The sequence below is a fragment of the Spinacia oleracea genome, chromosome 5, assembly GCF_020520425.1.
Source record: "Spinacia oleracea cultivar Varoflay chromosome 5, BTI_SOV_V1, whole genome shotgun sequence".
Taxonomy (NCBI): Eukaryota; Viridiplantae; Streptophyta; class Magnoliopsida; order Caryophyllales; family Amaranthaceae; genus Spinacia; species Spinacia oleracea.
In genome coordinates, this window is record NC_079491.1 from 20,714,240 (window position 1) to 20,772,668 (window position 58,429).

Genomic DNA, 58,429 nt, shown 5'->3' on the forward strand with positions numbered 1-58,429 from the left:
TAATGTAGTCATATTTGTCAATCAATATTTTAATTTAATTTAATTTAATATTATTTCATTGGCCAAGTTTTTTCAAGCAAATTAGCTTAAACAAGCTAATTTATTATTTCAACTCCAATGGTCAAGCTAGCAGCTACAAGCCTACAACCATTGGAGATGCTCTAAGAAGTTAATTCTGCATTTAGTAACACCCTCATTTTACTATTCAGTTTTCATTTTCCCCCAAAAAGTTTTTAATTTACATTACCTTTTTCTTTTTGTGACCCTCAATCCCAAATTAAAACAAAACTCCTTTTTCACGGTGTTTCAGACGGCGTAGCTCCAGTAACCTCCCCTTGTTCCTTTCTAAATTCTCTCTCCTACTCCTGCATTATGGCCGGAAAATCTCCCCCCTCTGGTTATAACACCATCACACCACCCCACAACTCCCTTGAAATGGAGGATTCAACCTTCAAGCGCAAGACTGACTCCGAACCTTCCAATTCTTCTACACTCAAGAAACCAAAACTAGACGCCATACAAAATCTGACGGAACATCAACCAAATTCAAATTCATATTCTGCAAATGATGGCGATTCTACGAGCCGCTTCGTCATCATCGACGCTGCTGTTGCCGAGGATAAGGGATCCCGGCACACTATGGAGGACGCCTGGGTTATACTCCCTAACCCCAATTTTGATGATTCCTCCAAATTAAGGTTTTTTTTTTAAAAAAATATTTAAGTCAATTTTTATAATTCAATGTGTTTTAGCTGCTTGATTTAATATTGGCATTCGCTAGATATAATTATTTCTAGTATTAATTGTAATTATAAAAACTAATTCTGTTTTTGAACACTAGCAATTTTAAATGTTTAAGCATTACATTTTTGTTGATCTTCTCACTTTCATGACCTTTAAAATTATGATAATTCTTTTGTTTGGAAGAAATTGTGACATTTTTGTAACACCTTATGATTAAGCAATTTACGAAAGTTTACTTGAAGATTTTTTTATAGCAGTCTGGCACTCGGACCATTCCGATACTTTCCTCATCACTCAATTGAAAAGTCCATGGGAAACAATTATTGTTATCGGAAATGTGACAACTTTTTTCCAAGACTGAGGGGTCATTTAGGCTCTTTTTGGTAGGTGTAAAACGTTTTCATGAAATTTTCAATCATTTTACGTTGTTTGGTTTGGCAAGGGATGAAAACAATTTTCTATAACTCTTTCGAAGGTGGAAAAACCTTTTACATTTAAAATTGAGTGAAACCACTTTTCCACATTTACTCCTTTCCTCTTTACCTCCCTCTCCCTTCTTCCCATCAATTTTCTCTCATTTTCTTTTAAGGAATCAAACAAAGGAAAACTAGTTTGGAATTGTGTTTTCCCTTGAAAAATGTTTTTCGTGGAAAATCATTTGGCACTGGAAACGTTTTACACCAAACCAAACAGAGCCTTATTGATGCTGAATTATGCATTACTGAAAATGTCGCTTCTTGCCATGAGCTTTTTGCGGTGCAATAGAGTGGAGGTGATGTGATGTGGTTTAAAGCAAGACGGGAGCTGCGCTTAGAGAAACAATTTTTTTATATAGTTAAAAAGTAGACTTGCATTACAAAAAGTAGATTCATAGATATTTTGGATTTTTGGTGAAAGTTAATTGTATCATTTTGGTATAACTCATATTGTTAGTTTTTGAACCCTCATGATAAAATTTCGATTCTTCTCTACTGAAGACGTTGATTAAAATTGAGTATTTTCTTTTGCTGGTTTTACCATTTGTTTTCCTAATTGCTTCAATGGCTATTCTTGGTTTCGTTGTTGTCACTTTCATTTGTTTGTGTGTGGGAAAACAAGTGATGGATGAGCATAATCTTTAATTCAGTTAGGACTAATTTTATTTCAATGTGTGAGGAAATTCAGGTTTTGTGCAGTATAGTTTAAACTCTTGAATCTAAGTGCTTGAATATGTCTCTTTGCGTAGAACTCAATGGAATAAGCTGCATAAACATATTTTTGTTGAAAGCACAAGCTTTTGATGTAGAATGAAAATTTTATGGTAGCCATGCATCTTTTGTTTTGGCAGATGATTACTTGTTTGACAATGAGCACTGTGGAGATTGTTTTGGTGAAAGACATTACGAGATTTCTCCCGATTCCTAAATTGGTTTAGTTGCTTGAACTTCATAAACATTAAAAGTACCCTGTTTTTCATTGAGATATGTATACCTCCTTCAATAATGTTCAAAGGATATCTCTTGACTTTGCTGCCAATCTATGGATAGGGCTAAAATATACTGAGATTCGTTATTTTAGATGTGAGGGATGTTTTTAAATCCAGAACAAGAGTCTGGTATCAGAGGACCTCAAAGGAGACTAATGGAGTCCTCTGAAGGAGACCAATGGAAAAAAAGTATTTCAGTCAAGCTTTACATCCTCTATAGACCTCTTCGTAGGATGGCACCAAATGGAGGCAAACAGAAAAAAAGAACAACCTTCACCTTGTGTTAATAGTGTAGAAAGTTTTGGCAATTGTTTCTAACCATAGAAATTAAAGGATAGCATAGTACGCCCTCCACCGAAGCGACCTCCTCCCTTTTCTCCTTCCAGATTGTACATATATAACTTGTAAATCAGTCATGCAGAAGGCAGACAAAAGCATTGGATTTTCAAGCTAAACGTACTTGTTGCAAAGAGTCTCCACTCTCTAAAACACAAGTGCACGTATCCAAACAGAGGCAAGAAAAGGCATGCACTCGGAGCAAGCTTTTTATGAAAAGGTTTTAACCTTCCTTTAGATCCAAGTTTTCAAATGCGATTACAATTAGGAAAAGCAAAAGAATATGTTGATCTCTTCTAGAACTACCCACAAGAGAACATTCTGGGCTCAGCAGCTTCAAAGAGATTCTTCGGCTCATTAAACTTGTAAATCTAACCTTAAATCTAGAGGTTATTCCCCGAAATGAAATCTTCATGGCATTGTTTTTAATAAGAAACTTCTTAGTGAAATGTGGTAAAGGTGAGGGATGAGGAAAATGCCATAAGAAAATTGTCCAAGGATTGGTTTTGGAGACTTGATCTTGTAGAAGCATTTTCTGCTGCCTTTTCCTTGCTTTCAATGGTGTTGTATAAAAGGTTTGGATTTAAGTTGTTTACTGAGAATTGCGCTTGTCCCCTTGTATTTATTTTAGCATCAACTTTATGCGTGGAATTTACCTATGTGAAGTTTGTTTTTTATATTTCCTTTCTTTCTCCAAGGAACTTATGGAATTTTATTTTCAATTTTATTTGATTGGTGTATATCTGATGGAAACTGGTAATTGGTTGGCTTAGTTGCTTCACAATCTCACAAAAGGATGGAAGATAGCGGTCACAATCAAGCTAATTCTCACTTCTTTTGTGCGATCTTAACAGATGCGCACACTTTGCCATATATGATGGACATGGTGGTCGGTTAGCAGCTGAATATGCACAGAAACATTTACATTCTAATGTTCTTTCAGCAGGATTACCACGTGAGTTGGTGTGTTTATGCGGTCTTCCATACCTTGTGATCCTTTACATATTTTCCTTTCGTAGCCTGTAAATCTATTCATTACATTTTTATGTTTGATATGTGTTACAGGTTCTTTATTTGTGCTAAATAAGATTTATCTTTTTCTACTAGTACTCAAATGCTACCATGGTATATCTTCTGTTATATTTTGTTACAAATGTAAAAAAAAAAAACCGCAATTTCGATTGTGGTAATATTCGTGTTGTAGCGAAAGTAAAGTGGGTCTTTCGACCTGCTTCATGTCCATTGCTGCATGAATTAAGAAATTGGACAAGATTATCATGGTATTTGAAGATTTTTAGAACAAATTGTTTAGATTATACTATTATAGCTTAAAATATACTGCTTGTATGTACATTGTAGAACTTTATCTTGTAATTTTGTGTTGAAATTGGAGATTCTAAACAGTTATAGGGACTAAATTTTGAGTAGAATCTTATCTTACATTTGAATTCAATTTCTGTCAGTATAGGTAATGGTTTAAATAACAGATTAATACAGATAATATGGTTAAAGCAAGTGGTCTATGAAAAATGCCATGGTGTCAGCTATTCTTGAAAATCACTATGGAACGTTCGAAATCCGTTATAGAATGGCCTTATATGATGGCTTTGTTTTAATTTTATGGTCACCATTTATTCACGAAGCCACAAAGTAGTTTTTCCTAGGAGGTGTATCATTCTGACCCTGGTTGCTTAACCAATGGATAGGAGCTTCCAGTTAAATTTTTTTTTTTGCAGTAGGTGTTCTATGTGTTCTAGTACTTTTATGAAGAGTCCAACCGGATAGCTTTTATTTAGCTATCTCACAAGCAGCAAATTAACCATAGTTCAGGCTTTTATTTTTGTTTCTCTTAAGCATATCTGTGTACTCTCTTCTCTGCCCCTCACATATCTTTCATTTAAAACTGTAAAAAATTTGTGGTTTCCTCCCATCTAATTTGGGAAGATAGTAAGAATGCTGTACTACATGTTCTCTGTGACATATCAAATCACTGGATGATGTTTGAAATTTAGGGATTGGGGTTAGAATGAAGTTGGAATTGGCAAAAAATGATGATGGGTCGAAGTTTTTCAATCCTCTCCCGCTCTCCAATCCGGTTTGGTCCTCTGTTCCCAAATCAGGATTTTGCATCTCGAATCTTCTTCTAACAATTAGATTAGGTTGAGAACTTCATTGTTTCAGATAGTGAGATTTAATTGTTTAATTTTTTGGGATTTGGCAAGTTGGTGGACTTGGGAAAATTGATTATGGCTCATGGCCCATGGTTGATTGCAGTTATGGGTTATGGAACTCTTGAGGTTGTAATTATGGTTACAGTTAGCTGAGCGGCAGACCATGTTTAAGCCTGATCCACCACATAACCAAGCAACTGGAGAATCAATCTGCAGAATTAGCATTGAAATGAGACTGTAGGGGCTTTGAATACACCTAGCGTAAGCTGAATTTGGATGAAGTTGCAGCAGTAAAAAATGAAACTGGGTTGTAATTAGATAGGGGAAGGAAAAATTACATAGGATAGAGATGATTGGGGAGGTTGACAGGCAAGAAATACGGATGGGGATAAACTGAGGTTGTTGAGAGAGAAAGGATGGTGGGACAAAGGAACTTTCCTTAAAAAGGTAACCACTGTTAACTGGGCTTTTCACTTAAATACAACTACAGTTGGCTTTCATAAGGGTTATCTGGTAAATCAAGTTGTTCTTAACTAACTACTTCGTAATTGTTAACTATATAGAATTGTTTTTCCATGAATAGATTAGGCGGAAAATGTGAGGTTCAAATGAAGCAGTATTCAAGTGAAATGCGGGGTGTGAGAAAGCCACCACTGGCATTGACTCACTGAGGGTTGCTGATGTGAGCTCAAGTGAAAATTGTTGGTTGTCTAGCTTTAAGTTAAAATAGGGAAAATATGGATAAAGAGATCACAGTATCACGTTTCCATAGCTATCCGAAATTTAAAACTCAAATTGACAATTCTTGGTTGCTGCTTCCTGAAGAGAGGGAGTGTACGTTGAGCGAAAAAGAAAATACCCATGGATTCAATAGTTCGTTTGGTGTAGGGATAGTATTATGTTTTTTTTGGTTCTAGTGTTTTTGTTTTCTTTTGGCAGTGATGAAGAAATTGAGTTAAGAACTTAAGATAACATATTTTTACCCAGCTATACATGCACGAATTGCATTTAAATAGTCAATCACTAATCCATTAAAGAATGGGAAAACTTGTGAAAAGTTCGCCCTAGACAAAGACAATATGCAATTGCTAAGAAACCTTGTGCCTATATGCGTTATTCATATATAGTTTGATAGGTTTCTAATTTGCCTTGCATTGAGTTCTTAATATGTATTGTAATGCTGTATTAGGAATGATTATGTTACTTGGTGCCTATCTTATTTTATTTACTTTTCCATAACTGCAGTTGGATGTCAAAGCTGCCAAGAAAGCGATCCTTGATGGTAAAAAGCTGTTATTTCGTACCCATTGAATAACCAGTTAAATCTTAAGCTGCTGACACGTTTTCATTATGTCCTCCATATTGTAGGTTTTCGTACAACTGATGAAGCCCTTCTGCTAGATAGTGCAGCTGGTAGTGCAATGATATTTTTGCTTTATGTGAGCTACTTTTCTGATTTTCTTGCATTCTTAATAGGTGATTGTTTCAATGATATTTGTTTGAATGGATAGATGTCCTGAGGCCCTAGAATTAATGTTCACATTTCTGATGATTTATAATTGTCAGCCTGTGTTTAGAATCAAGCTACTTAGGATAAATGTACTTTACATGATGATGGTGCAAGTAGATACCACAATGGTATGTGGTAGCAACAATAGAAAGGATTCGTCAGGTTCTAGTTCCGTCATTGACACTAATTCTTTTGGAGTTTTGGGTGTTCAAAAGAGGCTTGGGGAAGGGGGGGGGGGGGGGGTGCAGCTACCTAAAATCCTGAATGTTCAGATGATAATGAACTTGCACCTATTTATTTCTTTCTAGTATGCTTTTGATGATTGAACTTCTCTTCACCAGGGAACCACTTCAATTACACATATAAAAAATGAAAGAAAAATTGTGTAGTGAAGGTTTCAAATTTTGATGAATGAAAGGAAAAAAGTCGCAAGGGAACAACTTCGACAATGTTTATCCCTCTATAACTTGATTGCAACTGAATCGAGGCTTCAGGTTTGTGGAAGGTAGGGTTTCAGCTAGGGATGGATCAATACACATTCCTCATTATTTTTTATCTAGATTAGGATTAAGGGCTTGTGTAATATATGATTTTAGTCTTGCTTAAGAGAGGTTTGCAGGGAGAATGAAGTATATTTTTTGTGGGACAATAGGGTAATCTGTATGGGACTATGGGAGTGGCTTTTATTGGATTACGGAGTTATGGGGTGACTTTATAGTTTTTATGGGATATGGGATGGTTTGAGAGAGTTGAGCCATCTTATTATGTAGACCCAACTTAACTAAGCTACTATAAGTATGCCAATCATATTTGAGTCATTTCACATATTATAATACAATTGGAACAAAGCTAGCGGTAATTTGCGCACTAGTTTTTATTTCGATTTTCTCACATAGGTAGATTAGGGGAAGGGTATTTGACAAAGAGTAGGGTGGAGACCATTTTGTTCATAAAGGGCCTTTTAGCACATTTTGTTCGGTCAATTTATTGTTTTGAAAGCGTTAAATGGTAAGTATATTCAATTTGCATAAGTCACCACAAGTTCCTCTTTTGAACACCTTTTTAAAATTTCTAAATGTTATATACCATTCGTCGATTTCCTCTACTTTCTTTAATTGCACCGTTTGGGTTTGGCAAGAAGATTAAGAAAGGGAGTAAATATAAAAAATGTCCATGTGATTGCAAACCAAAGATGTAGAGAAAAAGTGAGGTAACAATGGTAATAATCTAATGTTTGTAAGGGTAGGATGTGTATTTGGTGTGTGAACTGACTGAACTCATACAAAAAGTGAATGAAAACATAACAAAGAAATGGTGCAATTAATTTTTACCTTCCAAAAAGGGAAATGATGCGAATAAAAAAATCTGGTGGAAGTTTATAAAACTATAATCAGTTTATTAATTTCTAATACCAAATGCTAATCAAGGCCTAGTTGAACAATGTAGAATTCTCCTAATCTATCTACTATTTAACTTAGTATTCCTCGTGGCTAGGGGTGTGCAAAAATTGGTCCGGACCGAAAAAATGGAACGGACCAGACCGGACAGAAGGCAATCGGTCCGGTCTCTGGGTCGAGAAATATCAATTTCCGGTCTTCGGTCCGGTCCGGTCCGATCCGGTCCAGTCCAGTCCAAAACCCGATTTGGACCCGACCGATTTTTCCTCAATAAAACATAATATAAACTATTTAAAAATTTAATTATCTCCTTTAATATGTTGTAAATATTACTATATTGTGATATATTTTATTTTAGCTTCCAAAAAAGGCCTTAAACATTTGGTTTTTTATTTATATTTTTTCTTGTTTACCATAACTTTTAGAAAAATAATAAATAAATAGAAAAGGTCTAAAACCGGTCCAAACCGGTCCTGTCAGGGCTTTGGAACGATTTTTCCCGTCCGGTCCGAGTCTGGTCCAAGCATAATTGGTCCGGTCTTCGGGTCTCGAATAATCAAAATTTCGGTCTTCGGTCCGGTCCGGGTTGGTCCTGTCCGGTCCGGGTTTGGACCGATGCACACCCCTACTCATGGCAATATACAACCAAGTAATCTACATGCCATAGCCCATTTTTTTCAACGAGGTGTTTGGAGCAACCTTTGTACATACTATAATCTACAAGTAACATTTAAAACATCTTGCTTCTTTTAACATGACAATTTGACAAGAATATCTATATGTTTGGTGAAAGTGTTTATCTTGTGAAACATGGGTCCAAATCACTTGAATTTTTATACTATTGAAGTTGAAAACTTTTGATTTTTTGACGGGTTTTGGGCTTTAGATGGAGCAGGTGGATTAAGGGTGCTCTCTTCACCTCATATTTCTAGGAGTTGGTTAATGGACTCTCTAGGAATTGTTTGGGCTTCTCACGGTTTGAGGCAAGGTGATCTCTGGCCTGCTTTCTTGTTCCCTTTGTAGTTGAGTAATGAGTATGATGAGGTTTTTTGGCGTGAGGAAACAAGCCAATTTGGGTTCTAGGTAGGCATGGGTGAGGTGAATGGTGTTTGTATAATTTTGGTGGAAATATCTAGTTGTATTTCTAGCATTGATGACTTGTACAAATGGATGAATGTTTATTAATTTTTCTTCAAATTTTGAGGTACTCTTAAGCCCTAGTATTAGTTTTCCAGTATAAAGAACATGATATTTGGAGTTGATTCTAAACTGACCTTGGATTCTGTTAATGAGATAATGTTTGGTGTAGTTTTTGTTCTTAAAGTTTCTATGAAACTAGTGGGCAGAAGAAGCCTTTTTTGCCTGTATATCGTATGTGCTATGTGGAGATAAACCTGGGAGGTGTTTATTACTTGAAAGTTTTTTAGAAACTTGTGGGGAGAAGAAGCCTTATTTTTCTCCAGGGGTGTAGTACGCTCAATAAGTCTTGCCTCTTTAATATCCCCTTGTACTTTTTTATCCTATTTTAAGCTTCCAATTGTTACATCTAAGAGGATGGGTAGAGAGATTTTGTGTATCTTGTGAGGGACGAAAAACACTGATCATCTGGAGAATTCAAAGTCTGTTGCATTGCAAGCTTAAAAAAGAAAATGATTTAGGCCTTGGTAGTTTATTGTCAAAAAATATTTATCCAAATGATGATATTTGCAATTCTTACAACTTGTAAGAACCTGAATTGTTATTCATTGATTAAAAGCAAACATGATCATCAAATGCTGTGTTACTTCGACACTCCTCTTTTGGACTCATACTCGTGTCGACCCGACACGACACTGATACGGGTATGGAATCCGTACCGGATCCTTGTCCAGTCAGTCAGACATGGCTGGTCAGCCCCTGCTTTAAGAAAATTTCCAATCTAGTTTTAATTAACCCTAGATCTGTTAATTAGGAATAAAAATTCACTTTATTTTTTGTTTAAAGCATGGGGCTGCATTCAGAAAACTTATTCAATTCTTTTTTTCAAAAGAAATTAATTCTTATTTTCTTTTTCTTTAATTTATTATTTTTTCTAGTAACTTTTTTCCATATCCCCATACCCGTGTCTAAAATTAGGACAGGGTCCCCGTGTCTTGAAATTTTAACTTCACCGGGTCCGACACTCGGATCCATACCCGTGTCCGACACCCGTACCCGAGTCCGAGTAACATAGATCAAATGAATGGATGGGATATACTACCAAGCCACATTGACATTTCAGCAGTTATGTCACCGGTGTCATCCCTCATGTTTGCCTTTTGTGGAGGATAAGTGTCAGGAATATGCGTAAATACCATTCTGGTTATTTAATCATGTGAAATTATTTCCTTTAGCCATTCGTATGTTGATTGAACTAGGATGAGTAACCTCCTAGTACCTTCCTAAATGTTTGGTGTAATTGGTACCAAAAAAGCTAGCACCTGGCAATTTTATAATTCCTCATCTATTTGTTATGGTCAGGATGATGTGCCTTAGGATTTTGATAATTTCTATCTATATATCAACACTTTCTTTATGAAACCATGTAGAAATTTTGAATTTAAAAGAAAAAAATACTGGTTTATATTTCAAAGGATTTCATTGAAGTGTTTCTTCCTTACCATCTCTCTCAGAGGCTGTTCACTGTTGTCTTACATTCATGAGTTTACTAAGGCTCACAGATCATACGTCAACACTTTCTTTTTTAAGCATGAAAGACCATTCTAACACTCTTAGTTTCGTTCAAATGGTTATTACCATTGAATATATGGTTCAAAGAAGCAACTTAGAGTGGTCTAAAGTTGGAAGGAAATACGAATCTCCATAAGCAACAATGAGTCACAACCCTTACATTGGAAGGTCCTAGGTAGTTACATCTGCTAAAGGATAGAAAGTCAAATAATTCATGAATGAAGGTACACAACATCAACTACAACTTAGAAGCTTTAGTGAAGAATGAAACTTGGATCTTAACTGAGCTATAGACTGTAAACGGGTCTTAAAATGAAGTATGTACAAGATGGGTCTATAGAGAGGCTGAAGGTACAGTTTCTCATTGTGAAAATGATGGTTGTGTTTATTACTGTGAGAATGATTGTTGTGTTTACACTGTCAGAATGATGTTTCTCTTGCTACCATATAGTAATATAAAATGCATCATTAGGGATAAGCTGCATAACGAATGTCTTTTTCCATGATTTCTTAGAAGCAGAGGTATACATAAAAAAATGGCATTGAAGTTATCCTTGATTTGTTGCGTATTTGCGTAGCACAAGGATGTAAAGTTGCAAAAAAGCAGAATTTCAGTTCCTGATTGGGATTAAATCGTGTATAAGAAGTGGATATATTAGGAGATCCAGAGATATATAGTTGATTCAATGGGCAGATTGCTATATTTGAACAGCACAACAGCAGCCATTTCTTATTCTTGTCTGAAATACAGAATATGAAACAAATCTTTTTCCTTTTTCTTTGGTTAGGTGGTAGCTATTAATGTAACGAGTCACACCATGAAGTAACGGGAAGTGGTGATTGAGTGTTGAACTGGTTGTAGGTACTATTCATGAAGCATTATGGACAAGATAATGGTATATTTTGTATTTGTATTTGTATATATCGATATATCATACAAATACAGGGATATGAAAAGAAATGTTAGAATAAGTCACGTTTATGGTACCATTGGGTTACAAGTTACAACAAGTAAGTCTTTCCTCTTTGCAACGGTTATGGAGAGTTTGCAAGGTTCATGAAATATTGGGTCTGGTGTATGTTTCATAGAGTTGCTTTGATGAATGAGTTTAAGGTAGGTGTGGATTTAAGTAATATAGAACATTCGAGTGTAAATTTGGTGCAGCGGAATACGTTAATCAAAATATTGTGTAACTAGATGGGAAAGAGTTACCTATTTGCGAGTGTTTTAAGTGTTTTAGGCTCTGGCGTCGTAGATAATAGGGAATATGTACCAAGATGTTAACAAATGGTCAGATCTGGTATGCCCTTGACTTGAGACTGAATGAAAGACTACTGTCCATCCAACTTTGTTGTACATGTCGGAAGACCCACCCAACTAGAAGTTCTTGACACGGATACGTGTCCAAGTATCTGTTAGCATTTGATGAAGTTTTGAATGCTTGTAGTCCAAAATGAAGGGTCTATGTGTCTTATGCATGTGCAATGTTGAGTATGCTACACGGGTACTTATGTGAAATAAAGGGTCAGGGTAACACAGCAGGTTGGAATGTCAGGATCCATGTCCAGCGATGAATATTGAAGAGATGTGTAACTTGAGATGGATGTGTGGAAATGAAAAATGGGGTTAAATCTGCTAGGGTTGAAGTAGCAGTTTATCAAGGATTAAGTGAAGGAAAATTAATGGTGGCTTAGACTGATTAAATGCCAACATCAAGAGGCATTGTTCTACTGGAGAGTTGGAATAATGGAGGTACTAAACGATGTCAAAGCAGACCAAAGATGATTGGATAGAGGAGGTAAAAACAGGACATAATACAATTTCTCTAAGATCATATTGCATTGGTTAAGAGGGAATGAAAGAGAAGGATTCAATTGAGGGACTAATGAAGAAGTCCTTGATTACAGATCTGATATTGTTGTTGTAGATGGTAGTATTTCAAACTTAGAGGATATATTTTTGTTGCAAATCAGTGAACTGTTAGTTTGAGTTCAATCACTGCATGTTTCGCTATCCTACCATCTTGACAACCAACAGGGCCCAACCTAGAGTATTGAATCTCGGTCACAACTTTGTATCACGACCTATTTGAATAGGTATCTGAGCTTATTGCGACTGTGATATTCAGCTGCATTAGATGCAAATCATTTACATTGCTTGCAAATTAGATTTGCTACCGTTCACATTCACTGTCTCTGGCATTTATAACCCTGCCTCAGCCTCTACAGAATCCCCCAAGCACAAAGCCATATGTCCGTCTTGGGCATCATTTGTCTACCACGATCACCTGCTCTTGAGCCCAAAATCTCATTGGAGACCTCATTGCAAACAAATCTGCCTGCAAATGGTAGCATTAAAAGTGGATCACCGCTGTCCCTTAAGTTAGAAATGCTACTGTTTACATCCCAAGATTATAGTGAATTAGAGGGGAAGAAAAGAAGCTTGCATAAACAGTAGACTTGGCCTCAGCGTTATACCAGAGAAGTTGATCTTTTTCTTGTGATGGTGATCACCAGTTTGCTATCTGGGCAGGGAAGATAGAGAATGGAATTGGTGTGGGTTCTCATTATTACATATATCCAAACACATGTAGGGGAACAAAAATGTGTCTGCTTTCTCCAATTAAACTAACTGAATAACTAAAGGGTTTTGATTCGTTTCCTTTTTCTTGAATTAAGCCGCCTGTTAAAAGTGTGCTATCTTTCACACTGCAATGTCCTCGTATAACTAAAACATTATGTTGCAGTATACCAAATGCTTTCATTGTATTATGTTACTATATACCAAATGCTTACATTGTTATTTGCATGCCCATAGTAGGTGTAAATAGATGATTGTAGAATATTTTACACTTTTCTTAAAGTAGAAAGAAAACGGAAAGCCCCAAAAAGTACAACCCACCTATTACAAGCTCTGACTGACTTGGCGTGTTGCTAACAGGAAGTTAGGTGGGTTGAATAAAGTGGGAAAAGGTTTTGTTTATGTGTCGAGTTGTTTTGGCGAATATGTTTTTCATGATTTTTTTTGATGGCCTGAGAGGACATAGTTACATTTCATTTGTAGAAGGATTTTTTGGATAAAACCACCTTTTAAAGTTCAACTTTTTGAAATAACCACCTTATATGTTTTTTTTAAAAAAAACCACCTTAAACTTACAAAGTTTAAGAAATCACCACCTTCTGTTAACTTACGTCAAATGTTCCGTCAAATGTTCCGTTAACTTCCGAATTTTTGGTCGTTGGATGTGGGCCCCACTGACGGAATATTTGACGGAAGTTAACAGAAGGTGGTGATTTCTTAAACTTTGTAAGTTTAAGGTGGTTTTTTTTTTAAAAAAAACATATAAGGTGGTTATTTCAAAAAGTTGAACTTTAAAAGGTGGTTTTATCCAAAAAATCCTTTGTAGAAAAATAGTACAGAACTCATGGCTAGTGCCTTATAGTGTGAAAATTGTTCTTACATGTGTAGAGTTATTTGTTTTTGTGTTAGCCTTCACCTTTAAAAAAAAAAAGAGCATTACGTTTCCCTTGGAGACGTTGATGTATGTTCAGCTTGAGCCCTTTGGGCGGGAGGGGGAACCTGTTATGTACCCTTGATGTTTAGCATTGAATCTTGACAACTACTAACATGAGTAACATCAATGAGTTGATTGTGAACTCTGGTTGCTGAAAGGCTGAATCTTTACGTTCGTTTTGATATCATATAAGCATTTTGTTTCTGTTTTTCTTTGTCTTCTGTTAGGCAGTTCCGTACATTTTCCAATTTCTTATCAGTTTTCTATGTGTTCAGAAGATGTACATTACTCTGATATTCTGGAATGTTATTTTGTTTCGTTTTAACACAATCTATCTTTTTCCTGTGTATTTACTCTGACAGGTGGATGGCATGATGGTGCTACTGCTGTATGTTTATGGGTACTGGGACAAACAGTAAGTCTGCATCTGTTTCTTGAATGTTTGATGGTCGCTTTTCTTAGGTACCTTTTGGTCAGATACAAACTTCCACAGGTCTTTTGATCTGTCATCCATCTGCTGAATGAGTTGGATGCAAGAAATCCTTATTGATTTTTATCACTGAAATAATTTGCTTCATCATTTTTCGCTTTGTGCATATCTTGATAGATAAACGAAATATAACGGGAATTATCTCAAGTTTTCCATGTCTTGCCCAAAATTTCAACTGTAACAAATATGACTTGGAATATTGCGATGTAAGGCCCTGTTTGGTTCAACTTATAAGTTCGGATATGTTCAGATGAGTTAAGCTCATACAATTGTCAGATAAGTTAAGACGATAAGTTCTTTTTCCTAACAATTTCACTGACAAATAAGACACTTCAGACAAAATAAGTTTTTTTCAGACAATAAGTTGAACAAAATCGAGTCTGAGTCCCAATTGGGAAATTGTCTTTCAGTTTCAAAAATATTGTATAGTACGTCAGAGCTAGAGTAGAAGTTTCCTCAATTTGGAATATGATTTAAGGCTGAAATTGTTGGTGGGATGCATACTTAAATAATTGAAGTGAACATAGATTTCACATTTGATATACTGGGACCGTGGAGGATTAGACCCCAGTAACTGGAGGTCAGCCAACATTTGGGAAGAAGGCATCCAAGGTTGGGATTATATTTGGAAAGATTGCAGGATATTGAATATTTTCAGTTAATTGTTTCCTGATCAAGCTGAAATGCTATACAGCTACAAAGTATTAGCAATGCACTAGGAGCCTTAAGGTGGAAGACCCATTGTTTTGGTACCTTATTAGGGTCACCTTTTTTCTTGCCAACACCTTTTTCTTCTCTGTAACTACTGTTTGATTTGGTGCAACATTTTGCACCGAACTATGTATTGACAAATTATAAACCGTAAGTAGTTATTGGGGTAAAAAAAATCAGTCTGCACTCAAATTAACTCATTTGTATGTAGAAAACTAGCAGATATGCAGGAAAATTCCGATTGTTTTTGTGGTACGTAGACAGGATAAATTTGACTCTAAATTGAGGCCTTTATTTTGTATATTTGGGCTTTTAGATGAGATAATGTGCTGTGGTAGAGCTCCAAAGTCCGAGTCCTGTCATACCTCTACTAATCTTCTACACACTTATTACTTGAGTGTTAGTTGGTTTATATATAAGTGTTTCTTGAAGCTTTTTCCATGTTGGTTGTTTAATTTTTGTTTATAGATGCGGTTGTTGATGCTTCTTTCTTTGTATCTTATTTTTTACTCTACTGACTGCCACTGCAGGTTTTTGTAGCTAACATTGGAGACGCAAAGGCGGTGGTGGCGAGATTTACTAGTGCTGGTGATCAGAATGACTCAAATGGTTTCATTCCTTTGAAGGCCATTGTTTTAACGAAAGAACACAAAGCTATATACCCACAGGAGCGTGCTCGGATTCAAAAGGTCAGGAAAATTGTCAAATAACGTTCTCAGGTTTATTTATTTTTCTTTTCGAAGTGTTTTTTTACCTTTGGAACTGCATTGCACACTCTATTTCTTCAAATCGTAAACCATTCATAGCAGAATTCATATGAAAGCATATAATCAAGGCCTGTGTGCTAAGGTTTTCTTGGCGACATGAAATAAAGTCAATTAGGCACAGCCCTGTGTCGAAAGATTGCGTAATGGACTTTTGCTAATATAGAAATACTGGTTAAAGCAAAAACAGAAAACATGTGTCCGCACACAAGTGCTAAGAAGGATAAATTCATACAATTAATGATTAGAATTGTTTGAGTATCAATGCCGGTTTAAAAGGAGTTTTGGCGAATGTAATGATTCTCATACTGTTTCTGTAAACAAACTACCATTTTATAAGAAATATTCCTGACAAGTTTCAGCTGTTTAACTCTTCAACGATTATCTTTTAACGAGCATTTAAAATATGGCTTTTGAAAACCAACTTTTTACATGATGCTCTGAAGTTGGTTCTTTCCAAGAAAGGAATAAACGAAATTAACAAAGTTTTTACTTTGAACCAACTTTAGACTACAAATTCCATTTTGCTCTTTTGAAGAGCTCCAGCCCCCCGCTGAGCAGTCAAGCTCTCCAAATGAGTATAAAAATAGAATATTGTATTAGCTGTACCAAGAAGTACGTACGCCTAACGGTTGGGTTTATAATGGACACTAAGTTCCCGAGACAAAGACACTAATGGTGAGAAAAGGGCTAAATATTAGCGGGAACAGTATTTCAAAAGATAAAACAGTTGCCTCTTAAATAATATGAAAATAAAGTGTTAACAGAGAACTCCCAACTTCCCAAGTCCCAACACTCCGACATAAAAAGAACATACTACGTATATATTGTTAGGAATGTTAGCAAATTTTAGCTTTTCAGAAGTGTGTGAATCAAAACTAATCTTGTTTCTTAAAGATTTTTTACATCAACCCATATGAATAAGAAATGGAAATAAGTATTCAATATTATTATTGATTATCTAAGACTTTTTTTTTCTTCTTAAAATTGGCACTTTATTTCATGTTAACTGATTGATTAAGTTTGTGATATGATAAATGGCTCTTGTTTAAATACTTTCTTAAACAAATTTACTGGTAAAAGAAACTTATAGTTGATTTTGTTTATGCAGAATGTTAGTATACATACCAATTTCTTGCTATTTCCTTAGAAGACATCTTTGGGGGTGCAACATATGGCTTCAAATAAGGACCCCCTATTATGGTACGGTTGAAGAACTTCACTCAGAAAAAATTGAGATAGAATATCATAAAAAGTACAGTAAAGTTTTGGAAAAAGTCGCGTATAAAATGTCACATAACGCCATAAAAATGATCCTAAGGTTTTGAAATAGTACTCTTGTAAAAATGACGTTGACGAATGATATCCCAAAAAAAGGGTTAACAGAAGATTGACACCTATTTTACCTGTTGGTCGCTATCTCTACTTCTTCTTTGTTTCTTGTTTTTTTTGGTTTTCTTACGCATATCTTTGATTATTGATAACTTCAAATATTTAATTGTAAATAAAATAAGTCCGGATTTGAAAATTGGGTAAAGTTTGAGTCTATATTTGAATTTCCATACAGCCACATTTTGTTTATTGTGATTTTCGTGTCAGCTTTCCTTAGATTCCTTATGTGATTTATAGTTTTATACGAGTTTTAATTATATCAAGGATTTGAGTGAAGCCCAATCCAAGAGAGAATTCTCTTTAGAGGTGAATACAATAGTTATAAGGATAATAGGATATCCAAATTCCGAAGGTTGTTCCATATAAATGTTTCCCTTTCATTTTAAAAGGCACCCCTCACGCCCATCAAATACAACCTAAACCCATAAAAGCTACAAAACCAATTAGAATTGGGAACAACGTTTTCTTCATAATATATACGTCTATTCCTTTATATTGGTTATATCCCTTTACATTTAACCTTGCTTTGTTCCTCAAAACTATGCTATTTTATTCCGTTTATTCCTCAAAATTATGTTTTTAAGAAAAAATGGGATGACTTTGGCATTTGACACAATTGTGAGTAACCCGGCTACGCTAGTAGTAAAGGGATATTACTACGAAAAAAGTATAGATCTCGAAGATACCTTTGATCCTGTGCCAAGAGTAGAAGCAATAAAGATTTAAATTGCTTTTGCTGCATTCATGGGTTTTAGATTGTATCAGGTACGTCAAGCATGCCTTAAAAAATAGTTTCTTGAACATGGCCCCAACCATTGTTTCTTACTAATTACTAATGTAGAATCTCTCTTAACTTAGGCCTCCACATAATTAGGGCTTCTTTCAACACTTACCCAATCCAAAAATACTATACTTAAACGGTAAAAAATGAACCGACGATGATGTAGGAAGTGTGGAAGACAACAACAACAACAACAACAACAAAGCCTTAGTCCCAAAATGATTTGGGGTCGGCTAACATGAATCGTCGTAGGAGATCGCCAATGTCACCAATCACACCAAAAAGAAGCAAGAAGTAATAACAAAAACAAGGAAGAGAAAGTGGAATTAATGAAAGTAAGATAAGAGAAAAATGTATATATATTATAGAAGAAATATTGTAAGAGATACTAAAAAATAAGTAAAGTTTAAAATAAATGAATAAGTAAAATAAGTATATTTCAAAATAGCATGTAAATTAAAAAAATTGAAAAGAATTTTTTTAAATAAAAAATAAAATAAAAATAGAAAGAAACAAAAACATGAAAACTGTATAGATCAACTGAAGTCATCAATGTATATTCTCTCCCTCCACTCTGTCCTATCCAACGCCATATTTTCCTCAATCCCAAGAAAGCTCATATCGTGTTCAATCACCTTCCTCCAAGTTTTCTTAGGTCTTCCCCTACCCCTTACAATTCTATCACTTTGCCACCCTTCTATCCTCCTAACCGGGGCATCACTTGGTTTTCTGCTCACATGTCCAAACCATCTTAAACGATTTTCCATCATCTTAAACTCAATCGGTGCAACCCCTACTTTCTTCCTAATAATCTCATTCCTCAAACGATCCTTTCTTGTATGCCCACACATCCAACGTAACATGCGCATCTCCGCCACATTCATCTTGTGCACGTGACAATGTTTCACTGCCCAGCATTTTGTGCCGTATAACAAAGCCGGTCGAATTGCCGTGCGGTAAAATTTTCCCTTCAATCTTTGGGGCATGCCTGAATCACATAGGAACCCCGTGGCACCTTTCCACTTCAACCAACCTGCTTTGATTCTATGGGCCACATCGCCATCCAATTCTCCATCATTTTGGATAATAGATCCTAAATAACGGAACGTTTCAGAGCCTTGGACAATTTTCCCATCTAAGGAAGTGTGGAAGCAAACCAAAAAATGGGGAATGATAATACGCCTTAGGTCCACAAATAATCTTCTTGTGAAGTTTGGACACACGTATTTAGGGTTTTACTAGGCTGTAGTATAACAAAAGCTTGATTGAAAGATAGTGAGTGAGTGAGAAGGCCCATGTCACATAGGATGGAGTGTGAGAGACAGAGAATTAGTTGTGTGTGTGTGGGGAGGGGGGGGGGGGGGGGGGGAGGTTCACACCACATCACATGGGTTTCCATTTTAAGTAACATGAAATTTTTTGTGGACATCCGGAAAAAGGAATACGCGAAGATTATTAGCAGAGGATGGAGTATAATTTCCAATTAAGCTGTATACCTTATGATACTCTTTCCTATTATAGACTTCCAACTAGAATTAACTACTACATGATCGAAGCCATTACACATATGCTTTGTGGAACCAAGGCATGGCTATAAGTTCGTTTTTTTAATGCAACAAACATGTCAGTTAAAAATTTACGAGACAAAACACATGTAATTTTATTCGACACAACTTATGATTTTAGCCTAGCACAAAGGGACTAAAAGATACTTCCTCCGTTTTTTTTAACTTGCACCATTTGCTATTTTACACTTCACACACTCTATTTTATCAACTTCTTGTGATTTATACATAATGAATTATATAGTCATGTGGGATCTTGTTAGATTCGTCTCGATATATATTTACAAAATATCAACTTTTTTATAATTTTAGCTAACGTATAATTGAAGATATTAATGGCTAACCATTTGCATTGTGAAACATCAAATGGTGCAAGTAAAAGAAACCAGAGGAAGTATGTTATAAAAAAATTGAATTTCGTTTAGTAAACTTCCAAAAAAAAAAAACGAACTTCCTATTTTCCTAAGGTGCATGTAACTTGACATAACTAGCTTCCAAGAGATAAAATAGGAATCATATCTTCCGTCAACCTAAATACCTGCAATTTAAGAACTGTTGTATACTCACTAGGAAACTGAATCAGTTTCAGTGACCTTAGTTGTTCTCCTTTTGAGCTCCCACTTAGACACCACTTTATGGATCTTTTTTACTGCTACAATCAACTTGCAAAAATCAAACACAGGTTTTGTCATCATCAAAACCCCGGGGCAACACTTTTTGATGATCCACTGTTGTGCTTTCATATGAATTAAACTATTGAAGTTCCATATTTCTTCAATATTGAATGTTCAGTATGATGTATTTACAGGCTGGAGGCTCCGTCAGCACAACTGGACGCCTGCAGGGCCGCCTTGATGTTTCTAGAGCTTTTGGGGATCGACAGTTCAAAAAGGTTGAACCTTTATGGGATATATACTGATATTTTATGTTTCTTTCAGTTATTCTTCTATAGATCATCTCTTTTTTTTCATGATGTTACTAAGTCACACATTATTACTACTGCTGAAATGCTAATTTGTATGTAGTCCAGTTAAAGTTTTATAACCATACCAATAAAACAATGTTATTATGAGATAATTTAGTAATTTGAATGTCCTCATGAAGATATGAACTATGGACAGCTGGAAGCTGTCCAGACTTCGTGGTTTATTCTGAGTTGAGGAGTAGCAAGTGCACACACAACACGGGAACCTAATCAGCATGTGCTCACACACATATAACTGGCTTTTGAATCCAGTTATACATGAAATAGAATGTTGGGTTAGTAAGAAGAATTAAGTGGATGAGTGGAGCAGAGATGTGTATGTTGGTATGGATGTGTGGGAACACCTTGAGTGATAGAACTAGGAATGTGGATATTTGGAGAAAGTTGGAGTTGCAGATATTGAGAATAAGGGAGAGCCGTCTACGTTGGTTTTGGGAAAATGTGAGACATTGACTAGAGGTTGCATCAGTTGGTAGGGTGGAGGATTGGAATAATAGAGATTTCAAAAGAAGACGAGGCAGTCCGGAGATGACTTGGATTTAGGGGGTTGAAATGGCATGAAGAAAGTTGGTATGTCAGAGCCAAGAGCATGTAGCATGGAGGAAGAGATCTTTGTGGATGGCCAATGAGATAGATTTTTTGTTTCATGCAGCCGACCCCCATCCTCTTGGGAATAAAGCTTTGGTTTTGTTGTCAATTTTGTGACTCCAGTTGCTTCTGGCATAAATTATGATTGGGTACCTGTGTTTGTCATTGGTAGAACGGTGGTGTCACTGTTCCTTCCTTAAGACTTGTAGCATTGCTTCTATTTTTATTCTAGTTTTACATGAGTCTTATTCTCCACTTGAAATTTTCTCAAGGGGGTTGTAGACATCCTCCCTCCACATTACATGTTAATATGTATCGGCTTTAGTCAAATGGGGCCCAGGCTAAGCTATCATTGGCTCCTCTTCACCTTGGTGCTTGAGAGGCACCAAAGACATAGTGAAACTTGGAAAGAGAAAGTCACTTGGCAAATAGTTTCTACTGGTCATTCTATTTAATAAATCAAGTTTAACTGCTCATTGATCAATTCAAACAAAATGAGACGTGGAGAATATGTGTTAGATAGTCATATTGAATTCTTTCTCAAAATGAACTAATTAATTGCAGGTGGGTGTTATTGCGACACCACACATCCAGTCGTTTGATCTCACCGAAAAAGAGCACTTCATTATTCTTGGCTGTGATGGCCTTTGGGGGGTATGTTTGTGTTCACTTCTATCTTTTTGTCATAATTGTATACCTTAATGTGGAGATTTAAGTGACGAGTATTTTGTGGTTGTAGGTGCTTGGACCTAGTGATGCTGTTGATTTTGTGCACAAGCTCTTAAAAGTAAGTCAGCAGACATTGTACTTGAATTCTATTATATATGTGTTTTCTTTTACTCAGTACTCTATACTATGGCTTTAAGACTATCAAATATGGCTTTATATGTTTGGTTATTGGCCTTCCTTTTAAATGTTTTTTATATCCGAACATACCATCTTTTATTTATCTGCTGATTTCCACATAGCTTATCTTAGTATGCTCTTCTTGAGATACGGTTATGGAGTCCTTGTGGAGCTTGCGTGGCAACAGAAGCATACGTATAATTCTGCAGTATAAATCTCAAATGAGGATGTTTTGATATGGACTTTATTTTGCAGGAAGGTGTACCTGTTGCGAATGTTTGCCGCCGGCTTGTCAGAGAAGCTGTTCTTGAGAGAGGTTGCAAGGATAACTGCACTGCAGTGATCATTGTTTTCAGACACAAATAGGGTATTAACTTGTTTTAATCTTTTGAAGAAAGTACTAAGTAGGCATTTCTTCTTCTGGTAAGTCTTATGAAACACGAGGGCTTGACAGTGGCGCTTGTACATCTAAAAATGTTGAGGTTTTCCTATTTGTTGTGCAATATGTATCTTCCTTAATTACTTAACCTAGTGACTTAGGTGGAGGGTCCTGTTGTATCTGTAGTCTGCCTACAGTTACACCACCGGATTTATCATTTATATGTACTATACATCATGTCCTCACTCACTTTGGCGTGCTCATTGATACTCCAAACTAATGTTTGTTGGATTTAAGGAGGTTAAATACAACTGTTTTCGGGTACCACACTCAAAGTGGACTCAAATATTTTAGTTACCCAACACGATACGTATTATACAACTTGTTTGTTAACCTAATTACGACTGAGTTTACTAAAGAATAACAACAAAGCCTTCCCTTCAAAAAAAAAAAACAACAAAGCCTTAATCCCAAAATGATATGGGATTGTCTAACATGAACCGACATAGGAGATCGTCAATGTGAAAAATATCATAAAAAAATAATTTATAAATAAAATTGCTGAAGAATATCATGTTTTTTCTTTGTTTCCAAAATCAACCTATAGGTACAAGTTCCAATCTAAATTTCTCACTTCGTATATGCAAAAAGTTTTAACTAAATTAGTCGAGCCCAGAAAGTGGGGCAAATTCTTTTATAAGATGGTCTAATGCTTAATTTGGTCACACTAGGTCTCAAGCTAAACTAGAAAATGGAAGTTTTAAAAAAATATTGCTTTTCATTTAGCTTTGAACAAGTTACTAAAAATATACATTGAAGTTAAGAAAATTCATCAGGAACTACGTAGTACGTAATTCATAAAAATAAGTTTCTGTGAAAATAAATGTTCTAAAAATCTATCTTAAAATTAGCTTTTGTGAAAATATATTTTAGAAAGAGATTTTCCAAAATACTACCCTCTAGATTTGCCTCTTTACGAGTTGCCACCTCGAATTTTTATTTTTGTTACTCAAAATTTAATCTCACACTTTAAATTAACAAACTCAAGTTAGATTTCGACTAACTTTACCAGAAAGTGATATCATAAATCTATTTTTCTCTCAATTAAATGATTTCGGATAAAAAAAAACTCTAATCCCCCTTGTATTCCTTTCTTCTATTTCCTTAAAGCCCATTGTTCTTTTCATTCTTCCATAAAATGTCCACTAAACCCTATTTTACTCTCCCCATTTTATAAGTTCACCAACAAAACAAATTACTTGCTCAATGCCAATAGTGAACTAAAATTACAATGTAAACAACTTGTTACTCTTTAAGTCTTAACTTGGAAAGTGTTTAACAACTTGCTCATTATCCTTCCTAACAACACATAAGTATTTTACTTTTAATTGCTTTATTTATTAGATTACTTATCAAAAATTATATCACTAGAGATTATGCATGATTATATAAGAAAGATCCTTTATACATACGAAGTATATTTTTGGAATAGAAAGATCGACAAATAATGACTTTAGTTTTTTAAAAAAAACAAAGAAATCTTTTCAATAATACAATCAATCAGTTCGATCAGTGATGTCAAAAATAAAATGAAGCTTGTTAATAAAAACAAAGAAATCTTTTCAATAATAGAAACAATGAGTGATGATTAATGAAGTCAACTGTACAAACGGTACAAATAATCCTAGTCTTAAATTTGTTGTTGGTACAAATCAATTTGAGCCTAATTATTGGAAACTGACTTAGCTACCTGTACAACATGCCATACTTATACTTTGTCCCCTCTTAAAGATTCAATGTTTTAGACAAGTTTGTTATGCAATCACTTGAGAATTATTCCCTGTTATCAACATGAGGAACCTAAATAACTTCCTAATCAAATCAACCAAAAAAACAACAGCTCCCGATATAATTATAAATTCTTGTAAAAGACCGTTTGATAGTTAATTAAACTATCATATCACATATACGATGTTACCCACATTCTATTCAAGTGAAATAGGATCGAGTATGGTTTGACATTAAGTATATCACAAAAAGATGCTCCGGAGAAATGCGTGAATAATGTAAACGTCCAAATTGTGAATTATAAAAACAAGGAGGAAGTATATAATTCTTAATTAATAAATTAATTTCCAATCAGCTTGTAAGTTGAAATTCATTAGATAGTAAAGCACATGAAAATATTCTAATCACGCAGTTGGTTATATTGTATGCACTGCATGATGACAATGCTATTATGTCAATGGGGACTTTATTTTTTATATTTTTGGGTCCATAATTTCATATATAAGTACCATAATCAATATACCATAAGCTTCAAAACCACAAAGTGAAATATCATAAAGTTGCTAATTAATAAATTACTAAAAAAAATGGCAAATTTGAGTAAATGTTCAGAGAAAACGAAGTTATTAATGGGACTACTTGCCCTTCAACTATGTTTTGCAGGATATCACATTGTCTCTAGAGTTGCACTCAATATTGGTGTTAGTAAAGTTGTATATCCCGTTTATAGAAATATCATTGCTTTGCTCGTATTAGGTCCTATCGCGTTTTTTCTAGAAAGGTACGTAAAATATTATTATTGTTCGTTTTTCTTCTTGGCCAGTCGATAATAGACAAGTACAGAGTTTATAGCAAGTATGTATGTATCCGATGTGATTGTGGTGTGTTTATAATTGTTGATTTCCAATTTTACAGGAAAGAAAGACCACCTCTTAGTTTCTCCTTGTTGGTTGAGTTTTTCTTTCTAGCACTTCTGGGGTATGTCACATTATACATTCAAGTTACTTAACTTCTTAATAATGTTTTATTTTTATTTTTATTTTTATTTTTATTTTTGGCAAATAATAATGATAATGTTATTATGTTGCTCTGTGTAATAGTGTCACTGCCAATCAAGGATTCTACATTTTGGGTTTGTATTATGCATCTCCAACTTTCGCCTCAGCGATGCAAAATTCGGTCCCTGCCATTACGTTTGTCTTGGCTACTATCCTAAGGTACAATATTTATTTTAATTTTCATGTAAGGTTGCATAATTAAACGCATAAGTTGTGTAAGATCAGTAGCTAACCGTATTTGCTGTGTTTTGCTGTGTAATTTTGTAGACTAGAAGAAGTGAACATATTAAATAGACATGGGATAGCAAAAGTAGTGGGAACAATTGCAAGTGTTGGAGGTGCAACCATCATTACTTTATACAAAGGCTTTCCATTGTTGCACCTTACAGTTACAGAGCAGCCTCAGTCTCAATCTCAGGGGATTAATTTCGCGGCAGAAAATGAGACGCAGAATTTTACATGGGGTTGCATATTCCTTCTTGGACATTGCTTCTCCTGGGCTGGTTGGATGGTTTATCAGGTTGGCTTCTTATCCTTAAGGCCCTGTTCTTTTGGACTTTTTTGCAGTTCCATTCAGTTCAGTTCAGTTCAGCTCCATTAAGTTCAGTTCATTTCAGTTTAGTTCAGCCAAATAAAGTTCAGAAGAACAGGCCTAACTCTTTAAAACTAAAATGGGTTACTAGTTTGCTAACATTTTGTCATTTTTTGCAGGCATCAGTGCTGAAGAAGTACCCAGCAAAACTGTCCCTTACATCATACACATGCTTCTTCGGATTAGTACAGTTTCTCGCTATTGCAGCCTTCACAGAGACTGATATTGAGCACTGGAAAATTGCATCAGGAGAAGAGGTTTTAACCATTTTGTACGCGGTATGCAATTCTTGCCTCTTCTGTTTTGTTTATAAAAAGATAACTATACAAGTTTCACTTTTGACTTTTGATTACTAATCATAGCAAATTAACAAAGCTATGTTATTGTACAAATATGTTCAGGGAATCGTTGCATCTGGACTGGTGATATCCCTACAAACATGGTGTATTCATAAAGGAGGGCCTGTATGTGTCGCGGTATTCCAACCTGTACAAACCATCCTAGTTGCTATTATGGCTGCTCTGTTTCTTGGTGATCAGCTCTATTCTGGAGGGTAAGTCATTCTCTTAACAACATGCATGTTTGATGTTTATGTCTAAGATCAATCAATTATTATGCACCATCATTTGTTTCAATATTATTTCGTCCCCTCATAATAAATAATTGTTCTACTTAATCAACAAAACACTCTGTACATTAGTTGTGTAGTTTAAGATAAACTCTCCATCAATATCCAACCATCTCTTCATCAAACTCAATCATAGACCTTCTCATACATACAAGCTCACATGCTGATGTACTTACAGAGCATGTGAGCAGGAAAATGTGAGGAGGTGCACCTAGAGCTACGTGCACTCAAGTAAGGTAACTTATTTGTTTTTATGTTTTTCTGGTTGCAGGATATTAGGAGCAGTAGTGATAACAGTAGGTTTATACATGGTAATATGGGGAAAATCAAACGAGTACAACAACATGGTAAACCAAGAAACAGAAGATGAATTGAGAAAGCATCTAATAATGAACAAAGGAGAAGAAGATTCTTCTTCTTGTATTACATCTGACATCCCTTGAAATCAGCATACACTTAAGTCTCAAGTTCAATTCAGCCAGCGTGACAGCAATTTCAAATGTAAATCATGTTTTCTTGTCCATACCTTATGCTGGATAGTGGATTGCCTTTAATTTTAAGTTTTTTTTTTTTTAATAGAGAGCTTAATTAACACCCCCATTGTATATTCTTGTATTAATTTAGTACTCATATTAGAAGTTTGATTGCGGCGATTAATTGAACTAATACGTTCAACGCCAATCATTGTAGTTAATAAACTTTACTTAGCTCCCACTAAATACGAACTTTATTGTACGACAAGATAACTTTTATGCAGTTTTGTGTAACTTTAAATTAGTTTTTTTTGTAATTTTTAATAGGTTTTAATTAACATTTATATTATTAAAAAAAAAGTTGATAGATAAACATTTTTAAGGGCTAAAATAATTAATTTAATACATTATTAGTGATGTTGAATAAATAATCTAATATTTATATATATATATATATATATGAAGGTGAGTTTTTTCTAGAGTATTTAGAGCGTCCAAGTAAGATTGTCCAGTCACATAATCAAATATTAATTTTACGGATATTTCATGAAATACCCCCGAGTTTTGACGTAATTCACCAAATGCCCATTAAGTTTCGATAATACATAAAATACCCCTATTCCAAAACTTAATACACGAAATACCCCTATTTCAATACTAAATACACCAAATGTCTTTAATGACGTCATCAACCCCATAAAAAAAATTAATTACCGTCTAATTAACCCACCTAATTCCTAATTAACATCCCTAATCAACCCACCCATTAAAAAACCCAATTAACCCATTCATTAACCCACTAATCCACCCATTTCTTTTTCTTCTCTCTCCCCCCTTCCTTCCTCCATTTACTTACCAGAAAGATCCCATCAACCAGCCAACCATCACCACCATTATTCGACCCCTAGCTTATTTTCTCTCTCTTTGCTGAACCCATCACCACCAACTATCACCACCATCCCATTAACCATGGCTCAGCTCGCCTTCCTCCCCCTCCCCTCCCTCTTCCCACTCATTGTGAACCCCATTGAAAGACAAAAAAAAAATCCAATTATATCGACGAATCAAGGAAGGGAAAGAATTCAATTTGGAGATGATGATGGATATCGACAACATCAGCAACATGAGTGAGATTATTGCAACACCAATTTAAGAATTCGTAGATAAGAATTGGAGTTTTGTTTTTCTGATTTTTAATTTTCGTTTTTCTCTTCCTATTTTTCGTTCTTTAGCATACCCTATTTGTTTGGTTAGAATAACGAGCAGCAGCAGTAGCAATTAAATGGAGAAAAGTAGCGGCGGCGAATAGGGAGATTAGAGCAGCTAGAATTCGATTTTAGGAATTAAATCACAAATTTCAGATTCTTTTTCTTTTGTTCTTCAATTTTCAGAAACCGTTTTCTTCAATTTTGGAATTCAAATTCAATTTTTAAATAAGAGAGGTAAGTGTTGGGTGTTGCCATGGAAGCTCGGAGACTTGTTCTCTTCAATTTCAATCTTCTCAAATACAAAAATAGAGTTTCAGAGAAGTTAATTGAGGGGTTGAGGAAATTGACAGCCATGGAAAGATACTGGTAGAAGAAGGGGGGGGGGGGAGAGAGAAAATAAAAAAGAAACAGGTGGATTAATTAGTAGTTTAGTAGATTAATTGGGGAAAATGGGTTAATGGGTGAATTAAATTGGTTAATTAGGGTTGATGACGTCATAAGGGTATTTCGTGTATTAAGTTTTGGAATAGGGGTATTTTATGTATTATCGAAACTTGATGGGCGTTTGGTGAATTATGCAAAAACTCGGGGGCATTTCATGAAATATCCTCCGTTACTTTTATTTTTAAATGATAAATAATGAGATAAAATTGAATATAATAAGAGTCAAATACTGGTAAAAGACAATAAGAGATAAATTTTGCTAGGAGTCTAAATAATAAATAAATACTTAGTAAAAGATAATAATAGATAAATTTTACATAAACTATTTATTAGAAGCCAACTATCATGTTCTATATAATAATACAGCTACATTACACACACAAAAATGTCATTAACAAATAGCTATTTATGACGGGCTCAAATCCCGTGTTTTAAGTGAAATATTCTACGAAAGAGTATTTAATTACTGACATTATCGATATATGTGATGAAGTAGTCAATTATGACGACCCAACCCCCTTTCACAACGCGCATGTGACAGAATCACCTTGTAATTGTTCTTTTACGACGGAAAATCTTATCATTAATACTTTTACCCATAAAAAGTAACAAATCATGTATTCCCTCTGTTATTTAGGTTTTTAATAAATAGTAAAATAATGTATTATTTTTATAACAAAAAAGTGAAATGTTATAAGTTTATAAGTCAATTGCAATTGTAACAAATAACAATGCATCTTCTACACGCAAGGTAAAGCTGTCGGCCCGATGATCCAAGCGCGCAAGGCCCATCGAGCGCAGCAGCTCGCCATCGCGGAGCAAGGCCCATGGCCTACGGCTGGGCGCGCGCGGGACAGCAGCAACGGCAACGCACAACATCGAGGCCCAAGGCCCACAACTGTGTGTGGCTACGCGTGCTCATGGGCTTGTGCGAGAATGTTGGCCAGCCTAAGGCCTTTGTGCTTTGGCCGATTGGTGTTATAACCTTAGGGTTATAACACCACCCCTCCCATTATGTTTTTCCAACTCACTACTTTACGTAATTCAGTTTAACCAAAATCAAAAAGAGAAACCCTAATCTCTTTTGAGCCTCCGTTCAAACTGTTCTTCCCTAGAAGAAAAAAAATATCTTGAATGACTTCTAAGCCATCGATCTCAAGACGGATCTGAACGTGTCGGTGAACCAAGTAGAGGAACGACATCTAGAGTTCTTGTTTGTGTTCGTGGTACGTTGAATCTAAGGAAAACACGCTACAAACTTAAGTCTGCTTGATCTGTACTTTATACATGGTTTCTGGCTTTGAGGATTATTCCGCTGCGTTAATATGTTTTTAACTGTATTCCCCTACAAAATTCACTTAACTAATCCTCAAATTCAACAACGAGATCATAAAAAACGAAAACCCTCACCTATATCTTTACCTTTACCGTCGTTATCTCCACCTTTTTAGAGACCACTTGTCGACAACGATAAGGTGAGCTTTGATGTAAATGATGTCGAACTCCCTAAAATTTAGATCTGAACCTAACCAAAGAGATCCTCCAGAAATTGCAACCTTAAACCATAACTTTACCTTTTACCCACTGGTGAATCAGACTCAGATAACACGAAGTGGCAGTGTTAGGGATAGAATTAGAGTTTAGATAACCAAGGTTCTACATTGAATAGATATGATTCCCAAAAACTCTGTTAAGATCCGATAAAGCAATATTAACCTCGGCCGACGACCACCTTCTTTGAATAAAGGGCATCAAGGAGGATGAGGAGTACCCTAAGATCTTCTCGTTGGCAACCCGACCTAAGCGAAACTCATGCCACCGACGAGCTTTTGGTGGAAACGGTTGATGAGGAGATTTAAAGATGAGGGTTTTTTAAGAGAGGAAGTTTTAGAGAGAAGCTACGTGTTGCCATTTTCTAAGGAAAATTTGTCAAATACAACCCAATCATTTGTCTCTTTTCCAATTAAAACCTCAAACTTTCAAATTTGTAAATTACAAACTTAAACTTATATCTCAACTTGAAATTACAACCTCGGGTCATTTTCGATAATAACAATCGGAATATGATGTCATTAATCTTATTAAAATACAATTATATAATTTCTTAAAAAAATGAATAATAGGTTTGTATGGAATTATTTAATTTTGGTTTATAGCTTTTTTGGAGTTATTTTTTTGTTTTTTGAATTATTATATCAAAGACATCATATTATGTTTTTCAAAAGGTCTTGTGCGCAACAGGTGTACGTTAATATTAACGTACACCAAAAGCTTCACACGTGCGAAATTTTTCAACACAGTCGTATAACAATTTCACCTACCAAATATAAAGATGGGAGAGAATAAAAAAGGAAAAAAAATCAGAGGAGAGAGAAAGAGGGAAGACGTAGATGAAGATCGAATTTGCAATGAGAACCATGTAATGTAATTGAATCCCTCGCCGCCGCTAATCACCACTAGAATTGAATCATGCTGAAGATAGAGGTTCGAATCGCCGCCAACACCGCACCAATCTACAATTCGATTAATAGGTTTGATTTTTGTTTCTTTAATTCATCGATTTGCTTTTATTTGAGTAATTAGGTTCCATTTTCTGTGGAAGATCTTGGCAAAAAGGATTTGGATTCAGTACAAAAGCTCCATATTTTATCATGTTATCATGCTCATATATAATGGTAATTAGCATGTTGAGATTATAGAGTTATTCTGTTAATTAAAATTTGCAATTTAGAGTTTATATTGTCTGATTCATTCTGCAAGTCTGATCTGTTTATGGCTTGTGTTTTGCTGCCCCAAATCATGTTAATTCATATTTTTGTGTCTAGTGATAACTGTAATTGGAATGTTAGATTGTATAAATTCATTTTTTGCTAATTAAAAGTTTAGGAAACAGTGGTATTTACTCCAATTTTGCTGCCAAATTTGGGATCAGTTGCTGATGTAAATTGCAGCTCTAAATCATGTTTCTTAGGTGTAAAACGTGAAGTGATGTTCAGTAATATGTGGGGGGGTGAATGGGTGAAGTTATATCTTGTGTTAAAATTAGAAAAATAATTGTTTTGGGGGGTATATGTGGGCTGCGTGAGATGCAGTCCTGTGCAGTAGTTTCTAGGCACTAGATTTCTTTCCTACATGTGTATATTGCACTACTTATGCACCTGATGGTCATCCTTTGGTTGTCTTCTTATTCGTTTTTATGTTATTGTTTCTATTTCTTCAACTCTCGGAGCGCGAAGAAGCCTAGTTTATTTTGGATATCAACGTTGCTCCTTTAACGTGTGTAAGCCTATTAGCTCAATTGGCCGAGCACCATGCAACTTGCGCGGAGATGTAGGTTCAAATCCTACATAGGCTATTGGTTTTATTTTGAAAATAAATCTACATTTGGGGTAACTTTTATTTATTTTGGGCCGACTTTATATTGTTAGTCATTTCTCATTATATCCCACGAACTTATACAAGATTTGCCTCCAACTAAAAATCAAAATGCAATTTTATTTTATGGACACATTTCTTTTCTTGTAATTCTTAGATTGCCATGTGATAATCAAGACAATTCTGATCTCATCTATTGAATATCTAGAGCTAACTGAAAGTGATACATGTACATGATGTATTATGTATGATTATTCTTTTCTTGGACTATAAATTAGGGAGGAACAGTTGATCTCAGATCAACAAACAATCCATCAGATAATTTTTGTGGTAGATAAAATGTTGACTTATGTTGACAGAATGATACTTTGGACGAACATAATTATCTTATGGATTGTTTGATCTGATAGAAAGAATAGAGAACATATAATCTAGGTTGCACGGAAACGTGAAACGGAAACGGATATGCGGAAACGGGGAAACGGGGAAACGGCAATTTTCAAAATTATAAGATACGGGGAAACGACAATTTAAATAATTCGAAATAAAAATGCATAAATGAAAAGAATTTAAATTAGAAAATATGGTTAGACAACGCAATAAATCAATAATTATATTAGATACTTAATAGTCTCAAAACCACAGCAGCATAAAATGACGTAGATTAATCATCCAAAGCATACACCAGAGCCTGACAGAATCAAGGAACTGTAATTTTATTTGCATCTTTTATAGGTAATAGCATCATTTGTGGCCTGTAATAGTTTTAAGAACTCAAATGTCAGGGAACTGTGTATTAATTTCAGTTGGGCATTTGTCGAACACTTAGAGTGCAAGCTCATAACACCTAGAATTCAAGCCTTTGATAATTAAACCATTGACACAAATCGTAATATTAGCTACTGTCCATACAATTATACAATAATATCAAATAATGAAATATCCAAATGGTGTAAAATTAAACACAATTGTGACTCAAATTAACCCATGTAGTGACTCAATTTCGTATAAATTGAAATATTGAGCACAATTGTGCATCAAATTTACCCACTTTCGTATAAATTAAGCTCAATTTTGTACAAATTAAACTCATTTCGCATAAATTAAGGGGTGTTTAACTACTTAATTCATTCATATAGTATCCTACCGCGCCGGCGCCGACGACCACTATCTGCGGTGAAGAGTGAAGACCATTGGACCAGAGGAAGAAGGAACACCGACTGAGTATTGAGAGAATCAGAAAAGCTAGGCAATAAATGCTAATATTGGGAATTTGGGGGATTTTGAGAAGGAAACGTTTATTATTTCCAAAAAATGCGTTTCCTCCCCGTATTTTGTGGCTCAAGCAGTGCGAAATGTTTTGAGAGAAAAGGAGACGTTTTTACCGCGTTTCGAAACGCGCTTCCGCGTTTCGCCGTTTCGAAACGTTTCGGAAAAGCCCAGCCTTCAAAAACTCACGTTTCCGTGCATCATAGCATATAATTACTTAAAGACGAACAGAATACAAAGCAGAAAGAACAGAAACAATATATTCAGTTAGATAACATGGTACATGCTAGCTTGAGGAAATTGTCAATAACAATATATGCAGTTAGGAATGAATGAGCTCATATAGAGTAAACTTGGAAACTGTCAAGTTCCGATCAGAGGCTATCTCAGCAAGGTAACTTTCCATTAACCTATTTTGGGGTGACCTTATGTCATTTCTCATTATATCGAACCAAAACACAACCCAATAATATGTAGGCTATATAGGACTTGAACCCACACCATGTACATAAATGCACATTGCTCTACCATTTGAGCTAATAGCCTTAGTGTTCAAATATTTGCATATTGGGTAGACCGGTACAAAACATTTCTCAACTTTTAACAATTTCTATTACTTTAACCTATAAAACCACAACTTTAACACGTAAAATTACAAGGTGTGGAATAAAACAGATTGCATGACACACATTAGCCGATGAAAGGTAAAAATATAAAAGTCAGACTTTTAGCAGTTAAAGTTAAGTTATTAAAAGTAAAAGTTAGGTTTGAGATGATGGAAGACTGTCTTTAACTTTTAGAACAATTTCCATAACTTTAACCTACAAAACTACAACTAAATACACATACAACTACAATGTGTGCAATAAAAAGATTGGAGGACTCACGTTAGCTAAAGAAAGGTAGAAATATAAAAATCATACTTTTAGCAGTTAAAGTTAAGTTATTAAAATTAAAAGTTAGGTTTGAGACGACGTAAGATTGTCTTAACTTTTAGAACAATGTCCATAACTTTAACCTACAGAACCACAATTTTAACACAAAAAAGTACAATGTGTGAAATAAAAAGAATGCACGACTCACATTAGCTGTAAAAATATAAAAGTCAGACTTTTAGCAGTTAAAGTTAAGTTATTAAAAGTAAAAGTTAGGTTTGAGACGACTGAAGACTGTCTTAACTTTTAGAACAATTTCCATAACTTTAACATACAGAACCACAAATTTAACACATAAAATTACAATGTGTGAAATAAAACAGATTGCATGACTCACATTAGCTGAAGAAAGGGAGAAATATAAAAGTCAGACTTTTAGCAGTTAAAGTTAAGTTATTAAAAGTAAAAGTTAGGTTTGAGATAGTAGAAGACTGTCTTAAATTTTAGAACAATTTTCATAACTTTAACATACAGAACCACAACTTTAACACATAAAATTACAATGCGTGCAATAAAAATATTGGACGACTCACATTTGCTGAAGAAAGGTAGAAATATAAAAGTCAGCCTTTTAGTCGTTAAAGTTAAGTTATTAAAAGTAAAAGTTAGGCTTGAGACGACGGAAGATTGTCTTAACTTTTAGAACAATTTCTATTACTTTAACCTACAAAACCACAACTTTAACACATAAAATTACAAGGTGTAGAATAAAACAGATTGCATGACACACATTAGCCGATGAAAGGGAGAAATATAAAAGTCAGACTTTTAGTAGTTAAAGTTAAGTTATGAAAAGTAAAAGTTAGGTTTGAGATGACAGAAAACTGTCTTAACTTTTAGAATAATTTTCATAACTTTAACCTACAGAACTACAACTTTAACACTAAAAACTACAATGTGTGCAATAAAAATATTGGATGACTCACATTAGCTGAAGAAAGGTAGAAACATAAAAGTCGGACTTTTAGTCGTTAAAGTTAGTTTTTCATGTAATAAAAGTTACGTAAACTGATACTCCATATAAAACTTTTCATAACTTTTACCAAAATAAGGCTAACTTTTATATTAATATTCTTAACTTTTCACTTAAGTGAAACCTCAGAAGTTAAAGTTAGCCCTTTTTTAGTAAAAAAATAAAGTTAACTTGTTTGCCTTAAAAGTTAGCTTTCATAAAGTAAAAGTTAGGTAAACCGGATAAGATTTTTCTTAACTTTTACTAGATCAGAGCTAAATTTTATATTGATATTCTTAACTTTTACCGAGAATAATGATATTTCCAACTTTTAACTTAAGTGAAACCTCAGAAATTAAAGTTATCATTTTTTAGTAAATAAAAGTAAAAGTTAGCGTTTTTGCATTAAAAGCCAGTTTTCATGTAGTAGAAGTTAGGTAAACTGATATCAAAATTTTCTTAACTTTTACCACAGTAGGACTAACTTTTATATTGATATTCTTAACTTTTACAGAGTATATATTGATATTCTTAATTTTTCACTTAGGTGAAAACTCAGAAATTAAAGCTATCATTTCTTAATAAATAAAAGTAAAAGTTAGTCTTTTTGCATTTAAAGTTAGTCACCATATAGTAAAAGTTAGGTAAACTAATATAAAACTTTTCAACACCAGGGTAACTTTTATATTGATATTCTTAATTGCATATTAATATTTTTCGAATATTTTTAACTTTTCACAAGTTAAAAAGTTAACCCCTTTTTTTTAGTAAGAAAAGTAAAAGTTAACATTTTTGTATTAAAAGTTAGCCTTCATATAGTAAAAGTTAGTGTACTTTTAAACATAATATTCTTAACTTTTAACTTAATATTCCTAACTTTAACTTAATACTCCTTTAACTTTTAATTCATGTTTCTCTATGTTCTAAACAAAACAATACACAAACATGAAAACTAATCGGCAAAAATAATAAAAAATCCTTAAAAAATGGCAGCCTTAAACTAATCAACACCTAAAAATCGCAACATCTAAACTCTAAAACAACAAAAATACTAACTAGATTGTCGACTTGTCGTGCATCACGTACCAGCTAGTACGTCTAACTGATAGCCTAATTTGAAACGAAGGTCAATTAAACATACACATTGTACAAATTTGTATGTACGTTTTTGGTTCTACTACGAGGAGTTCCCACCGCCTTCGGCGAGGTAATCTCTCGTGGGAGTTTGCATGGGTACCTCGATGGACAGCATCCCTTCCAGTTGAGATTTTTTCCATTCCCAAGGCTCGAACCCGAGACCTTGGTTAAGGAGCAAGAGACCCTTAACCACTCATGTCAACCTTAATTGGTACAAATTTGTATGTACGTTGTTAGTTGTGTTGTGTCATCAATTCAACCAATTAAATCAACTACCAATCCCAGCATTCCAATACAAGTCAATAATCAACTTCATTACGTAATCAATATGACAAAAAATCGATTACATAAAATAGGCAATTAGGCACAAAGAACAAAACTAAAATTAAGAATTACCTCTAATTCAATTGAGCCACGCAACTTTGTAACCTTGAATATGAAATTACCAATGTCTTCAATTGTTGTCAAGAAAAATCTGAGAAGAGATGCGAAAATTGACAGAAAGGTGAGAGAGAAAGCGTGAGGAGAGAGAAAGCGTGAGGAGAGAGAAAGTGAAAAGGGAAAAATGAGGGAGATAAACAAAACCTCTGATTCGAATAGAGAAGTGATATGTGTGTTTTATATAGTGTTTTACTCCCGTTCCTTAGTACTTTTATGCGTCAAATGAGCTCTTAGGAGCCGTTTTTAGTACTAATATGTGTTATTGAGTGTGCCTTGAGTTTCAGGTTTGATTATGAGAAATTGGTCTTTTTAGACCCGTTTCATGGTGATTTAGGCCACTACACGAGCCCGAGAAAGTTCGGGACCTTTATCGTCGACTGTCGGGAGCCTTAGATGCTTATGGTTGAGCCCCGAGAGTTAGACTCGGTGATATGGGCGAAGGATATTGAGGATTGCAAATCGCTCTGTGAGCGGAGGGCGAAGCGCGACCATCGGGCGGAAAGCCAAAGAATTGGAATCATCCGCACGCGCCCGATCGGGCGCAGTTCGCCCGGTCCGGATCGGGCGCCCATCAGAGTGCAGCCAAGGACTCTTCGCAAACCGCCCGATCGGGCGGAATTTGGCCCTATCGGGCCGACTGTCGAGCACTTCGCCCGATCGGGTGAAGCGTCGCCCGATCGGGCGACGCCTACCTCCAGCAGTTTTTCGCGTGGCTTATTTTCGTTTTTAATGTTTTTTATGGGTTAACTATTTATACTCAGCCTTTTTATTATTGAGGACATTTTTCATTCTAGTTTATGATAGATACTCAGTTTATTTCTAGTTTTCTCTCTAATTTTTCAAATACTTAGTTTTAATTCCAAGTAAAAATTCAAGCTTTATTATTTAATTGTTCTTCAATTCGGTAATGCTTCTTAATTTAATTTATTTTATTGCTTTAATCATGTTTTCCATTATGTTAATTGCTTTGTTATTTATTATCATGAGTGAGTAGTTTAATTTCTAGGGTTTAAGGGGATCCATGAATGCATGATTGGGATTATATGTGGACATGATTTTTGATTGATTGATTATAATTTCTATAGCTTATTATTATTGCTCGTCAATTTTGTTCGGCCGGACTATTTTGATTTGAGTTTGATTAACCTTAGATTATGCGCCGAGAGGTATAAATCTGATGTTTTTGGTATGTGGCTATTAGATAGGAATTATTCCTAGTACATAGCGAGAGCCTGCTAGTTGTTTTATCCTAAGGAATTCATAAGATCCGAGAGATGCATGTTTTCCTAGTTATGATTGTTAATTGATTGTTATTGTCCGTTGTCCAATCCTGGTATGCATTTATGGTGAACCGCTGCCCTAGATTCCTTTAATATTGTTATTTTCCGATTTGATTACTTGCTTTAGTTTATATACAAACCAACCCAACTCTTGTTACCAGTAGTCTAGATTAGTCTTTTAATAGTAGAAAGAACGCATGTTTCCCTGTGGATACGATCCCTGCTTCTCTTACTATATTTTTAGTTGGTGAACGTTAGGTTTATCTTTGATAGGAGTGCGATTTAGCTTGTCAAGAAGATACACAAAAAAAAGTGTTTATTAGGTCGCACGTGTGAGTCTGGCCCATGTAAGGGAGGTTGTTCAAATTGGGCTTGGTGTACAGTAATTTACTGTACGCCCATTATAAACAAGATTTTGTGTATGTTTTTTGGTGGAAATTGAGTCCGACTTGTAACTTAAAATGAGATATAAAAAGGTTAATATTGTAATTATAAACTAGTTTTATGGCCCGTTCAACGAACGGGCTAGTAATAAGGAAAATGTGATTTCTTGAAAGAAAGTAAAGTTATACTAAGCATTGTTATAGGGGGTGTTGAAAAGTTACAAACTTACAATATTGGAGACATCTTGTGCATAACTGGTAAAGGTTACATTAATAGGTAGTAATATTTAAAACAGTAAATAAGAAGATCGAGCAACGGAATTAATAATTTTTCTTTAGAGTGTGTGATGAGCACAAAGACAATGCAAATTACAATTGGAGGAGGAGAAATAAACCTGAGAATTACCGTGCACATTCCCTTGTCTTTACCATTAGACCAATACCTCATTTGAATTAGTGCATACTAATAGCTAATTTGAATTTTACCTCCAACTCAAGATATTATTGGTTGAATCTATGCATTATTGTGAAGTGTGAAACATCAAACGTTGCTATTAAGATAAAGAAAAGGAGGATCCCTTACTATAAAAACAAATTACAAAAAAGTGAAAAACAAAAAAAACTCTAGAAAATTAGAATATCCCCTCCACTCACTTTTGTGCTCTATCCGATCCCTCTCTGTTCATTGTTCTTCCTCACCACTATAAACCACAAATTAATTTCCATTTCTCACATTCTACCGCCTGAACTCTCACATTCTCCAATAATTTATCTGTAAAATCATCTGATAATTGTTATTCATCTCCTGATTTTCTACCGCCTAACCCACACTGTCACACATTCTGTTACAATTTGATATGGGTGTGCAAGATATTTTGGTAGTTTGTGTTGTTTGTAAATATATTGGATTTGATCGAAATCGTGGATTGATAGTTTGCACGTGCAATAATGCTTATTGCTTTCTTTTGATTCCATTAGCGAAGGTGTTAAGCCTCCACAAGTGGTATTTGGGAAGGTTGGATACTTGGGGATATGAATTTCACATCTAAATTGTCTCAACTATAAATAGTTAGTGAACGATAGTATAAATTGAAACTACTGAGTTGCTAATTGCAGAGGAGAAAGGTAAGAGATTGAATTAATTATATTGAGTAATATTGGGGGAAGAGAGAAGATGACGGGATTGTTTGAAGTTCTACCGGAAATTGGGAATTAAATTATAATGGTAGAGTTAATGAGAGTAGAGTAAAGAATTGAATTAAAGGTTTAATTGAATCGAGTTTGAATGAAGTATGAACTGGAGGTTTAATTAGAGAGGAATAATTGAATGTTCACGAGAAGGTAATAGTGAAGATGGTGATGCTGATGTGTCCGCCTCATGTCTTCATAATGGTGTTGCTTACGTGTCTTTAAAATAGAGATGGTTATCTTTTTTAAATACTAGGTATTGATTTGAAAGTTTGAGGTTGTAATTGACAAATAAACAACTTTATTATATACGGAGTAGTAGACAATTTTAAACTGTTTTTCAAGATAAAAAAATGGGGTTGTTAAATGACGCCCTTCAATTCCACAAAAACGCCCTAAAATACCCATTTTTTCCTAAACTACCCTTATTATTTTACCACTTTTTTTTAATTTTTTTTTTTACATTATTCTGGCTTTTTCTTCCTTTTACCATCTTTCTCCTTCCTCCCCAACTAATCATCCACCATACATCCTGGAGCACACCACCAAGTCACCAACTAGTATGAGAACGACTTGAAAACTCGTCGGAGCGAACTCGAGCGACTATTACCAAGTGCTCTGAAATGACCGACAACAACCTAAAACAATTTAAAAAATTAAGTAAATTTTCTCCAAAAATCTTGTATTTTTTTTCCGGTGAGAAAGGTCGGACTAGATCTAGTTACCATGGGCTAGTCCAAATTTAATCCAGTCTGATCCATGGGGAAGACTCAGTTAGATGTAATCTCCCCCAGGGTTTAGATTCAATATTATATAGCCACCCCCATGGAGCAAACTCAATTAGATGCAGTCTCCTCCTCAGTCAGATCTACTCACTCTAAAATGGCGTCGTTGTCAAGTAAGAGTTGTGATACGCTTGTGGAGTTGTGGTAAGTTCTGGGATTAGAGGAAAGATAGATGTATGTGAGTGGTGACATGGTCGTTCGATGGATGTATGTTGGGCGGTGGCCAAGGTGTTGTGACTTGTGAGTGTGGTCGACGAGCGGGCGGGGGTTGGTTGTCGAAATTTATGGTGAGAGGTGGTAGGGGGGAGGAGAGAGAAAGAGTGGTGGATGGGTTGGAAGCTAAGGTGTTGCACTGGACTACGACTGGGCAGCTGGAGTTGTTGCCGGAATTCATGGTGAGAGGAAGAGGAGAGAGAGGAAGCTGAATGGGTAAACTAAGGAGGGGAATAAGTAAGGGTATAATTGAAGAGAAAAAATATTTTAGGGCGTTTTTGTGTAAACACAGGTAGAGCTGGAAATGGGTTGGGTTGGGTCGAAATCAGGTCGACCCATTTATAAACGGGTTGAGATTTTTCCAACCCAACCCGACCTGTTTAATTAAACGGGTTGAAATTTTCAACCCAACCCAACCCAATTATAAACGGGTTGACCTGAAGTTGACCCGTTTAATTTTTTTTTTTTCACTTTTAAGTGTAAATATAAATTGACTTAACTATAGAGTCGCGAGGTGATATTTTTATGGCATATCTCATAGAAAAAGTAATACTTAAATATGTATTTGACATGTATCAAAATGTCAAATAATTATTCATTTTTGAAGGAAAAATGAGAAATAAAATATTTTAAATAAAATTCTACAGATGTATATATTACATACTTGCTTGAACTTAAACGGGTTAGGCGGGTTGTTTTCGGGTTGAACATTTCAACATGATCCAACCCATTTAATTAAACGGGTTGGGTTGGATTGACCCATTTAATTAAACGGGTTGAAAATCTTGACCCAACCCTTTATTATTGGGTTGGGTTCGGATTGGGTTGGTGGGTTGGGTCAATTTTTACCCGCAATTTTTTGGCTATACCCGGGTACAGCCAAAGCTGGATGTACCCCCATCCAAAACGATGTCGTTTTGTGTTGTTTAAAATGAACATTAATATACTGGTACAAAAATGAACATTTACTATTTCGGAAATGAACATTTATTTATTTATTTGGAATGAACATTTACTATTTTGGAAATGAACATTTATTTATTTATTTGGAAATAAACTACAAAAATGAACATTTACTATTTCGGAAATGAACATTTGTTTATTTATTTGGAATGAACATTTACTATTTTGGAAATGAACATTTATTTATTTATTTATTTGGAAATAAACAATATAGGCGCTTGTAAAAACATAAAAGACCAATGAAGTGAACAATTTCATTATAAACATTAACCATATATTTATTGTGAACAAACAAATAAACAAGAAAGAACAAATAATTCAACAAAAAAAACAAACAATATAAAAAATAACATAAAATTCCAGAAAAAAGAACAAACAATACAACAATTATGAACAATTTTATGATGAATTTTAAAGCCAACATGAAAGAACAAACAATACAACAAAAAGGAACATTTACTATTTCGGAAATGAACATTTATTTATTTATTTGGAATGAACATTTACTATTTTGGAAATGAACATTTATTTATTTATTTGGAAATAAACTACAAAAATGAACATTTACTATTTCGGAAATGAACATTTATTTATTTATTTGGAATGAACATTTACTATTTTGGAAATGAACATTTATTTATTTATTTGGAAATAAACAATATAGGCGCTTGTAAAAACATAAAAGACCAATGAAGTGAACAATTTCATTATGAACATTAACCATATATTTATTGTGAACAAACAAATAAACAAAAAAGAACAAATAATTCAACAAAAAAGAACAAACAATATAAAAAAGAACATAAAATTCCAGAAAAAAGAACAAACAATACAACAATTATGAACAATTTTATGATGAATTTTAAAGCCAAATGAAAGAACAAACAATAAGTTTGATGAATGAATTTAAAAAACAACAAGAAAGAACAAACAGTACAACAAGAAAGAACAAACAATACAAAAAGAAAGAATAAAAGATCAATGAAGAGTTTAATTATGAACATTAACCATATGATTATTACAAACAAACAAATAAACAAGAAAGAACAAACAATATAAAAAAGAACATAAAAATCCAGAAGAAAGAACAAAAAATACAACAATTATGAAATTTTGATGGTGAATTTAAAAAACAACATGAAAGAACAAACAGTACAACAAGAAAGAACAAACAGTACAATAAGAAAGAACAAACCGTTCAATAAAAAAGAACAAACAGTCGACAAGAATGAACAAACAATATGAGTGTGTCGTTTTGGGGGGTACAGCCAGAGCTGGCTGTACCCGGGTACAGCAGTTAGCTATTGATTTTTACCAGCTCTAAACACAGGGCGTGATATAGCAATCCACTAAAAAAAGAACGTAAACATTAGCTTGGGCCTCGCATAACCGTAGCCAGGCAATAACAAAAACAGAGCACCAAAGCAAAGAAATACCCACCAGTACCACTCTCCTCTCCTCTGTTCCTTTCATTTCTCCCCGTCATTTCCACCACACCGTCGCGCGCACTTACACAAACGCCGTCAACTACACCGAATGTGCGCGCACAACATCATCACCTCTTTCTCTTTCTCCTTCTCCTCCAAAATTAACCACTCTCAGTAGCCACTAGCCATGCCCTGCTCTTCTCCCTTCTTCCATGGCTATCTCCGCACAACTTCACAACTCGCCATGTCTCTTAAACCCTCTACAAACTTCTGCACCATTTCTCCCAGACCTTTCTCTGTCCTTCAATTCGGGAAACACAAGTCCTTCAAAACCCTAGCTTTCAGGCCTCTTCAATGGCGCCCGATTGCTTGTAGGGTGGCTGCTGTTGGGGCCTCCAGAAGACCATTTGATTTGTTACAATCACCCAATTTGTATCAGCAGAGCAAGGAATTCGGGAGGTTTGCTTATGATGATTATCCCGACGATGACTCCGACCGAGAAAATGATTCCGCACAGCAAAAAGTGAGTTTTTCTTTACCTAAACATATTTTCATTTTTTAAAACAAATTTTCTTTTTTGGGGTTCATTTGCTAGGTAGTTCAAATGTCGGGGTTCAATTGTTTTTTTATTCATTTGTTTGTTTAATTTGAAGTAAGCTTGTGTTGTGCTACAATTGTAAGTGATGTATGATGATGTCGAATACTAATTTAGCCTAAGATGGTGTTAACTAAGACTACGTTTGATTTGGCGGAGAACATTTTCAACGAAGATGGATTTTCACAGTAAAACAATTGTGTTTTCCTTTGAAACGACTAAGATGCTGCATTCGCTAGGTGGATTTTTCAAAGAGGTTTTCTTTGATTTGTACATGGAGGCTTTGCGAGGAGTTCTGTTTTACTGTGTTTGGGAGGAACTACCCAAGAAGAGTTGGTAATAAAAAAAAAAGTTGGGTTTATTGAAGGGGAAAGAGGGAGAGGGAAAAAGGATTTATATTGTACATTTTCACTTGGAATATTTACATGGTAAAACCGTAAAAGAATTTATCTGTGGAGAATTAATGGTGTGCTCTCTCTAGCTGAAATCCACTTTTCCGTTTTAGAGACTTATTATAGTTGTGAATTGGAACGTGGGTAATCCTTATGAACCCTAAACTTAACTTAAGTGACCCTTATTCTAATATTTTGAGCTTATTTTTCTGATAAAAGTGAAAACAAACATTTGAAGTTCTTACATAAAAGTAAGTCAAAAAAATATTACGTCACCAAGAGGAATGAAGCGGTTATAAGTAAATATTCATAAGAGGCTGTGCACATACGCAATGACAAGAACTAGTTGATGTCAAGTATTTGGATTTGGTCGGTTAAGGACTTGGTTGGTGAGAATGGTTATGACTTGTGAGAGTTGATTGTTAATGATGATCATAATCAGCCAACCAATAAATATATTGCTTTTTGGAAAAAGTTTTTATGGATTAAAGAGCAGAACTAGCACAAAAGAATCAAGTTGTATGAGGTGTTCGTGCTCTCGAAATAAAATTATATAAGAAAAAGGATTCAACACTCCCGGAACTCAATTGAAAATATTGGAAACAAAAAAGCCAGGACTTACGAATCAATTGGTTCATTCAAGTTTTTGTGGTGAATTCATTTTGCACCAAATGGATAAGAAAAATGTTGTTAAGCAAAGTTTTCTACAAACTATGGGAAAGTTTCCAATATTAGGGACTTGTAATGTGTGACATGGTCACACAGGGTACATGCTTAAGTCTTAAACTCAGGCTATTTTGTGAGCTGTCCATACATGTTTGAGGGAATGAACCTTTAAGGTGAAAGTTAATGGTCAAAGTTATGCATTGATAAACATGCCAATCAATTTGGTACAACTAATGAAAACCAGAGGAAGTATAAAACAAGTGAATGAAAAAAAAGGATAATACAAAGAAATACCATGTGTTCCAAAATTTGATTCTTGAAAGTAGAAAATTTAGAGATGTAAGGTAATTTTCTGCATGAGACATTACAAAAGAAGACAGAAGAACAATTTGGAGAATGAAAACCAGTTAGAAAGGTTAATCGCTGGCCTGACTTCAACTGAAATGCTGCCTTCCACAAATAGCTTAACTTTAAATATCAGTCACTATATCCAACCTGAAATGAACCAAGAAAATTTAAAATGAAATTAAGGAAAGAAAAAGACAGAATGTAAAGCAGTAGAGAATTCATAATATTATGACTGAGTATAAATACTCTATGGGAGTAGAGTCCAACAAAATTAATGCTTGGAAAGGAGCTAGTACATTTATGGAGTGGAGGAAAGCTGAAGAAATCGCAGGAGACTAGGAAAGGCATGAAGCGACACTCTGGTAGTAGTATTGATGAAGGGAAGCAGCCCAAGTGTGTGTGTGTGTTGGGGGGGGGGGGGAGGGGTATATGGGTTAATCGAAAGAGAGAGATGGCTGATTATTAGTTAACTGTTTTTTCTTTTTAGTTTTCAGAGTGAAACTTGGCACCGATTTGCAGAGAGAACGTAAATATTTATTTTGGTAATGTAGGAAGATTTGAAAGCCCCTTTCTGTTTACTGGTTGTTCAATGGAAAAGTGGGTGCACAGGAAGTAATTTCATATAGTTGAAGGTGATTCCAGGATTTTTTTTCCATTAGAAGTTCGTGTTTATTATTCTCCTCTCTTTATGACTGGCCCTAAGGAGCACCTCCTTCTTGGTAAGTTTGAAAAGAGGTAGAAAATGGTAAACTGGTAATTGATGTTTTCACGAAAGCTCTTTCTTAGAGTTTCACGTCTCTTAAATATATACTCCATTGTTTATGTGTATTTTTGTTGGAACCAATAATCTCTGATGTGACACACTATACCTGTTTGTTCTCAGCAATCTTCAACACTTGATAATATAGATGAGTGGAGATGGAAATTTACAACACTTCTTCGAAACAAAGCTGAAGTAGAAGTGGTGTCTAGAGAGAGAAAGGACAGGCGTGACTTTGAGCAACTTTCTGCAGTGGCAACCAGAATGGGTTTGTACAGGTATTGTCAATTTGTTATGATACTTTTCTTGCTGAATTGTTTCATCACCAGCCTCTATTATCCTTCTGACTTAAAATGACAAATAACTTCATCTGGCAGCCGTCAATATTCCAAAGTGGTTGTATTTAGTAAAGTTCCCTTGGCAAATTATCGCCATGACCTGGATGATAAGCGGCCACAACGGGAGGTAACACGACATTCTTGTATCTTCTGTTTCACGTGTTTCTCCCTGCAATAGACATTAGAATGTTTCTTTCTTTTTAGATAGTTGTATAGCTCTGTGTTCTGTATGATTATATAGGTCGAACATCTTTTGATAAATGTTGGTGCCACGTCAGGTTATACTGGGTTTTAATCTGCAAAAGGATGTAGATATTCTTCTCAAGAGGCACCTTCATGAAAAATCCGTGAGTAAGCAGACTCTTCAAAATTATTCCATGTCAAGTAATACTTTTGGTCGGGGTAAGAAGGAATACAGCCAGCCTGAACCCACGGCGCAGATGATTTCTGCGAAAGAGAAAATGCTTAGGGAGATTAGTTTGCGACTTCGGGTTCAACAACAACAATGGCAGGTTTAATTTCAATCTTTGACAAACAATTGGTAGTATTTGTGCTTGTTTTGCATGTCTTTTTTTAATACTTGGTACATAATATGCTGGCATAATGAGGGAAATTTCTGTTGTATAAAATGTGACAATGATGTGTCGATGTGATAGACCATGGGATTGGGGAGGTGAAATACAGGAAAGTACAAAGAAAACAAATTTGGATTGGGTGTTGGGCATTGCAGCATTGGTTTCCTTTTTCATTAATGTTGACAAATTATTATGGAGTTGAATTTGATCTGAATGCTAAGCTTAGATCCAAAAAGTGCGTGTTGAACGCGCAAGTCACCCTGACTAGGCCATGGCAGGTGAAACCACCTACAAAAGGCGCGAGCCTCAATGTGCCTTTCCGTAGCGTAGGGCGCAACACCTGACCCCTTCTGTTTTGAGGCAAGCGAAGAGGAGATCTGAGGCAAAAGTTATCAAAAATTCCCAAAAAGTTTCAAATTAAACCTTCCCCACTCTTTAGGATGCTAATTCGAGGAAAGACCTTTATTAATTGCTTGAATTTACTTCAATTAAACCCCCGATTATAGTACACCCTAATTCCGTGGTGGTGAAGCAATTGGGAAATTGGTGATTGCCGTCTTTGACATAGGTTGCGAGCAATCTCCTGTGCTTTCCGATGGTGCCGTCGGTTGGTGTTTCACGTGAGTGGTGTTCTCTTCGATCTTCTCTTCTCCTCCCTTTTCTCTGTCTGCGTTTTCTTTTCTCCTCCCATTTTTGTACTATATCTATCTATCTATTCCTAGTTCCTAGTATTTAAAAAGTGAAACCTTAAATGCCACGTGCCCCTTCCCTTTTTTCTCTTTGTTAAACAGTTTTATTTACAAACTTTTTTATTATGTTATCTCGTTCAGCCTTCCCCGTTGCATTGCCTTCATCCCTCCTTCAAACTTGCGAACTTAATTCAATTCCCCATTTTTAATTCCCCTTTCATCTTCTCCCCTTCAATACACAAACTTAATTCACTTTCACACTTAATTCGGTTCCCCACTTAATTAAATCATATTTCCTTAATCATGCTTGTTAGAATTGGCTTCCATAGTCACTCTTTGGATTCCACCTTCCATCTCTTAATGAAATTCAAACTCAATAAAATCTATTTATCATCTTTGCTGTTTCAATTTATTCTTAAGCGTTGCTTCACAAATGGTTCACTGAATTCTTAATTCACAATTTGATTACTCTTCAACATCTTCGCTAAAGTAGTATTGAATCAATGAGAGTTTAGTTACTTACTTACTTTCACATTTGAATGTCTCTTTTATTTTTCTTCGTGTTTCTCTTTTGAGGTCAATTTTAAGAATTTGGCTTCACATTGTTTGTTGTATATTTGAGTTTGAATTTGCTTTCAATTATTTTTGATGATTTGTTTTAAAGGAATTGATCGGCAAATGTGGATGCATTATTGATTTCAAAAATCTATAACACTTGCGAGTCTTATTGAGAGAATGGTAATTGTCGTCCCTTTGGCATGGCTTCATTGTACTCCGTATAAGTTAGCTTGTCCTTGACAACGTCCAGGTTTAACCTGTTGGATAAATGTGCTAACGTCGCATCTTCGTATAGCCAATAACTGACCAAGTAGAATCTAGTGATGATCATTAAGCCAGCACAAGCTGGCAAAGAATCTCATAATAAATCCTACACGTTCTTATCATTTGATTCTTTAATCACGTGTTTGTATTATTTTATTACAATTCCATCCTGTAAATACCATATAACACTGTTCAGTAATCACTTTTCTGTCTATTTCTAATGGAGATCAATGGTTTACTGTTCATAACTTCATATACTATATCAAAATGGCTCAAAGAACCATTTCTTTTGGAAAGATAATTTATTTTTAATTATTTAATAGTAATACGTGGCTAATACCTTACCACAAAATAATCATTATGAAGACGAAGGAATCCTCTTAAAACTTTAAAGTACATGTAGGGCATCTAACATGTTAGAAATGCATTGGATGGCAATATGGCACAAACCACCAAAACTAAGTCACGAGACGATTCTGTAACACCTTCATCAGTCCACTTCATGACCATTATATATAAGATATGTTCATTAAGGTTAACCGAAGCACCTCAATCACTGAAAAAAAACGCACACGTCGCTAAAGCATCTTTTGTTCTTTACTCCCCTGGAAACCAATTTAATTCTCCTGTAGATGACGTCATTAATGAAGTACGAATTTTAACCCAACCAAAACTCCACTTTTAAACTGAAAATCCTATGTGATATACTCCCTCCGTTTTGTTATGATACTTTCACTTTCCTGTTTTGGACGTTTCAAACTGGAACGCTTTTACTTTTCCATTTTAGGGTATATGGCCCCCCTTATTTAATTATTTTCCTCTCAAATTTTGCCCACTCTACTTACAACATTCATCTCTAACCTATTATTTTTTATTCTTTTCTTTCAACACACTGCTCAACCTACTTCATTTATTATTCTTTTCTTGCTATATTCCACTTTACCTTTTTTTTATTCCTCTTTTCTCTACATTCCACTTTTCCATGCCTGTTTCTTTCCAATCATTTTTCTTTGGTGTTGTGAAAAGCTCAAGTGTAACAATCATAATGAAACATAGGTAGTAGTACAATAGAATTCTAGTATTTTTCCTTAGTAATTGTGTAGGAGCTAGGGTGTTGGCTGGATTTAGAGACTTCCCTTGCTTTCTAAAAAAATATGCCCTCTTTGACTTTTTGTATTACGTTGATCTGATAGAAGAAATTTTTGAAGATCTTTTTGTTAGAATGAAGGTAGGAATGAAAGGCAAGACCTATTCATTTACTATTACAAATGCCACAATTATTTTGTCCCTATGATGTGGATCCTATCAAGATTTTCTCTCTTTTACTCTAACCAGCAGAGCTACCTTCTTTTCAATTAAGGGCTTGATGTAGTGATTAGTTAAGTGCGAATCTGAAGTTCCAACTTCCAACTGCCCCTAATGAAAAAAGAGCTGGTGTTCTAGAGTTATTTAGAATTAAGTTTTTTTCTTCTTCTTATCTAATAGTTAGAATTAGTAATGGTGATGACATTTTCTGTTTAGGATTCACCGGAAGGTCAGAAGATGCTAGAACTTCGAAGAAGTCTACCTGCATACAAGGAGAGGGATGCTCTATTGAAGGCCATCTCAGAAAACCAGGTTTGAAAATCATATTTTGTTGGTGTTCTCTTTGGTTATATGTTTTAGACTTCAAGTTATGACAAGACATCAATTTTTTATATTGCATTAGGCCTGGTTATCGGGCGGGGCGGGTCAGGGTCGGTATGGGTCAAAAGAGGGTCGGGTATTGAAAGGGTCATTTTTAGAGGGTCGATAATGGGCGGGTCAAAAGCGGGTCGCGGATCAATAGCGGGTCATTATTGGGCGGGTCAATAAACGAGCAATGAAAAATGAAAAACAAAAGAGCCATGTGCAAGTACAAGTAAATACGAAGCTATGCATGTAATTTTTTGTATCATTACTATTTTTATTTTCAAACTAATTGTAGTATAAGTTTGACCCTATAATAACCCTGTCCAATAAAGGCCCTGTCCAATAAGAGCCCTGCCCAATAAAAGCCCTATTAACTTGACCCTAACCCTATATCCATTGGACTACCCTGTCCAATAACCAGGTCTATATTGCATTATTCAAATGCATGCTTAAAAACTCTGTACCAGCATATCGATACCCCAATATTTCCAACGAGGCTTTCAAATGGGGCGGAGTATGGAGAGCTTATGCAAACTACCTGTATTATAGCTGCTCTGACAGCTCTGTTGAATATGGACTAGTCGCTTCAAAACTTTTGTGTAGATATTTGTTTCGTTTCTTTGACATTTATTTAGTCAGCATCTTTTAACAATTATAATACTAAACACTTTCCAATTAAATAGGAAAACAATTGACCTTTTATGTTTAGCTGAGGAAACACCCTTTTAGTCTAAAACTGGACGAATATTGGTTAAAGATTTTCTAATCAAAATGTTTGCCTGTTTTTATGCACACTGTTTGTTTTTCTTGATAAGAAAGCAGTGATTCTGCACAGAATTCACTGCCACCTCCAGCCTCCTCCCCCCTCCCCCTACTGGAGGTGGGGGGAGTGGTTTTACCAAGGAAAAAGATTAACTTGTAAACAGAAATGAAGTACAGGAAACCATCATAGTTGATAAATTGCTGATTCGCATCTTGTTTTCTGTTGGAAATGGATTCCTGTTTGTGCTCTTACTCCCATATAACATACTCCTTTTTTTTAACTTTTTTTTAATCTAGTATGTCTTTGAAAATGATTTTGTCTCCACATAAAAATATGCAGGTAGTGGTTGTCTCTGGTGAAACGGGTTGTGGTAAGACAACTCAACTTCCCCAGTACATTTTAGAGTCTGAAATTGAAGCAGCTCGTGGAGCTAGTTGTAGCCTTATATGTACGCAGCCGAGAAGAATATCAGCTATGTCTGTTTCAGAGAGGGTTGCTGCCGAACGAGGGGAACAACTTGGAGAATCAGTGAGTTTCCAATTTTCGTTCTAAGATCATCATTCTACATGGTGCTCTGACCTGTACATCTTTTCCGGACCAACCTCTAGCTGGCCTGCAAGTCTCTTTCCCTTCTGTTAATGTAAACAATAAATGTTGATCCGAGACCAAGAGGAAAAATTAAATTTTAGTCTATGAGAATGTGGGCCAGAAATTGTATCATGTGATTTTGTTCTCATGATGTTGACAGGTTGGCTACAAAATTAGATTGGAAGGGATTAAAGGAAAGGATACACGACTTCTCTTCTGCACTACTGGTATACTGTTGAGGAGACTGCTTGTTGATAGAGATTTAAGGGGTGTGACCCATGTCATTGTTGATGAAATTCATGAACGTGGCATGAATGAAGGTAATGCTTGCACAGTTGCACTTTCACAGTTTTACCGATTCACTTCACCCGTAGTGGAACAGGGAAAGTCTTACTTGATGCTGAATCTGTGCTAGATTTTCTCCTGATTGTCTTGAAAGATCTCCTACCTCGTCGACCAGATTTGAGGCTGATTTTGATGAGCGCAACTCTTAATGCTGAGCTATTTTCCTCTTACTTTGGTGGAGCTCCTACGCTACATATTCCTGTAAGTTTAAGGTTTTAAAGAAGTGTTGTATACATTTTAATTTGCGACGTTTTTTTCCCGAAATACTATGGTATATTTCCTCCATTTAAAATATTTGCAACCGAGGTCCTTGGGCGCAATTTATGAAAGAGAATGGAGAGGATATTAGACAAATTAATCAAAATAACTCTAACAACAGTAAGAGAGATGGGTTGGGTTATTTTATAAGTTATTGGAAAATGTGCCAATTACTACCTATCGTATATACCCCTTTGTCACTTACTACCTAACAAAAAGTTGTAAATTACCTCCTACAAACCTCCTCATGATTACTATTGCTAGCCAAGTCAACATTTCGGGTATAGGCTGGACCGTGACGTCATATTTGGCCTTAAATCGCTGAAGGTGACTTTAAGTAATCAAAAACAAAAATAAATCCCTAAAAAATTCAATTAAGTGCTCCTTTTCTTTAATATCATTCATCCATTGAAATGTATGCTTCCTTTATGATTCGTTTGGGGTAAAAATAAAAAACAATCTGACTCAATAATATCATCAGTATAGAAATTGAACACAAGAAATAATCAAATTTTCTGGGTTATATTGAAGAACATGACGAACCCTTGCTCGAAAAAAAAGGGGAAAACTTCAAGAGATTAGAAAGAATATACAAGTTAATGGGGTTAAGTTGAGATTCTAGATTTTTTTATATGAAAAACTTACCGGATATGGTTATGTAGCGAACTAGCGATTTATGTGGATATAGAAATTGTCAATTTATATACTCCGTAATTGGATTTGTTGGAAAACCATTCAATTCAATGAAGCACCGAATCATGTGCTTTTTGTGAAACTGTTGTTTGGTTATCCACAATTCTTTGGAAAATTCAGTATTTCAATTACGAGTACTAGATTTCTATGGATGCTTTGCATGCTTATAACTTAAAAATGCGCACACAATAATACTTACCCTTTTGGTTAATTCCTAGTTTTAATATTTGGTTATTTTGGTAAATATCTTTTAAGTCAATTCCCTTTTATGTTGTAATATAAAATGTTTTGTGTTAAGTTACTTTTATTTTTCTGATTCAAGTAGAAGATAAAATAGGCATTCACTTTTTTGACGACGCCGCAGGCGTTCCCTTATATAATTACGAGTATAGTATTGATCATTCATCATTATCATTATCATTACCCCTTGCCTCAAAGAGGCTCCCGCAAGAAGCGGGGTAAGGGGGGTTCGGGTGTACGCAACCTTACCCCTGCAATTGCAGAGAGGTTGTTTCCAATGGACCCAAAAGCGATAACGGGACGACAACGGGACGACCATCTCCTACTTCATGGAAAGGAAGCGAAGAGGTTTTAAGAGCCATTTTGATTTAGTCCATTACATCCCACAACCAAAAGAACAAATGAATCTTTGACTCCATCGGAAATGGACATGAGTATAGTATTGATCTTTAAAAAAAAATCAGTAAATCATACATATTGTTCTTGTTAGTTTTCCACTATTGAAAATACAATCTCATCTTTCAATTAAAAAATCAGTATTGGTAAACTCTGTCGTCTTCTCTCTCCACAAAGTTCTTATGTGTTTTCTTCTCTTACTTGGTTTGCCAGTCAGACCTTCTAAAAGATAAAATTTAGAAGTAGAAATGATCGTCTATGTCAAAGTAATAGTTACTTTAGCTTAGGGAGAAATGAGAGGAACTGTTTTCCTTGCGAAGAAAATTACATTCTAATGTATATGTAGTGATCTGCTCCTACTTACCAAAATTTCTCACGGTCTTGTTTACCCTGCATGAAGTTATCCCATAATCAAACAGCCCATGAAGAAGACGACAGAAATGAATTATGATTTGTTAAGGCATTACCTTAAATCTATGTATATTGGAGATGCCACATTTAGATGCTGGAAATAACAATCTGCTTCCCCATTAAAGTCATAGACTAAATCCAGTGTCAAAGAAAGTGATCAGTGTGAAAGCACTCTCCAATCAACTTATGATTGCTTATATCTGGTTAAATCTCAATATCTGAATCAGCATACGAGTTTTGTTGATAAAAGGAAACACGCAACATCTAAGTCAAGATGCAAGGATGTAGGAAATAAAATCACACGAACGCTCATTAATACTTGATTTTCAGGGTTTCACATACCCCGTTCGAGCTCACTTTCTGGAGAATATCTTGGAAACAACTGGATATAGGCTGACCTCCTATAATCAGATTGATGATTATGGTCAAGAAAAGGTATGGAAAATGCAGAAACAAGCTCAGAGGAAGAAAAAGACACAAATTGCTTCAACAGTTGAGGTATGTAAGATTCTTGTGCCATTTATAGACAGCATTCATTTACCAATTTTTTTTTTACTGCTGAAATTGTTTCTTTATTGAACATGGGGCAGGATACACTAGAAGCTGCTAATTTTAATCGGTATAGTCATTGGACTCGAGATTCATTGTCCTGCTGGAACCCTGATTCTATTGGTTTTAATCTCATTGAGCATGTGTTATCCCATATATGTAAGAATGAAAGACCTGGTGCAGTTTTAGTATTTATGACTGGTTGGGAGGATATTAATTCTTTGAAGGACCAGCTTCAATCTCATCCTGTACTTGGAGATCCGAGCAGGGTTTTGTTGCTTGCTTGCCATGGTTCCATGGCTAGTTCCGAACAGGTAATATTATTGGATTCTCTCTCTCTCTCTCTCTCTCTCTCTCTCTCTCTCTCTCTCTCTCTCTCTCTCTCTCTTTCTCAATGAGATACTGCAAAGTTTTGATAAAACATGTAATTGAAACAAAACACATGGCCAGAGACTTTCCTTTAACGAAAATAGTCCTCTCCCCAGTGAATCAAGCATTCCTCAATGTAGTTCAGCTGACACTGTTTTGAGAAAGGTGAAAACAGTGGCTTAGTTTTGTAAATCTAAAATTCCATTAACTCTTGCTAGTTTAGAGAAACCAGCTCTATTAACAAAGCTTTGTTTCTCAACTGTTTAAAAAGCTGGAGTTTATTCCTAGGAAAGTTTGTAAAAAATAATCCAATCCTGGTCTTCTAAAATCAGTCCCATCTTTTAATAACCTAAGAATAATCCAAGGTTTCGGGGGTATCTTTCCTAAATGATCCTTGACCTGTTGGTAACCGGATTAATAAGTTTATATGGCACGTCTCTCTCTAATTGGTCTAGTTTCGTTGATTTTCATTTTAACTTTAACTTCAATTCCAGTTTTAACTTTTTAAAAATTTCTCTTTCTCTTCCTCCATATCCATGGCCGCCATCCTCTCTCCTCCTATCTGATATATGTTAAAGCTGTAAAATGTTTATTTACTGATTTAAGCAAGAAAAATGAGATCGAACCGATGATGATTGTATTTCTCGATGCAGTTAAATCATCGGTGGTGGAATACAACTTAGGTAGAGAGAGAAAATAGAAACAACAGAATACTCAATCGCGTCAACCTGTTACTCCCTCTGTCCCGGATTACTTTTTACACTTTTCATTTTAATCCGTCATAGATTAGTTTTTACGCTTTTATTTTGGGAAAAACCCCACAATTATTTTAATACATCTCTCTTTCCACCACCATAAAGTAGGGGTCTCACTCTCTCTCACATTGCAATTAAAATAAACATCCCACTATCTACTTTTCAATAAAGTACTACCTCGCTATCTACTTTCCCATCTACTTTTCTAATAAAATAATATTTGATAACCAAACAACAACCTATCTCCTAAAACTATGTGCCCTGATAAGTGTCAAAACTAATCTTGGACAGAAGGAGTATATGTTAAAGCTGTAAAATGTTTATTTACTGATTTGAGCAAGAAAAATGAGACCGAACAAATGAAGATTGTATTTCTCGATGCAATTAAATCATCGGTGGTGGAATACAACTTAGGCTGAGAGAGAAAATAGAAACAACAGAACACTCAACGTGATATTCCCTTAGTGATGCATTACACAACCCCTCTCTTTATGCCTTTTATATCTAGGATCTTAAACTTCTTTTTTAACTTTTTTTAACATTCACCTTTTATATCTAGGATCTTAAACTTATTTTTTAACTTTTTTTAACATTCTTTTTGTAATTGGGTGAATCACCCCCTTTTGTGAGATGATGAAGACGAGGGCTTGAAGATATACCTTATGGAGTTTGATGAAGCCCTCTATCCAAAAGGTTTCTTAAAATGGGTAATTTCCATGGAAGGGTTTCTTAACAAGGCCTGCAACTTTGGAAAGAGCTTCATGCTAGCAACTTTGGAAAGAGCTTCATAGCAACTTTGGAGCTTTAAGAACATGCTTTTTTAGAAACATTGGAGCACAAGCCATGGTTCAAAATTAGGAGAACTTCTAAAATGCACATGAACAGGTTTTCCTAATAATTATGTATGAGCTTGCTACATCAAATTAACCACCCTAAGCTGAAGCTCTTAGAGTGTAAATGAATCGTTTAACCATTTATTTATTCCATCTTAGAAATGTGGAGATTTATCCATTCTACTGGTTTGAATCTAACTTTTATCATCCGTCTTAGTGCATTTCGCACTTTGGCTTTGTTTAGACATTGTGGTCACGCTCATGAGTTAATTAACTGATTTGCATGCAGAGGCTGATATTTGATAGGCCTCCAGAAGGGGTGCGGAAAATAGTACTTGCCACAAATATGGCAGAGACTAGTATCACCATAAATGATGTGGTCTTTGTTGTTGATTGTGGTAAGGCAAAAGAGACATCATATGATGCACTGAACAACACTCCCTGTCTGCTACCTTCGTGGATCTCAAAAGCTGCTGCTCGGCAGGTAAACCATAATGTTTGATGTTAAATGTTCAACCATGTTTCTTGTTCACGCATTATACTTTTTCTGAAGCTGTTTAATTACCGTTATCATTATCACCAGAACTTTCCTTGGCTTGCTTGTTGTGTGCAGTTCAATATTTTTGTGCTAATTACAATTTCACAACTCTTAAACTAATGTGTATTCTCCCAGGAAGCTGTAATATTGTGAATATTTCAAAATATAGTTTTTATTTTCTATGTTAATGCTAATTATTTTCACTACTTGTAGAGAAGAGGTAGAGCTGGTCGTGTTCAGTCAGGGGAGTGTTACCATCTTTACCCCAAATGTGTCTACGATGCATTCAGTGATTATCAGATACCAGAACTTTTGAGGACACCCCTACAGTCCCTCTGTCTTCAGATTAAAAGCTTAGACCTTGGTGGTGTTTCAGAGTTTCTGTCAAAAGCTTTGCAACCACCAGAGCCATTATCGGTATTCCCTCCTGATTTTCATGGGTGATTTAGATCTTGTTTTTGAACAGTGCATGCATGGTTTTAGGCATGGAAAAACTATTATTTTATTTCTGATTTTAATAGTTTCTATTTGGTGTTTGAGGTCTTCGCGGATTCGATTGAAGTTCAATTAATTTACTATTGTTTTCGTTTTTACTGTAGGTACAAAATGCTATTGATTTTTTGAAGGTCATTGGAGCTCTGGATGAAAATGAAAATCTTACTGTGCTCGGTAAGGAGTTCAGAAATATTCTCTGTTGTTCACAATTATTCACTCTTGTTCTCTTATTTGACGGATAGCTCCTGTTATTCGCCTTCCTGTCTTTAGAAACTATTGGGAGTCAGATTAGAGATCTTTCATTACGGAACTGTATAACCCTTGTTATCATACAGGTCAAAACTTGTCTGTGCTTCCTGTGGAGCCCAAACTAGGGAAGATGCTAATATTGGGGGCTATTTTCAAATGCCTAGACCCGGTAATGACTGTTGTTGCTGGTTTAAGTGGTAGAGACCCCTTCATGACGCCATTTGACAAGAAGGATGTAAGTTATCAATAATTGCGGGAGTTTTCTTTGATTTTTGGTTTCTGACTGTCTTTCAAAATCTCATATATAAGTAATTTAAGCTGTGCATCAACTTGTGCTGAAATGAATGTTTTATTTTATATGGCTTCATCCTGCAAAGGGCTTAAATTCATGCTTATTGCTTGTTTTATGCAGCTCGCAGAGTCAGCAAAGGCTCAGTTCTCTGGTCGTGAGTTCAGTGACCATCTTACCCTTATTCGAGCTTATGAAGGATGGAAACATGCTGAAAGACAACAGTCTGGTTATGAATATTGTTGGACAAATTTTTTGTCCTCCCAGACTTTGAGAGCTATTGATTCCTTGCGGAAGCAGTTTTTCTCGTTACTCAAAGATACAGGACTTGTTGATACCGATAATGAAAGCCGTAACAAGTGGAGCCATGATGAGCACCTTGTTCGGGCAATAATTTGTGCGGGTATGTTCCCTGGTGTTTGCTCAGTTGGGGTAAGTCACTTGTTCGAAATTTATGGTATTTTTCTCTCAACTATGTCCCCCTTGTGTTCTCTGACTTGAGGAACTGTCTTGGATAGTTTTGTGGATCAACATGGCCTGCAGTAAAAATTAGTTTTTCTGCAAAGAGAGTGAACCTTCTTTAAGACCACTACGATAGAAGTAGTTGGATATTGGAATCATGAGGTACTTAGTATACCATTGATAGGAGCTAAAATTTGTTATTGTCGTACAGAATAAAGAGAGGTCAATAACGCTGAAAACAATGGAAGATGGACAAGTTCTTCTGTATTCGGTAAGATTTTTCCATCGAGTGCAAATGCTGGAATACTGAAATTAAATATTCAGGTTCTGTTAACCCTGTACTTTTTTTTCCATACAGAATTCAGTGAATGCACAAGAACCAAAAATACCATATCCATGGCTTGTCTTCAATGAGAAGATAAAGGTCAATTCTGTCTTCCTGAGGGATTCAAC

The 58,429-nt window shown here is 35.2% G+C and overlaps 3 protein-coding genes across 4 annotated transcripts in view; all 3 read left to right on the top strand.

Annotated features, from left to right (window-relative positions):
• Window positions 1–215: 215 nt before the first annotated feature.
• Window positions 216–22,597, top strand: LOC110797167 (probable protein phosphatase 2C 8). Its single transcript, XM_022002261.2, has 10 exons — window positions 216–698; window positions 3,400–3,508; window positions 5,962–5,998; window positions 6,085–6,129; window positions 14,210–14,262; window positions 15,579–15,737; window positions 20,359–20,442; window positions 21,688–21,777; window positions 21,863–21,910; window positions 22,225–22,597. The coding sequence occupies exons 1-10, from the start codon at window positions 373–375 to the stop codon at window positions 22,333–22,335; spliced, it is 1,062 nt and encodes a 353-aa protein (XP_021857953.2). The 5' UTR covers window positions 216–372; the 3' UTR covers window positions 22,336–22,597.
• Window positions 22,598–24,656: 2,059 nt separating this feature from the next.
• Window positions 24,657–27,172, top strand: LOC110797157 (WAT1-related protein At3g18200). The gene is made up of 7 exons (XM_022002251.2): window positions 24,657–24,917; window positions 25,052–25,114; window positions 25,237–25,353; window positions 25,462–25,714; window positions 25,906–26,064; window positions 26,188–26,339; window positions 26,686–27,172. The coding sequence occupies exons 1-7, from the start codon at window positions 24,724–24,726 to the stop codon at window positions 26,855–26,857; spliced, it is 1,110 nt and encodes a 369-aa protein (XP_021857943.1). The 5' UTR covers window positions 24,657–24,723; the 3' UTR covers window positions 26,858–27,172.
• A 15,678-nt stretch (window positions 27,173–42,850) lies between these two features.
• LOC110797168 (DExH-box ATP-dependent RNA helicase DExH3) overlaps window positions 42,851–58,429 on the top strand; it is a 17,812-nt gene continuing 2,233 nt past the window's right edge. For both annotated transcript variants that reach the window (XR_002535771.2, XM_022002262.2), the window contains exons 1-17: window positions 42,851–43,410; window positions 45,772–45,926; window positions 46,026–46,113; window positions 46,265–46,498; window positions 49,594–49,689; window positions 50,846–51,034; window positions 51,255–51,414; window positions 51,510–51,640; window positions 53,768–53,935; window positions 54,028–54,300; window positions 56,233–56,427; window positions 56,695–56,898; window positions 57,081–57,150; window positions 57,312–57,460; window positions 57,638–57,946; window positions 58,188–58,247; window positions 58,335–58,429. The exon at window positions 58,335–58,429 is cut by the window's right edge and continues 58 nt beyond it. Coding sequence is in view for 1 of the 2 variants with exons in the window: in XM_022002262.2 (XP_021857954.2) it covers window positions 43,075–43,410; window positions 45,772–45,926; window positions 46,026–46,113; window positions 46,265–46,498; window positions 49,594–49,689; window positions 50,846–51,034; window positions 51,255–51,414; window positions 51,510–51,640; window positions 53,768–53,935; window positions 54,028–54,300; window positions 56,233–56,427; window positions 56,695–56,898; window positions 57,081–57,150; window positions 57,312–57,460; window positions 57,638–57,946; window positions 58,188–58,247; window positions 58,335–58,429 (2,912 nt within the window). In the remaining variant the exon portion in view is untranslated. The remainder of the gene's footprint in view (window positions 43,411–45,771; window positions 45,927–46,025; window positions 46,114–46,264; window positions 46,499–49,593; window positions 49,690–50,845; window positions 51,035–51,254; window positions 51,415–51,509; window positions 51,641–53,767; window positions 53,936–54,027; window positions 54,301–56,232; window positions 56,428–56,694; window positions 56,899–57,080; window positions 57,151–57,311; window positions 57,461–57,637; window positions 57,947–58,187; window positions 58,248–58,334) is intronic.

Coding starts and splice junctions, on each gene's coding strand:
- LOC110797167 (XM_022002261.2), top strand. CDS start 373: ATGGCCGGAAAATCTCCCCCCTCTGGTTATAACACCATCACACCACCC. Junction 699..3,399: donor GATGATTCCTCCAAATTAAG/GTTTTTTTTTTA, acceptor CGATCTTAACAG/ATGCGCACACTTTGCCATAT. Junction 3,509..5,961: donor CAGGATTACCACGTGAGTTG/GTGTGTTTATGC, acceptor CCATAACTGCAG/TTGGATGTCAAAGCTGCCAA.
- LOC110797157 (XM_022002251.2), top strand. CDS start 24,724: ATGGCAAATTTGAGTAAATGTTCAGAGAAAACGAAGTTATTAATGGGA. Junction 25,115..25,236: donor TTCTTTCTAGCACTTCTGGG/GTATGTCACATT, acceptor TCTGTGTAATAG/TGTCACTGCCAATCAAGGAT. Junction 26,340..26,685: donor GATCAGCTCTATTCTGGAGG/GTAAGTCATTCT, acceptor TTCTGGTTGCAG/GATATTAGGAGCAGTAGTGA.